At 40.1% G+C, this 72,089-nt stretch overlaps 1 long non-coding RNA gene across 1 annotated transcript; it reads left to right on the top strand.

The window, feature by feature from the left end:
• The first annotated feature begins 47,320 nt into the window (after nucleotides 1-47,320).
• Nucleotides 47,321-51,418, top strand: LOC133265031 (uncharacterized). Its single transcript, XR_009741846.1, has 3 exons — nucleotides 47,321-47,456; nucleotides 49,175-49,461; nucleotides 50,626-51,418. It is a non-coding gene; the product is annotated as an uncharacterized LOC133265031 (long non-coding RNA).
• Nucleotides 51,419-72,089: the final 20,671 nt, after the last annotated feature.

The following is a 72,089-nucleotide window of genomic DNA, read 5'->3' as shown; positions in this document are numbered from 1 at the left end:
CTGAACGTTTTAGTCTGTTGTATGGAATGAGGAGCAATCTGAAACGCTGCAGTTAAGATAAAGGACTCGAGGAGCATTTGTGGCCACTGGGGAACAGGAGTGGCTGCCACCACTTGAAAGCTCAAACCTGCCCTATACCCACCATACAGACCACTATACAAATTAAAATGCTGTGACTGTGTGACTCCCAGGCAGGTAGCAGACGGTGCATGTTAATATTTCATTTTCTCCCCGTTAAGTGCAGGAGTGCCTCCCCGCTCCTGACTGTGCTCCACATCCCATCTTCTGGTGGGCCAGCTTTCATACAAAGAAAGGGAGTTGCAGCAAGCTTAAATATCCCTGGGTCCCAACAAGTATGAAAGGTGTGTTACCAAATACACTTGCCCTGCCCAGCCAAAGAGACCACATTTTGGATAGTTTCACAAGCTGTAAGGTTTCAAATCCTGCCAATGTTAGCACATAATCTTAGCTTTGCATTTGGAAATGGTCCTCTTGCTTTGGAAGAGAGGCGGAGTTAAGAAGAGAGGCCGCTCTCTGTAGGGCTGGGTTTTAGTCTCATTTTTTTAAATCTCAAAGAGTGGTTTTGGTTAAAAAGAAGACACAGCAAATGTGGATCATTTAATATTGTAGTCAAGTTTTCCTCCTTTGGGCTTCTGTGAAGAGGCACAGAAAGGATTGCAGAGCTGTGGACACAAGGGTAAATGATAACCGGTCACTCTGAGAGTGTGGATGGGTATCTGGAAGGCAATGCTGCACCTGGGCTTTGTGCTTGCCCCTACCCAGAAGGCTCAATAAAAACCTTTATCTTTTTTTTTTTTTTCCCTTTGCCATTGTTCTATTGAGGGGAGGCTTCCTGAATTCAGCCATATAGATTTTTAATGGGTGACCTATTTGCATGACTCCTTTCCGCACTGGCAAATAGCATGGATGAGAGGATGTTCCTCATGCCCTCTGCACCATGGCCGCCCGCTCCTTCTCCCTGCTCTATGGGACCCAACTCAGGCAGCAAGAGCTTGACCTGAACTCACTAGCCAAGGAATACCATGGCTGCACACTGTATTTCTGCACCTTGTATCAACACCAAAAAAATAGGGACCTTGCAGTGAAGCTGGTTGTGTGTACTGCCTGCTCCAGCTGATAAGAGATTTCTCAAGCCTAAGTAAACAGCTCTTCCTAAACGCTGAGGCTCTCACTGTTGTGACATAGTGAAAAAATAACATTTGCAGCCTATAGCGTCCTTTCTGTCACTGCTTTTGAAAGACGTAGTGCATCTGAGCACCACAAAAGTGATGGGTTTCGATCTGGCATGTCATGCTTTACAAGGAGAGATTCCCGGTGTCAATCTGGATGGTCATAACTGTGCTTGTTCTTGCCTCTTCTTCCTCCTCCTCTGCCTGCCCCTCCGAGGGTTGGGGTTTTCCTCCAAACACCGGAAACTCTGTGATTAATTTCTCCATACAAAGAAAAGACACTTTCTTGAAATAATATTTATGGCATGTTGATATTCTTTAGCCTTGATGTGTTCCAGAAAAGTGGATTTAGAACTAGAACTGAAGGGAGAAAACCCCAAGCTTGGATCAAAATTATTAACAAAAGTGATTGAAAAATGTGAAGTTAAAATGTGACATTACATGTTCTAAAACCCAGGTGACTTCATACTATGCAAGAAAATATGGCAAAAGAAGTTCCTAATTAATAATCCAGTTCTTCATATGGTATTTCATTAAATACTGAAAACCAGAATTACTGCTCAAGGTTATGCAGTCAGGTGTTTTTTGTGAAAATATTCCTGATTTAACTTTTGTAGACAACTCTGGTCAGAATTTGTCTCATAGGCAGTTAACTAAGACTTTAGTAAACTTTAATTACTTAACTTTCGCTTTAATAGAAGGGGGCTCATAAGCTGCACTGGTGACAGTTTAGTCCTCCATCTCTGACAGACTTAAAAGATACTGGTACCACAGCAATTAAGATGAAATGTGTACATTACGCATGTTGTAAAGAGACAGGATACATAGAAGAATAAACGAGCATCAATTAGCATCTGGTTTCAGCTGAGTCACAAGTGGACTTCATGTCTCGGACTTTGTTCCATTTTAGTGTTCACATACAGGCTCTGCGAGAGACCAGATGCACATGACTGCAAGCAGTGTCCATCTTTCATGTTTACAGTGCCTAAAAGGCACCATAAAAAGAAAAAACATTCATATTTGTCTTGAAGTTGATTTGGAAGGTGAAAGAAAAATGCCCATTTCAAGTCTGCAGCATTGCTCCTTCTAGTGATTTCCAGTGAGCTGCCTTGTAGGCCCATTTGCAGCTCCATAAAGTATAGTTATTACAGTTTGCTTCCCAATATTACACCTGCTATTTCTCTACAGTAACTAATAAAAAGTAAAACAGCAATAACCATTTGAAAAAGCAGCTCTGAAATGCCAAATTTTGGTTGCAATGCCATTCAAGGTTTGTGTAAACATTTTCATCCGGAAACTTGAATTCAAACATCGGTTAATTCAGCATGTTGGAAGAGATAAGTTTATTTGTGTGCATCCCAAAACCACTGCATATTTTGGCATGGGAAGGGAACAGCAGCAAACTGGTGGGTCAGGAGTGAGGTCAGCTGGCACAGTGGTGAAGGAAGCTTGTGCAATACCTGCCTGCAGTTGGTTTTGCTCTAGCTGATGCTAATGTCCCTTGCCATCAGGAGCTTTGAAGTCACCCACAATTCAACAACATTAACAAAACACATGGTGTTTCATAGACATTTGTATAACACTGTAAACATTAATCAATTTTATTAATGGAATGTGCTTTATCAGTGGCAATGGAAATTTGGATCTGAGGGAAAGGAGATCCATGGGAGATGGGGGGTTATTTTTGGAGTGGAGGGAAGAGGATCTCTTTTGTGCAGTGAGATTCATTCCTCTGGAAGGTCCCCACCAGGTGTTTTGGTGAGTCCTAAGGAGGAATGTGCAGTAATAAAAAATGGAGATTCAGTGAACAAACCAGGAGGCAAGGATAGATTTATGTCCTTGGCAGCTCAGGCCAGTCTCCATATGTTGTTAACATTAGATAGTGAGAGAAATTAACTGTATCATATGCTATAGCACAGCCTATATTTTGAGCCTCTCCTGTTTAAAAACAGCTTAAAACAAATGGAAAAGATAAAATGAGAATTTTCCTCAAGTGAGAACAGATGGCAAAGTTTACAGGCCCTGGAAGGCAAAGGGAGACTTCTCCATGGCCAGGAGGAGTTGGGACAAGGAGCACTGTGTCACCTCTTTCTGCCAAGAATGTGCTTTTTGTTGCAATAACTTACATTTTGTAGCCAGCCACCCTCTTGCTTTATATGGTTCAAAGCTGAAGACATTATGGGCATAAAGTTTCTCGACAGATACTCCTGAGGACATTTGTATTACATTGCATTTTCCAGTTCCTTCTTCGGCAAGACTTAGTGTCTGTAATGTAGTACCATCAAGCACCTTGGTCTTCTTCCTTTCTTATATATCAAGAAATGTGGGTGTTTATTATTGATTTTTGTGGCATCTAAGTTGCTCTCTGTCTGCCCAGCCGGCACCTCCAGCTCTTCCTGAGCTGTCGTGCCAGCAAGTGAAGAAGCTGTACCAGACACTGGCGGAACCCAAAGGTACCCTGCCACTGGCATCCAGAGCCTCCAAATAAAGCTGGAAAGATGCTTTAAATACAATTAGCTCAGGAGCTCTGTGGTTTGGCCCTATGCTCAATTAATTTATTAAAGATGTAGGCAGATTCGGTTCTTTAAAAGCCTTTCTTGCAGTTATTTTCTTTTAAGATGTGCGCTTTATAAGGGTCTGAAATAAAAAACCAACCAAACAAACTCCACTTCCTGTTTTGTCCAAATATTTTGTCACTAGAGCACCTACCTGGGAAGTCTTCGATTCTCATTTCACCTGCAGGGGCTTTTTTAGTTTGCATCCATTTGAACCATGACAATTACCCCCAAAAAAGTGCCCCCAGTAACAGGTGTCTGAGGGCTCTTTTTGCAATCTCTGATAATGACTTCTTCTTCCCCAATAAAAATTTATTGGGTCAGTGAAATAACAACATCATTAACTAATTATTCACTGGCTTGCTTTATCTCCCAGTAGAGTGCCCGAACTGATAGGCCTTAAAGTCATTTCCCTCTCTCTTTGTTCAATGTATATTTAAGTAATTACTTTATACAAAGGGGTGGAACAGCTCCAGGAGGAGAGCTTGGCAGAGCAGGGCTGCTTTGTCAGGGTGGGCAGGATCCTCTCCTGAGAGATGGATTTCACATCCCAGTAGGGAAAGACAGAGGCTGAACCAGTATCTCCCAAATCCTGTGTATGTTGAGTAAAAGCGCTACTACCTTCACTTTGCAAACGATGATGAAGCGCAGCCTCTTGAACATTTTGTTCAACAGGTTTAATGTCAATGAGGACACCCCTCTTCAAGTCCCATTTACTTTGGGAAAAAAAGCCTTAATTTTTCCAGTGGTTTACTTAAGTAAAATGAAAAAAATCTCCCCCAAAACAACCCAAAGAATTTATTGATGCATCTATAGCTAGCTGGGCCTTGCAGAGAAAAGGCAGAGAGGGAAATGCAGCTGCAGGTTTATCCCTGCAGGGCAAGGAGATAGCTTTTCATTTTCCGTCTGCTGCAAGATGATGAATTTCATTTCATCTGGAAAACAGTCATGGCTATAGGATCGCAGTTCAGCTCTGACCTTCCAGGCAGTTTGTATCGCTGTAGAGCCTGAGGGTTTGGTTGAATCTGTAACCACTTTTGCACCGCCTTAAACTCAGTAAACACTTTGAAGGCTGACTTGCAGCTCCAACTGCTAAAGACTTCATTTTTCAATGTAATCTGAGATCTGAAGCATGTTTTGCAGAAGGGTTGAACTGTGGGCTCTCATGAAGTATACAGCAGAGGCTACCATCACTCATGCCTGTATTTCTAATTGCTGACAAACCTGATGGCTACCAAATCACTTTGTAGCCTCTGCAAATGCGAACAATGAAATACTAGACCAGCCAAACACCGTGGCATAACTACGTATAAACTACTGTGTCTAGGTGAATCTAGGGTGGATTATCTAATGTCTCATCAAAACTTGTAACGTGTATCCGACAATACAGAATCTAAATTTCTCAGCAACAAGTCATCAAATAATTCAACAATTGGCCAGGAAGTTAGTTGTTTACACTAAAACAGCTTTCTTTCAAGACTTTGGGTGTGGGTGAAGCATAATATTTATTTAAAGATGAAGATAAAAATTTACCATGCACACATAATCTTGAATGTACATCTCTGATATAAATACCTTCTTATCCCTAATGCCTCTGACTGCTGTAATTATGTATTGCACTATTTATACAACCAGGAAGATAAGAATTAAAAAGGAAATCCTGTACATCATCTATATCGAGGCACACAAAAGCACCCAGAGCATCGAAGCCTTTGTTTTCTCATAGACTGTGTGGGTTTTTAGCAAACAAAATGGCTTCTAAGCACTTGTATTTTCCTCTCACCATGTAGTTTTTAACAGTTATGGTATAGGTTATGTCTAGAGCAGATCAATCAGCTTGCTTCCTTGGTATTTGTAGTAACAGTATAGTAGAGGGTTGTGGGTTTGTCACTCTCTCATCTGCCTAACTTGACAGCAGGCATGGGCTCCCTGCTGCAGTAGCCGAGGAGCAGCTAATGGCAAAGCAATTGCTGCCGCAGGGAGACGCTTAGCAGGCCGGTCCCAACATGGTGTACGGCTCACTTACCAAGGGTTTCAAACTTGTTGACTGGGAAAATTCTACTTGCCAGGACAAGATCTTTTTACACACGGCAAGAACAATCTCCTATTGTCTCTGGGGGTAAAACGGTGCCAATAAAAGATAAAAAACCCATGCCAACATGGTGATACATAACTATGTTAACTGCTTCACCACTATATTTAACTATGAGGTAAAAGCCTCTGAGAGAGGTGGGTGGTTTTTGGTCTTGCACATCTGATTAAACAGAATGTAGCAATTTTTCAATTTTACATTGAAAAAATCCCCACATACTGCATTCATAACTCCATAACTGTGCATCTATGAGCATTACCTTTTTTTGCTGTTTGTTCTTATGCCCTGGCTGAATGTCTCTTTGGTGGGGCAGGAGCAAAGGTTGAAGTGTCTCCTGCTACCTTTGCAGCTTTGTGGGGCTGTGTCACAGGTGAAGCACCAGAGCAATTCCCAGAAGGGACCCTGGATCCCAGAAAGGAGTGTGCTCTAGGTAAGAAGCTCTGAAAACTCCCAGACTACTGGCCAGTATAGGCTTTCAGGATCCTTTGGCTACTTGGATATAGGGAATCATGAGGAGAATTTGGTGGTCTGAATCTTGCTCTGTGCTTTCACCTGATTTTCCCTACACAAATTGATGACTGTGCTGACAGTTTTTAAACAAACCTGCTTTTCCTTTGATCTCCCATTGCTCTTCCTGTACTGCTCAAGCCCATTTTGTAAGTACGTTAGCTGGAGGAGCAACAGTATTTTTCATGCTCACAGTACAGGCATTGCCTTTGAACAGTCCTCAGATGTTTGTTGAGGTCTGCTTTACCTTGAACCATTCCAGCCCTTCCTTCTCTTTTTATTCCATCCTCCACTGCTCCAACTTCCCTTCACTAAGCTCAAACAAATATATCTTAACGATCAGGTAGAGAAGCAGTTTACAGTATATATTGTGTGTACGTATATGTACAATACACATATGCATATGTGCATAGTGTATACTTACAAAGAGTATGTATTTTTATATATATGTATACACATATATAGAGTATTGCAGAATAGCTCCAAATAGATGCTCTTGCATTACAACCAACCAGCCACTCTTTCAAAATCTCTTTTTTTTTAAGTTTGGATGTGCTCATTGTGGAGGCCTGGCCCCATTATGGGGCTTGCCCTTTTCCATTGATTACATGGCACCAAAATGTAGAATTGAATGCAAGCCTAGGTTCATGCTGAGAAAACCCTGCTAACCTAAGGGAGAAGGAATTAGTTGGTTTTGGAATTTTAATTTGATCCCAACTGTATTTCAACTTTCTTTCAAAAATCTGAAAAGCATAACAATCAGGAAAACCATACTACATAGATCCATGTCATTGAGTTAAAATGTTTGTTTGGAATAAATAAATGGAAGTGCAAACCACTGCAAACAATCTGGTTGCAGATTGTTGTCAAAATTATATACACACATGTATACATTTTCATTTCCTTCCTCTCCAAGATAAATTATCCCTTAAGCTTCTCCTGTGGAACACATGTGTTTCTGGAATTTCAGGAGGCTAAAATGTGTGGAAATGCAACATGTGAAATCAGAATTACATCTGGTTATGTACTTTTTGACTCCAGCATGGCTCAGTCTCTTGCTTCCCAACAATGTTTAGATTAAGCCCTCCAAGATGAAAATTGATTCTCTTTGTGTCTCTGAATTTGCAGCCATGAGAATTTAAAAGAAAAAAAATAAAAAAGAAAAGGCAAGAAAGAGAGACTTTTTCTGGTTTAGTCTGTTCCTGTGTCACTCTGCATCTTCTCTAATTGGTAAAATCGGCTGTTATGACAGAGGCAGCATCATAAATAATAAGCAGCAAGCTGTCCAACTAAGAGCTTCTTTCTCACGCTATTTCCTGCAGAGTCAGATTGTATGGATGCCTGCAAATATCTAAACTTGAGGCAGTATTTGAACATCCCTATTACCTTTCTGCGCTTTAGTTCAGCTCTTTGATTTGTTCTCTCAAGCTCCTTAAAGCTCCTTCTCCGCCAGTTTGGATGATGTGTAGGAGTCTGTGATGAATACACTCATTATCTAATACAAAGTGGCATAAAACACTCATGCCATGAACTCCGCCACACAGCTATACCCTGCTGCAATTCTCTGATTCATGCTGTACGAGATTAATAGCATTTATGTTATTCATATATCTTGGTTGACCTTGATCTGTTAGAAACTCCCTCCTTTTTATCTCTGTCCCATACTGGGGAGGTTTTGTCCCACATTAACAATGGAACTTTTGTACTTCAAAGCACATTCCCCCCACGCCCAACATCCTGAGTTTTAATTTTCCTTACATATATAATATCTGTTCCCTTCTCTTTCCCTCTCATATTCTTACCTATGTTTAATGACTGATACTATCTCAGGAGCTGCAAACTTCTATTTTATTTTTTTTTAAATCACCTTAAGTTAACCCTTTGGAAGCTAATTGGAGAAAAAGATTTAAATTGCACTGAAAGAAATAAAAAACATGCTCTAAGAACAAACAGTATTTGTAGCTTTTCTCTGTAGCATTTGTAAGGCAAATATTGTCATTTCAGCTGGGACAATGCATAAAAAGACATGGGGAAAAAGATGATACAGGAGTTCAAATAGGGGAAAAAAGGGGCCACATAGTTTTAGATGTGATTTTTCAGAAAGTGCAGTTCTTGAGTTTCTCCTTGGGCCCATAACAACTGGGGCATGTTGCTGCCTCTTGTGTTACTTTTTATGGTCCCTCACTTCTGCTCCCTGCTACAACACACTGCTCCCCACTAATGGTGATGCGAGAGAGCCTTCATCTGTCAGAAAATTTGAGTTATGTAGGAAAAAGCATCCTGTTGGAAGTAGGTGTCCATGGTCTAATACGTTTTCAGAGTCTGCCTTTGCTGGTTGCAGCCTCCTAGTACTGGTGATGCACAGGGAGGTTGAGAGGTGAGCAGGAGCTGGGACTGGGACTCAGCAGAGTCATACCCTAGATAGGACAAGCCATCCTTCCTGGCCCAGCAGCAGTGCCCTGGGACAGTTTGCTGCCATGCTCATGGGGAAGGAGCTCTGGATGGGCTCAGAAGCTCCTGTTGGCAGTGTGGAGCATGAGCTAGAAAAGCTCTGGGCTCAACGTACCCAGGAGGAGACAGAGGCACAAGAGCAGAGATGAGCAGAAGCTGCTGGCGGTGCAGCAGGGCAAGGAAGTGCAGAGGAGCACAGAAATGCATGAAGAGGGAAGGTGAGAGAAGGAAAAAAACAAAAGTGTCAGGTGGTGACAAGCCTGAGTGTGACTCTATTGAAACTTTGCCCTACATACGGTGCAAAGGCAGACGCTGCCTGTAGTTCTAGGGACAGCCTCATACCTCGAAGAGTTACAGCTCTGCTGTGGACATCCTATGTTCTTACTCTCCTTCCTGGCCGTCTTCCACCATCGTTGGAAGTGGGATCCAGCTCGGTCTGTGTCCCAGTCTGTTCCAGTTACTGTGACACTGTCACAGGTAAGATGGGAGCTTGAGCTGCCACCTCCCTCCTTTTTCTATTCCTCAGCACATGCCAACACTGAGAGCTGTCAAAACAGGTATATGCCTTCATCCAAAAATTGCAACTGGCAAGGACCATGCGATTCTTAGGGTTACAACAGCTTTCCAGTCTATTTATTTATTTACATCTCCCTCTGGCTTGTGATCAGTGGCTTCTTAATTTTCCCATCAGCTTTCCAAAAGTCTGGATTAGAGATGCAATAGCTGAAAGTGCTGATCTGGAAATTTGTATGAACCAAGAGCTGTGTGGAGAGGCAATGCCTTTTGTTAGGCACACTGTGAGGCACACTCTGAAAAAAAAATAGACAACTTCTAGATAGAGTGGCTTATCTTTAGGTCATGAAATCTTGTCTTTATTATTCCCCCCCGTTGATATTGGTTAGGACTAATAAAAGATATGATGTCTTCTTCCAGATTCTTCCTTATGTGGCTAGACCGTCATCGCCCCAGCAGCACTTATCAGTAAGTGCTTGTAGGCAGAGCTGTGCTGCTGGGAGCGGTTCCCCCCTCCAGCTCCCTTCCGCCCCAGCTGTCGTCTCCTTGTCTCCCCGTGGTTGCCCGTGCAGCCCCTGTGCTGGGCGGCAGCAGCACAAGGAGCCGGGGAATGCCTTGTCCCCCGTGCTGCAGCTCTGTGGGTAGGGGATTTGCTGAAAGTGAAATAGGCCAATTGCACTTAACACGGAGTAAATAGTGCAGATCCTCCCAACCTTTCTTTGCAATGTATGGTGAGTTCTGCAGGTTTCTGTTCCCCTGCTGTTTTACAGAATTTTTGCATTACATAAATTACCATGGATCTGAGTTTTTAAGGCAGACAGTGCTTTAAAATGCTTACGTTTTTGCTTGTGCCCCTTGTCTGAAGCACCTTAAAATCCTTCCATGGTATAATCCATTGAACTAGCTAAGGAAGAAAAAAGTAGTGACCAGGATAATTTTTTCTAATCTCTGCTTTAATCCTGCAAAGAAAAACCTGACACTTTCCGAAAGAATTCCTAAGTGATAACAACAACCTGATCGGTATTAGACCCATGTTTTAACTGTGCTGTGCCTGTGTTAAAGGAAAGCACTGTTGACTCTGGATTTGCAACAGAGCATGCGCTACTTCCATGGGATTAGAAGCCCATATACTTTGGCCTTGTGAAATTGTTTTGCTTTCTCGGCATGTTCAAACTTCTTGAGGAAGTGAAGGACTTCCTCTATGAAGGGCCATGCTTACTTCATTTCTTTGTGCTCCAAGCACTGAGACAGCAAGTTCCTCGGGACATCTGTTCTTTGTTCACTTTGGGTTTATTTATGACATGCATCTGCCTGCCTTTTCCTCTCTGCATTCAATGCTAAGAAAGAAAGAAAAAAAAAGAAAGAAAGAAAAAAAAAAAAAAAGAAAGAAAGAAAGTAACTCTTGGTTCTTCTGCAAAACCTTATACCCTAATCTTTATTCAGGGATAAACTGACACAGTTTCACAGTAAATTAAATTGCAGGGTGCAATGCCAGGAAGTGTATCTGAGTGTCAGCAGGGGAAATATCCTACCGAACATCATCCTCCTGGACTTTGAAGAAGCTCTACTATTTTATATTTGATTTTGAATTTGCACCGGTGCTACAGCACTCAGGTACTGCTTGGGAAGGGCAAAACCACTCCTTACCAGGATGGGGTCCAAACACACTTTGGGTAGGATTGGGCTAGATTGCTGCTGTCCCACAGCACCACAGAAGACATTGACTGAAAAGTGGTAAAAGCCTTCACATCCTGTATCCTGAAAAGTCTGGATATGAAAACCACAACTGTTTTTTTTTGTGAAGTAGACACATAAAACCACAGTTTGTGATCCCAAAGTTCAGTGCGAGAGTTAAGGTCTCTTTAGCTCCAAGTTAAACTCTTCCTTCAAGGTTCCTCTGTGGTCAAGGGTGGTGGATTCATCCCACTCAAGAGGAGTAGTCTGAAATAGGAAGTCCCTCTCTCTCCAGGGATTCTTCTCTCCCTTCATTCAGGGGTAATCCAAGCAGTGTGTTTAGCCTAGCTGACTACATGTTAGATACTTAACATTTAGATAAATTAAATCCCACCATGAGCAAACAAAGGTAGTTCCCCACTGAAAGTCAAGGTACTCAGAGAAGGATCAGGTTAATACAGAGACGTGCATCAGTTCCTCAAACTGATGTCCCACAACACAAAGCCACACATGGGACTTCTGTGAAAGCTAGATGATGCTTCTACCTTTAGTGCATGTGACAGTTTGTACTTGTGGATTCCCACCGTAACATAAGAGGATGCAATGGAAGGGGGGAGAGTGATAGTAACATTTAAATTTTACCTCCAAAAGGAAGAGAGAATCTGTTTTTCAGGTCCATAGGGACAAGAAATAACTGTGGAGCAGAGGAGATATTAGCTAACAAAGAGTTTTTCTGACATAACGTGTGACTAAATGCTAAACTAGACTAGGAGGTCATGGAAATCTGCTACTAGAGGTTTATCAATAAGAGGCTAAACAACCTTTGGTTTAGCTTGTATAAAGAAACGAGGTCAGTTTAGGAAAAATTGATCTGCTTCAAAGTTGCAGAAGGGATTTCCCAATGCTGACCTCTGAGCACTGAAGTCTCCTTCCTACTGTTTCTGCAGTGAGCAGGATTCAAAGTAGGAGGCTGTTTTGCACAGCTTTGGGGAATGACTGAACTGATGACTGGATCTGGGGGGAAATTCTGCATCATGCTAAGAATGTGTGAATATGGGGGTTACAACAAAAGTCTGACCAGGCACTGCGCTACTTAACAAAGGCTGCTGAAAAGCCATTTGCGTTGATGAGTTACATGACACAAACCTGGAAACCAGGCAGCCAAGCCCTGTCTGATGTGAATTTACCAACTTGGCCTGCTATTCTAGTTTAGCATTTCAGAATGAATGTCAAATAGATAAATATTTGTAAGAAGTTCCAGGAAAAAGCACTGAACAGGGGTAGCAGGACACGTGAGAAAGCAGCAATGGTATAATGTTGTGTCTTGCTTGCATGTGTGTATGCATCCCTGCCACTGCATCCCCTATAACTATCCTCAGTTGTTGCCTGCCTTGTTTGGGATCTGAACAGGGGCTGTATTTTTAGCTTAACTTCAGACACTGTCAGTCTTTGGCTCTGACTTGCACAGGCTCTTGCCATTTCTAATATTCATTGTTTGGGACTGGAAAGCCTTATATAGCCCTGAATTGGAAGATAATGTACTCAGCTTCTACAGTCACAGGAACTGACTGATTGATTTACACCCACTCAGTGTTGAGGATTTAGGTAAAGCCTTCAAAAGCCTCTCAGTGTTGTTGAGTAGAAACTGAGAAACATTTCTAACACGCACCATCTTTAACAATTTCATATATTACCTTGCTTCTTTTAGAATTTCCTTTTAAAAGTGGATTCATCCCAGCATTTTAGATGGGGCTGTTGTGGTAAGGGATGTGGCATTGCCTGGAAACACTGATTCCTCTCCATTTACTGTAGAGGGAGCCTAGAGGGCTAGTTTAGATTACACATTCATCTTTCAGACTGCTGACATTAGATTAGAGGAATTTGTGTCTTTGCCAGTAGTTAAATCAAACCACAAGGAGAGAAAGTGCCAGAAAACAGATCCACAGAAGTTGGTACAGAATGGAAAAACTTGGCTGACTATTAGGAAATACTTACGAGATAGTGCAGCTTAGGCACTACTTCTGAAAGTGAAACACCTACTTTGAGGTTGCGAAGAAGTGCTTACAGCTAATTTGGGTTACAGCTATGAAACGACTTCTGGGCTGGCTACCTTAGTGCATCTGTTCTCATAAAGGCTAACAGAAATGGGAACCTGGGTTAAGTATTGTCTAGCAATGTCCAAAATACGAGGTCTTTCCTGCCTCTGTTGACTGCCACTTGTGAGAAATGGCTGGTTTAATAGACAGTGTCCAAGAGTGGGTTCTTGGTGATGAATTTCACATGGAGAAATGCAGTGTGGTCTAGGACTTACAGTTCCCAAATAGCAAGTCCCACCAGGTGAGCCTCTGCCAGCCTTGGGGAAATGAGTCACTTCATTGTGTTTTATTACCTGAGTAAGGAGCATTTTTACCTATTCTGTAGTGCCAGTTGTGTGGGGACCTTGTCCTGTATGACTACTACAAATGGAACTTTCACCATGGACTTGGTGGACATGGACCACCCTTGTCTTGAAAACATTTCTTTGCAGAGAGGCCAGGAGTAAAGCAGTGCTCACCTTTTGTAAAAACAATTAATTTGGAGACAGAGTGTGAATTGCACGTGTCCTAGGTATAGATGGTTTTTGGAACAAACGTCTAATCAAGCGTTTTTCCTGAGAGAGTTATTTCATAAATCCTGATATGTTGTATGATGCTAATGGTCCTATGTGTTTGCTTTCCATTTACATTGTTAGCTCTGTTTATTGCTTTTTATTAAAGTTCATCAAGCAGGTTGCTTTTAAGTCCTGTTATGAGAAAGATGAACACCAACATGTGGGATAACCTACATAAATGAACCGAAAGTAGTTGGAAGCTTCTATACTTAGAAGTACCTTATTTGAATTTCTTGTGTGGGAGTATTTACTTGCAAAAGACAGGATATTGATGAGCAAACATGCAATTAATTGAAAGAGTTCTGTGTTCTTTATATTGAACAAAAGCATATTACATAAAGGCTCTGGCAGTTTAATTTTTTAACTATTTTTTCACTCACTTCTTTAAATGAATGAATACATATGATGCAATATGCTTTTCCATAAGCTGACTGAATGTAGTCACACGTTTGTTAAAGGAAAAAGATCAGCTTTCAATGACTTAAAATCTCACAGAACTGATGATATAAATTGTTTCATCTGTGCAAGCCAATCTGTCCGTCTGTTATGTTTTATGCTGGTTCATTTCTATATTTTAGTCAGAGGATCATTACGAACATCCTATCAGATCTCCTATGTAAAGCAGTCCATAGCTAAACTAGCACTTTTAAGTCAAGTGTATAGTGTGTGTTGGAGCTAGAGAATCTCTCAGAAGACATCTCATTCACTTATAAAGCCTAATGGCAGGACATTTCTGCCTAACATTTACCACTCCGTCATGTTTCAGAAATGCTTTTATGTTATCATTGTCCCTCTGTGCCAGCCATTCTAGTGCACCTGTTTCATTTTTAGTTTTTTTTCTTTCCTTTTTCCCCCCAGTCCCCTCACAAGTGTCTGTATTCACAGCTTTTGTGTCTGCTTGTATTTTACTCCGCCATCTGACACCCCATTTCTTTGCTGGGATGTGCCTCTACAGTCCCAGTCTTTCACATTTCCTGTTCAGTTGTCATCTTTATCCTGCCCTCCACTCCCAGACACAGAGTTACCTTTGTGCTCTTGACATCCCTAGCAGATGTCTTTATCTGACCTGAGTGCTCCCCAGCACCTGTTAGCTTTTCACCAATTCCTATTTTAAATAGCCCCTTCCCCTTCCAATTCCACCAGTTTTCTTGTTAAGTAACTTGCCTCCACTACACTAAGTACTTCTTTCCTTGTATGATCCTTTCCCTCCTTATCCCCATCTTATACAGTACATAGGAAGAGTAACCCTTCTTTTACACATCTGCAAAAACACGGTTTCCCCTGCCAACTGCTGCAAGGTGTAGCCATGAAGAGCAGTTCAGGATAGGATTTGTGTGGCAATTTAAGCCCTAATGACAGTGCAGTCATACTTTTATGATATGCATTCTGTACAATGAAGTTCTTGCAGGGATAAACTGCATTAGTACCACAATGTTAAAGTCTGGACATGGCCTAAGATTGTAAGGTCCAACTGGTAGGTGGAACTGAAATGGTTCAAAAGGGAATTTAATAACCTGGAAGTCCAAAATTTAAAACATGTCCTTGATAATCAAAATGTCATTCCCATGATCTTTTAACTCCTCCCCCATATGTATGATACAAGATTGTGGCAATTAGCAGAGAAATATGGATCCATGGTGAGATATCCCCTCAGTCTTGCAATGCACAGAATTACCTCTGATGACCAATATATGACGTCAGAAAATGATGGATCACAATTGCTGCACCCAAGAGGAACAATTCAGGTAACATATGAAACTAGAATATGACTAGTTGTTGATTTTCCCCATTTTTTCTAAAGCCTAGATGAGAATTACTCAACTTAATGCACCTCCTAGGAACACCCAGCCCAAATTCTAACCCCCAAAATGGAATTGCCTTCTCTTGAAACTGCTCTCCCCCTTCCCAGTGTCCTTGCCTGCTGCTTTTTGCCCATTTTGACCCCCAAATGAACATCTCCAAACCACTCTGTCCCATGCTGCAGATTTTAGTAATGAGGCAATTCAAGCTGGCCCCATATGAAGCTTCCCCACATTCAGTTGTTTTGCTTTTCTTTTACTTGACTGAACTGCAACCCTCGCATGCTTGAGTTACATCAATGAGGTATGCTTCCCTGCTTGGGAGCTGGTGGTATAAGTAACAGCTTAGCCCATGGAGCAGATTATTTGCTTTGATTAAAAGAGAGAAAACTTCGCTCTTTGAATTGTGTCGTGTGAACAGCTCTTCTAGGAAATGTTTTTTCTTAAGGAGGAAGAGGGTATGTCATCAGAAAACCCATAAACATATTCTCCCTGTGTGGAAACTATGATTTCTGCCAAAGTCCAGCAGGTGTATTTGAATTTCAGAGAACATGTCAAGGTTCTTTTTAAAATATATTTCTTAGTAATCAGTACTGTCAAAGTACAAAAAGGTGTAAGATTTAGTGTGGTGGTATCCAGATGTTTTCTGGGCTTTTCCCCTCTTCCTTTCCTTTGTTCACAGGCTGCCTTGCCTTGTCCCTTGGCTGTCCCATTAGGCAGTGGTTATACTTGGCTGTTGATCCTTGGTAATACATTGCGTGAATGATTGGTTTTGTTTGTTTGTTTGCTTTATGTAGGGGCTATGAATGTTTAATAGAGTGCGAAAGCACATGGGTGAAGTGCAGGGAAACACCCGGGGCATCACTGAACTGTGGCCATTTTAACTGTCTGCATGGCCACATCTCCACAGGATGGACAGCCTACAGCACATCTGTTTGGGACCTGCAACTGCATTAACCTCAGGATTATGACATCAAGAATGGCATTTGTACAATTAAAAATGTTATCTCACAGGGCAGCCCTTGTTGCCCTCGGCCACCTTTGGGTAAATTGTGTTGTAGGAAAGGTTAAAAAAAGCTGCTGGAACTAATCCTTTTGATGAAACCTTTAACAAGTATGTCAAGCTCCTCTGATCTTGGCCCTGGCAGAGTATAGTTGTAGTTAATGTCCTCGGCTCTAACTCACCGTCTAAGACCCTCTTTCCTGCCGCGTGTTTTCTTCATCAGTTTGTATTTCTGCCAGTCAGTGTCACAAAGCACTTCCTGCTTCATCCCCGCCTGACGGGGTTAAGCCACGCTGATGATCTGCAGTTGTGTGCAGCTTCATTTTTCATAGATTCTTTCTGATAACCATAACATGAACTCTGGAGTATGTGTTAGGAACCGAAAACAGGCCAAGTGTTTTGTATTAGAGCCTGTATTCCCACATTCACCAATTCTCCAAGGGTTGAAAATGCATCAGTGACATATATGAGAAAAAAAAGGCTGGGACTAAAATCAATTTTCTCCCCTCTTGCCTACATGAAACAGAATTAAAAGCACAATGAGCCTTATTCTTTTTTCATTTACTGCTGAAATTCCTCCGCCGTCTGTGAAGCAACTCTTGTTACACCACCGTAACTGGAAGGAGAATCAACCCCAGTGTGTGCTGCAGATGTTTGTACCTTAAAAAACAGGAGCACACACAGCTCCTCTGTCTACTCATTTTTTAAAAAGCCAGTAAACATTTTATCTTTATGGGTGGATCTAGACCCCAGAGAACCGCATTATCCAAAACTTGTAACTGGCTCTAAATGAACAATTTGATACTCCCTTATACATCACAGGTTTTCAATATTGTAGTGCATATTGCGAACCTAAGCTGTCAGTTTAATGCCTGTGTTAACACAGATCAAAGGATAACTGAAACAAAACATAAAAATATAGCAACAAATACCCTAGCGTGCTTTCTTATCTCCGGTGAGAATTTTTTATTAGGCTGGTTTATTTGCTTGGTGTTACAGAGTCTTCTTTACTTCCATTGAAAAAAACCTAGGGTGAAAAGCCACAATAATCCTTCAGATAAAATGTAAGGGTTATTTATGCCTGTGCTATTAATAGATGTCTTTTCTTAGAAACCAGCCATTTGTGGATTTTTTGTAGCATCAACTTTTCTCCTTGAGATCTCACAACTTCTTTTTTTTTTTTAAGTTTTTTTTCTTTTCATTTTTTTTTTTTTTCATTTTTACTGTAATGCAGACCCATGTTAACAATTCTGCCTTCCTGGCTGTCAAAGAGATTTCCTGTAGTCTGCTTTTGGCTGCACGCTCAGGCAGTTGCTGTGTATATCAGGCATTTGTTTAAAAAGTAAACAGCTACAGTCATCATTGGCATAAAAAATTAACCCATGACACACAGGCTTTTTTGCTTTTTAGCATGTAGAGCCACCTGAAGACTCACTGAGAGATGGACAGCCAAGGAGTTGAATGCATCTGGGGGTGGTTGTTGCCATGAGAAAGGCAAGCCAAGTGTCATCACTTGAATGCTAAACAGGGGTAACCATAGATTTGCTCATGTGATTTGGTCCTTTTGTGCTGCTCAGAGACGGGGATGGAGGAAACACTGCTGGGTCTTTCTAGCCAGGTACAGAAGGGGACAGTCCTGCCCTCCCTGCCAGGACCAGGCTGTGCAGGTCCCACATGCACCCTTAAGATACATCAGGTTCATTTTTTTCTAAGAACAGATTAGCTATAGATGTTTTTCTTAGCATTATTTGAAGAATAGTTGTGGTTTCACAAGTTATTTTTCACAATGAGGAAAAGGTTAAATTATTCTGTCCTGTCCGGGATGCAGGGGTACGTAGAAATATTTATTAAAAGTAGGCGCCCTTAGGCTTAAGAACATAATTACCTTTTACTTTATTTTTCCCCTCTGCTGCAGTTTTTAAGTAAGATGCCTACTCCTGTTTTAAACTTCAGATCACTGTCTAGCTGTTTTGTAGTTCCTAAGTATTGAAAATGTTTCTTTGAGGCTTGCCAGGAATGCTACATGAGTGAATAATGCCATTTGACTTACTGAAGGGCTCTAAGGCAACATTAATTTAATGAAACAAACCTCTTGCAGAGCACTAATACAGCTTCCTTTAAAAGGTGATGAGATACCACATTATAATGTCACAACCATAATTATTTGATTTAAGAGTGAATCAGACTATGTATTAGCCTGTACTTTTAAAGTAAGTGTTGCTGGACATAAATGCCTCTGGTTGCAGTAGCAATGTATGTTAACACATCTTCCACAAACCCTGTACTTTCTGATACAGAAAACAAAGTACTGATGAATTATACTAAGGTCCACAGGTTTTCATCAGCCTTTGAAAACCAAACCTACACAAACTGATATAGCATGGCATGATACAGAGTAATTTGGGATAGGTCTTGTTTCATCTGACTTTATCTCCAAAAGGCTAGTCTGCATGTGCATGTACTTCTAGTGGATTATACAGTCCATCTTTAAGTTGGAGGTCTAAGACAGTGGAAAAAGTTCTCATCTGAAGCAGGTTTTTTCTCTCCATCTGAATATGTAACATTAAATCAGAGGAATTTTTTTTCTGTCTAGAAATATTACAAGAAACAGAAGAGTCAATGAGCTCAGGGGAAAAAAAAAAAAAGATTTTGCTGGGACTAAACTCCTCAAAGACACAGAAGAGTTTTAGAATAGCCCATAGACATCTTGAATGTGGTTTAGGTAGCAGTAGGTGCCCATGTTTGGAAGAGCAAGCCATTTACTGTACTGATAGGACAAGGGGTAATAAGTTCAAACTTAAACAAGGGACATTTAGGTTAGATATAAGGAAGAAATTTGTCACCATGAGGATGGCTAGGCACTGGAATGGGTTGCCCAAGGAAGTTGTGAATGTCTCATCCCTGGCAGTGTTCAAGGCCAGGTTGAACAGAGCCTTGGGCAACATGGTCTAGTGGAAGGTGTCCCTGCCAATGGCAGGAGAGACGATATTAAGGTTCTTTCCAACACAAATTGTTCTACGATTCTATGATTGATTTGCACCTGCTGGGGTTGATCCGTGTCATGAAAGGACAGACAGACAGGAAGTGAATTCATACACTGACTGGTCTTGACAGCTCCCTGCTGCTGTCTCTCTTCGCATTTGTTAGCCTTCCTCTTCTTATATCATCACAGTTGTAAGCTCTTAGATTTTACATTCACTGAAATGTAAAAGGGGGGCAACCTTTCCCAAATAATTCCAGCCTAAGCAGTAGAAAACCCAGGTGCTGGGGAAACTCAGTAATGTTTACATGTCTTCAGAAAATGTCCTTGTGTGGTACTCTGGAGAAAGGCCAGGGAGGTAGGAGATCCTAGAAGCTTCCCTTGAAGTTTGTCCATGTCCACGTGAAGACAGCAGGAGTCCTGAAACCCAGGGGAGACCAGGGGAGAAGGGAGGTGGTGATTGTGTGGTGACCAGGAGGCCAGGCAGGGGATTGAGAAGATGGGAGTTTAGGTCTGTGCTTGGATAGCAGTTCCCTTTTCCATCCCCTGCTCAATGCAGAAAGCACATGTTGCAATCCAACCTCTGTCACAACTGAGGGTTCATCCAGAAAAGAGGACTTCAGTGATTCTCAGTTCAAGGGAAGAGCAGAAAATGAAACTGGGATTTTGAGTTAAAGCTGTTCTCTGAGCAACAGGAGTGCCTGGTTCCAGGGGGGCTTGTGAAAGCACTTCACGTTTGGGGGCCCTTTATGGGATGTGACATAAAATCACTTTCTAAGTTGAAACTGTGTATTTCCAGTGCTGAAGAAGATGCCATTGCAAGTCACTCATTTCACATATTAAGTGGATCAACTCTTTTGGCTCTCTGACCTTCCAGTTCCAGGAATGCCCTGGGCTTTTTTGTTCCCAAGCTGTATTTCTTTTTGCACAGACCACGAACTGAATTTATTTCTCTAAGGAACATGAATAAAGTTTGTTTTTCCTAAATTCCTGGCAAGCAAGTTGATGAAATCCATATGGATCACAAAGACTGAATGCTTGAGTACAATGTTCCTCATATGAGCAAACACTTGTCTTCTAAAATAGACGACTTTTAGCTGTGGGGATTATATATATACATATCTGAGATCCGTTCTGTGAGCCATCAGCTAGATTTCAAAAGCATAAGACAGGAAGCTGATTGCTTCTGAAGGTGTTTTCCTTCTTCCTCATGTTAAACATACACACTTTTCAGATAAGGTTTGTTAATTTTGATTTGTCTCATATCTGATAATTTAAAAAAAAAAAATTCTTCAAAAGTGGTTTGAAACTTTCATTTTAAACCCTAATCCTTCTCAGCCTGAACAGCTGTGAGTTTTAACCTTATTCTTACCATTGTCAAAATCCTTTCAACGCACACATACACACACATACACACACACACATCTACACATACCCTCTGCACCTCCTACCTTGGCCAAGCTGCAGATGATCCAACCTACTGGGATTTTGAATCAATCTCTTTTTGATATGTCCTGCTCACATGTCCATGCCCCAGCATGTCTCCAGCCCACACCTTCCTGGCACTAGAGAGACCTGAGACCTGCTCGAGTGCAGGCTAGCATGGGAAAGTAACTTGGGGACTCAATGAAAGGTTGCAGAGAAGGTGCTTTCTCACCTCCCAGGCTGCTCAAAGGTAAGCTATGCCCTTCCCTCCTTTTGGAAAAGAAAGGGGATGACCAGCTTAGCTAATTAAAACTGCTTGTTATTTGCGAGATGAATAGCAGTGAAATGAATTATCAGTCAGCAGACCTCATCTGTATATACGTAAAATCTGTACAGTGCTTACTTTTCCCTGTCTGTGTATGAAATGTAGCAACTTCAAGTAACATCAGGTCCTAGACTCAATAGCTGTCACCCAGTGGGGGATCAGGGCCCTCTTTGGCATCCCCCAAACCCTGCGTGGGGGCTTCCACACCAGCAAGGTGCTTCTTTTAGGGCAGGAGCAAAACTACATTTTTAGTCCTATTCTCTACTGCCTTATCTCTCCACCTCCTCAAATGACAGAAGTAGTGACAGTCTTAAAGCTCCATGGGAAGTGCATGTGATTGGTAGATCTGAGAGCTGAAAGCATTGGTGGGAGAGTGATGCAGGATGGCTCAATTTGAGAGTCTAGGAGGGTGAGGATCATAGAATGGGCAGGGACACCTTCTGTTAGACCCGATTGCTCAAAGCCCCATCCAGCCTGGCTTTGAACACTGCCAGGGATGGAGTATTCACAACTCCGCAAAATAGAATCATAGAATCAGCTAGGTTGGAAAAGACCTTTAAGATCATCAAGTCCAACTGTTACCCCAGGACTGCAAAGTCCACCTCTGAACCATGTCACTAAAGGCCTCATCTGCATGGTTAAATAAAGAGTAACCTTTTTAGCATACAGCCCCAGAAACCTTTAAAATGGCTTGAAAGGAGAATAAAAGAAATTAGCAAAATACGTGGTTAGAACCAAAGCAATTTGTGCTGGTGTTTTCTTTCCTAAATGTTTATTTTGTAAGTGGAGTGAACAGTGTGTAGTAAAAAAAATTAAATAATTGAGAAAAGTTTTCCTTGGCAAAAAGAAAGCATTTTAAAAGCAGCAGAAGATGAAATGTCAAGACAGCTGTTGGACTGCAGTCGCTATGGTAATCATAACACAACACTTTGATTAGTTAGGCACATGGCAGAGACTCTGGGTAAGAGCCCTGGGGTGCCAGTGGTGAAAGGCAGGTTATTGCTTTGTGAGGAAGTCTGAAAAACTCAACACAGATAATGTTCTGTTGCTTTTAAAGGACAGTGTATGCTGAGCTTTCTGCTAAAACGTGTTTGTATACATATCTTGGCATCTTTTAAAAAACCCATCTTAAAATTAGTAACAGTTGAGAGCTTTTTGCTAAGATTGTAGGACAGGATGATTCCCTTAATACAGAGTCTGCACATTTGATATCTTTCTTGTACTTGTATTCACAACACCTTGTGGAACCACAAAGTTTTCTATTCCTATTTTCTCTTGTGGGGACAAGAAACCAGAAAGGCTGTGGTGTGGATTCATGAGAAAACGCGGGTGTTTGGATACCTAATGTAGGCACATCAGAACTACCTGCATAATGAGTTAGGCTCACCCATGTCTCCATTTGTGCAGCTTTGACAGCTGTGTTAAAGGCAGGACAGAGCTTCCTTTCTTTTTCCTCCTGCTCTCTTCTGCTTTCTGCAAACCAGAACTGAGCCTTAAATACCATGTTATTGGATAGAAGTGGACAGTCTTTCCAACCTATGTTTCAAAGGAAGAAAAGAAAGGGGGTTGTTCAGTTTTGAATAAAAGACCTAACTTCCCAACGTCAATAGTGCATTGAGACCTGGGGAAAGCTCCTGGTGGAGGTGAGCAAGGATATGTCTGGGTGGAGTTCGCATCAGCATGTCCTCTGCTACTGAGCTGCAAACAAGGTTTCTACTCTTTATTTGCGGTTTCGTTTCACACCTTTTGTCTGTTCTGTTTATTTTGACTAGAAACTCCTTCACGGGGGGGGGGGGGAGGATTGGGGAGGCACTGCCTTCTCCGGCATGCGTGCACAGCAGAGTATGCCTCTGAGGGGATTTGGATGCTGTAAGTACACATCGCCAATGCAAACAGTACAAATAACGTTACATGTTCTTTCAATGTGTTGAAATACATGAATTACATATGATGACACATCACCTGTTTATCCTTTGGTCTTTCTAAAAAAGACAAATCGATATCAGTCAGGGTTTTGTGTTTTTTTTTTTTTGCATGGGAACCTTGAGGAGGAGTGACAGTCTTGAATCTGTAACAGGCTTGCACATGACAGACTTACCTCTTTCAGAACTGCTGCTGGTTTTGTGTGGTGCTGTGCTGCACTCTCAGAAGCCATGGGTGTTAAAATAATCCCTTCTCCATTCTGTTTGTCAACTAGAAATCTCCTCTCACCTGTGTGAATTCAGGGGCTAATCCCTTCATTCAGCTGGCACTCACTTTCCTGGTTAGCAGCCGGATTCCTCCACCACTCTCTGCAGCCAGGGCGGCCTGAACACCCTCTTCCCAGTGAGGCCCAAGCCCAGTGCAGCCTCTCACCTGTGTGCAAATGTCTTTAGTTTGACTGCACAGATCAGCTTGCAGGACAGAGACCTCAGTGCAGAGCCTGAAAAGTTTCAGTCCCCAATGCGCTGGAGTAATACAGTAATGTAAGGTAATACCTAAACAAACCCATAAAACCTAGAAGGGAAGAGAGTTAAGTCCTGTAATTGCCCTAAGCTTTGCTAATCGTGAGACCACCAGCTGTGATAAAGGAAATTGATTTCATCAGTTGTCAGTCATCCTCCTGTTATTTATGATGAGAAGTTCAAGTCTCCTCCAGACAAGACAAAGTCCTGCTCTGCTCCACTCCTCTCTTTCACATTGAAAGCTCTGGCTATAGCAAATCCCTGTGTTATATGAGGAGTTTTCTCTCTCCCCAGTTGTTTCTCTTGCTGGGATCATGCTGAGACGAGTCCTTGTCCTGACAACACTATTTGGAAGTTCCTTGTCAGGCTTGTTCCTTCATCTTACTTCATCCTTTACTTATTAACTAATAACTTTGACTTCTAGGGCAGAATTTGTCTGTGCTGTGACTAAACTGGTTTCTGTTGGCTACATTACCCTGCAAGGGTGTTGCTCAGTGTAAGGGGTAGTACAGATGCAGGACAATGCTGACTGCTTCTGAGGGGATAAAAAGGCATGCTTCTTTCAATTTTGCATGAAATCAAATTAAAATTAGCCAGATTGTTGGTTAGAATTTGTTTTTTTGTTTGACGGTACAGTAGGGAATGTTCTTTGCCACCTCTCCTTAACTCCAGTGCAAAGTTAACTTTTAAAAAAGCTGTTGAAAGATGGAATTTTATCAGAAGGGAACTTGAAATTTTGCTGGCGGTATATCCATCAATTCTTGCTTGTTAGCGTTTCACTTCCAGATAGATGTGTATTGACAAGCCTTGGTGCTGCTCTTGGAAAAATGAGGGAGCTCTTAAAAATAATAAAAAAGAAAGAATGAAAAGGAAAACCAGAACAGACATGTCCTTCTCCCTCTTCATTCTAAGCAAACGGTTCTGGCAACACTATTCCAGCAGTGCTGTTTGGATCTGTACAGAGGAAAAAGCTGTTTAAACTGTCATCACTGAACTTGATTTTCAGGTGAAATGGATCATTTTAAAATGCATTGTACAAACATTGTGGAAAGAAATGTTTTGGGGTCAGATGAGAGGTTTTTCTTAAATGTTGTCTTCTGGCTTGCCTCTTTTTGTCTGCTGTTTTCAGACTTGTCCATCTAATGTTTGGACACCAGCAGCAGGGCACATGAACCCCACCCCTGCAGTCTGACAGAAGTACAGGTACTGTGATACACAAGTACTGCATTTAATCAGTGTTATTAAATGCATGAAGAATGGTGTCATGCATTTTTAGTGCTTCAAGTAAAAACACTGGAATCTGGCATGGAAGAATGACAGGAGTGGAATGAAGTGGGGCCTTGGGACCCACAAGGGCTGTGTAGTACTACTAGTTGATTTTGAATGTTAGACTTGTGAATGATGACCTGTGGAATTCATTGCTCTGTGAGGTACTTGTCTGTGAAAAACTTGTCTTCTAATCACAAAGGCCCAGTGTATTGGAGAATCTAAAGATCTTCTCAAATCCTATTTGCACTGTGGCTGTTTGAGTAAAAAATTAACATCTGTGAAAAATCATATAAAGGAAATGGATGCTATGTTCCCAAATGGAGCATATGGGTGGTCAGCAGAATGGGGAACGGGTGAGCTGGTGTAGAAGAGATGAGGGTTAGTAGGTGGAAAGGAAGTATTGCAGAAAGCTAGTAGGAGTGGAAGATGGCAGAGAGGCGAAAAGGAGTAGGAGGAATTGGAAGGCAGATGTCTGGGTACAAAACCTCGCTGGTGCCCAGCCTTGAACAAGAGCTGGTCCTGCAGAAAAACCTACACCTTCAACATGCAAAGGAGGTTGTGCACAGGCTTGAGCCTTGTGTTTTCTGCAGTAGCAAATGTGTGCTTCAAAGGTACCCACACAAAAAACCCCAAAGGAAACAGGAAATTGAGTGCTGCCCTTTATGATGTGCAGAAAGATTCTCCGGAAAGCCCATGTAATGAGTGCTGCCCAGTGCCAGGAAGAGTGTTCTGGCAAGAAGGAGAGCTCTGCTTTTTGTACTTTCTCATCATGCTGTGACCTTGATATGTTTTATTATTTTAAACACTTGTGTTATTTAAAACCTCTTATAATTACTCAGTTCTCTAGAGGCATACTTACAGCTTTTGCATAACAGTCTTGGATAGATCCTGAAGCAATTATTTAGGAAATCCTGTGAAATACTATACTGTAGAAGCACTCTATGGGTTACTTATAGCATAACAACTGTGGGAATGTACATAACTTGCTAGTTTACTGCCTCTTTATACCTGCAGCAGGAAATGGCCGTTCCAAAAGGACAATACAAGGGACAGTACTGCAGGCCCTGTCAGACGTGTCTTGCTCCACAGTCACCACCTGAGCATTGCTCTGGGGCTGAGGTAATGCATAATACTACTGGAGTCCAGCTGGGATACAATGATCAGGGAACAGAAATGTCAGTTATTAGCATTGCTAAATGACTTTTTGAATTGTATTAATATTCATTAGCTTTTTAGATACAATTGAAACAGCTATAGATTTAGATGTGCTAAAAAACAATAAACCAAAAATTAAAAGCCTTTTCCAGACTTTTTGTTTTCATCTCCACTTTGGGATGGATGGCACTTTCTTCTCTCCATAAAATTCTTGCAGGACATCTCTCTGTACTGTGCATTTTACAGGGGTGTTTTTGTTCTGTTGTAAAAACCTGAAGTGGTGCAAAGCAAGTACAGCATGTGAGTGTAGGCAGCTTGCTGTGCCCCTTCCTCTCTGGACATGCCACCTCCTACAGGCAAGCATTCTGGTGACCAACTGAAGAATGTCTTCAGGGGAAAGCAGATATTTTTAGAGGTACCCTCCAGCAGCGAACTGTTCATTGCCAGTTTATCTCGATGTTTAAACAACAAGCAAGCTCTTCCTCTCTCAGTTGGTGATTCACAGTAATTTTGTCCTATACAGGCTCTAGATTAGATGAAGGCAGCTGCGCACGTTTGATCAGACACTCACATAAGTTGAATCCTGACAGGCTGGCACTGTCCTGCTTCAGCACTATCCTTCATGCATACAAATATTCTGGCATGAGGGTTTCCTAAACTGCATGGCTGAGGCTGACCAGCATGGGAACCCTGCTACTGATGAGAATAAGTACCCTGCCTATGAGGTTCAGGCTATTTTGTTTCCCATTTAAGTTGCTGCAGTGGAAATGCAATACATCCAGTTAATCTTCAATGGGCGATCTCAGACATTATAGATCCACTTATACCTTGTGATGAATTACTTCAGTGTTTGGCAAATATTAAATAACATTCTTTTGTTGACATGGAAGTGTGACCTGCGGGCTGCAGCTGGTCCCAGTGTTCGGTGCTGTTTGTGTCCTGCTGTCTGGCTCTTCCTCCCTCTGTTCTCTCGCTATTGAGGCGCAGCTGGTTTACGTCCATCACAATCAATGGAAGGACATTTCCGAGGTGGTAATTGCTGAGAGGATCCGGTGCCGGTGGCTTCTAGAGCTGCCAATCTGGGGAGCAGATTTTGGCTCCTGCTGTGTACAGTATGTCTGCAGTTTGACCATTTATCTCACTTTACATACTTGAACTGAAAGAAAGGTTTGTGCAAGCACTTGCTGTGCATTCCCTGGCATCTCTTTCTCCGTCTTGTCTCCTCCCTCCCTCTTGCTTGTTATCAGCTATTGCAACAGCACTAAAATGTGTCAAATAAGGTGAAAGCTGTTGTCTAGCTCTGAAGTAATGCTTCACAGCGACTCCATTCAAAATGTGACTTTGAAATAATCAGAGGCTCACAATTCTGGGAAAAGACATGTAATTATACTGGCTACATTCTAACTGAGTGCTGAAGGCCCTAATTGTCAAACTTTGGTCTTTAAATGCAGCTGCAGAAAATTTATTTAGGCATTTTGATAGGTGTTTCTAAGCTCGAAAGCTGGTGAATACTGTTAAGAAAATACAGATGGTGGAAAAACAGTGAAATCAATATGCTGCTATAGGTGGTTGAATTGTGTCATTTAAGACATCAGATGATAAAAACTGAGTGGGATCCAGTTGGTGAAATCCTGCCTATGCTGGGACTTAGGTTCCTGAAAGCCATTCAATTTCCAGCCTTGCTTAATCCTGTAGGCATCTAAATTCACTAAGCCACTAAGCCTCACTACCTAGTTGAAAGCTCCTTTGGTTCCTGGTTTTATTCACCTGTTAAATTGCTTTTGCTAGGAAATGGGTGTCTGTCTGTCTGTCTGTCACCTAAAGCAGTTTGGGACTCAAGCTGAAGAGGATAGGCACTGAAATACTGCCCAAGCCCCTTGGAAAAGAAAATGAAAAATGAGATTTCATCAAACCAATGATTACTTTCATTTGACATAATGACGCTGCACATGTGTTGCTGGTTAGCTGAGTGTCTAGCATGCTGACAGAAGAAGGGCGATGCTGAGTGGGTGACAGAAAACTGACAGCAGAACAGAAATGCTATTTAGCATCTTTCTTTCATCCGAAGATTGTGTGGAGCCCTTAGAGCTCTTAGTGGAGCCTTGCTGGACAGCTTTCTGCAGTGCACACTCCCATTATGTTAGATTATCTGTGGATAAACAAGAAAACAGCTTTGGGTGCTGGGATCAGAATAGCAGGTATCTATCCTTTCCTCTTCAATTTCTCAATTTTTTACCAAGCTGCACAGATACTGTATCGAAAAAATCTCTTAAAATAGAAATGTTACCCTTTTGCCTTGCCTTGCCATGCCTTGCCTTTCCTTCCCCTCAATTCTCTTCTCTTCCTTTCCTTCTTCTCATTTTCAGTCCCATTCATTCCCTTTGTTTCATGTATTTTGACTTTAACCGGTTGCTAATCTCCATCACAAATTTCATGGCCCTGCTCTCTCCTCTGCTGTTCAGTCCATGTATATTTGCACAGTGAGGAATGCTGCCTTCCTGCTTTGGTATCTTCTTTATTTAGCTCACCTGTTGTTCAAGTCAAGACTGTTCACATCTGTTTGCTTCTCAGGCTCCATGGAGACTGCATATAAATCCAAAGTGAGGTGACAAAGACATCATAAAAAGGTGTGTTTGCTTCAAGGCAGATATTGAGAAATATCTGATATGTAGCCACCAGGTAAGGGGAAGTAAACATCCTCCTAGCTCTACGGGATAAAGAAAGTTCACAATAATCCCTCATTTCTTATCTCATGCCTTCAATGAAGTGTCACCAGATGGCAAGAACTGTAGCCAACACCCTTTCCCCTCTATCCTGTTTTATTCCTCACCATTTTCATCACTGGTATATCATATCTGATCTGTACTAGGTGTAGGATTGATAACGTTGTTCTTTACTTTGCAAAAGACTCAGTCTACACTGACCTGCAGAAGCCTTGGTCTATGTATGCCAGACTCTTCTGTCTGGCTGTGTTCTGGTACACATATAAATACTGTCACATGGTATTTGGAGGAAGGAGAAAGAGGGTGTCAGTCGGTTCCCCACTCTTACACTCCATGCCTGCATGTGCACAACTCAGCTTTGCAAGGATGAGCCCCAGAAGGAAGGAGATCAGCTTAGTGCTGTGTCTGGTCTGGCTGTGTAAATCCATTCCTGATTCAGTTTCTTGCACATGGACAAAAAGAATAATATTTTGGAATGACTTCCTGGCTCAAAACTGCTCAATCACTGAAATGTGGCAGAACAAGATGGAAGGTTACTGGTGGTTAATGTGACAACTGACAAATACTTCTGTGGAACAATCTATTTCTAATTATTATTCAATTATAGATGTTAGAAATCTCTCCTAAAGCATATTCTTAAGAAGACATCTATTCAAAACAAGAGGACAAAATGTGTGCAAAGGCCTCCCATGCTGAATTGTTAGCAGTGTCCAGCAGCTTTTTATGGCAGCAGATGGTTACAAATAGAGAATGACAGCAAGTTGAGCAGAGTACCAATGATAGCTAAACTGGTATGCAATAAGGCACATAAATAACTGATAAAAATACTTGCCTTTTAAAAATTTAATGGAAATGTGCTTTATTCCTGTTTTCAATAGGACAGAGAAGACTGCAGTTCAAAGACCTTCAATATTATCTGGGACAGCTTTGTTCCACAACTTTGTTGAATTATTATTTTTTTTTCCAAAGTATTATAGCAGCAGATGTTTGAAAAGAGAAAACATCACAGAGAGAACACTTACAGGATTTCCTACTGTCTAGGGCTTACCTAACAGAATAGAAATGTTTGCCTTTATTTGCAAGATATAAATATGAATATAAATTAAAAACAAAAACCAAACAAATCATTCTAGGATTCATTCACAAGAAAGGTGAATAGTTTTTTAAAAAAGAGACAGATATCTTTCAAGGTTTAAATACTTCTAAACTGCAACACAGTTCTCCAGAATTTACTGTGACCAATAGAGTCCTCAAAATAATCATTGTGCTTATCCTAAACAAAAAAAATAAGATAAAATTTACCAATAAAAGTGCAATATATTTGTCTATAGGTTAAAAGAATAAGCCCGTTAAATCACAACACATTCACGAAACTGTAGTAACAGCAAAGGAATGGTGGGAATTGTTCCATTTGCACCAAACAACAGTAGGTGGATCAACCTATCTGAGCTCCCTGTGGGGAAAAAAAAACAGCTTATTCGTAAATTTGTTCATTTCAGTTTAATTTCCAGGGGTAAACAATGGAATTCTGTATCAAAGAGCAGGTGTCCATTGCATTGCAGCCCTGAGGCCTAAACCCAAACACTTGAATGTTGCGTGAGCATTGGAATGTGAATATGAGTGATGTGAATGAACACACAGACAAACTAGAGAATAGCCTCTGCCAGTCATCATGCTGGGCTGAATCACACTAAGATACTCAAAATGACACCTTCAGAACTGACTTTAAAAACTAAATCTGTAGCAGGTAATGGGGACAAAAGGGGAATAGTCACAGATGAATGCAGGATTCAGGTTTGTCAAATTTAGTTGACAGTCACAACATTCCTTGGCAATAACTTTATGCGTTAAGGAAATAGTGTATGCACTGCACAATTTAGACATCAAGAAATACATATACACAAACATATAATATCAAAGGCATCTGGCAAAGAGCAGAAGGTAAAAAAGTATATCTGTACTGCATAGTACCAAAGGTCTTTTTGTCCCCGTTTTCTCTCTCGTGAACATATGAATGCCTTGCTACATTGACCTCTCTTACTATTTCTGATGCTGTTGTATCTGGGGTGAAGATGAGGAAGGCTAAGGTCTTTCAGGACTCCATTAGCTTCTCTTCCACTCCTTGCCACATGTTACCCAATCCTTGAGGGCTGTGCTATCCTACCAATTCCCACTACCCCAGAAATACTGTGGCATACATCAGCCACATGCCACTGATTTTCCCACAACATCTTCAGGCATGATTTGGGACAAACCCTGCCATCTGATACAGGGAGGGTGCCTGTGTTCCTGTCACTGGACACAGATAGTGGTCCATCCAATCCTCCAGTTCCCATCACCTCATCATCTTCTTCAGAAGTTAAATGTGCAGTAAATGAGTTTCTTGGAGAATTATCAAGATTTTCTTAACAGAGACTTCTCAGAGAAGAGAAGCATGGGTAACCACATGCAGGGAAAAAAAAAAAAAGAATTATGCTCTTTTCAACTTCTATTTTTCTCAAGTCAAGAAATACACCTTCACTTTTAGACAAACAGGCCTAGACTATAAGGTTCTTGGTCAAGTTCCAGAAGTCTCTGCAAAGAGTCTTTATGTTTTTTTTGACCTGTTCATGAATTTTCAGGTACGTCCCTTTGCAAGTACAGAGGTTGTTTCCCTTGTAGGCCTTTTGTATAAGAAACTGAGTTGTTGCTGAAGGTGGTTTCTGAGCCTGTACTATGAATGGTTTGTCTTACATACGTAAGTTTAAGCATTAATTCTTATTAATGTTTTTTCAAGCTTTTTTATTATCCAGTGTCAACAATGTTTCTTGTAGAAAATTTTATTTTAACATACTGTGTTTACTATATACTTCACTGTTCCTTATCATAGCACTTCACATTCCTCCTATATTGCATGGCTACTTTTCCTATTTAATATATGTCAGAAAAATCTGAAAAAGTACTTTCTAGCCCTACTAAAGCAGTATTTTGAACCTCTATCCCAACTTTAGGTGCTTTGACTTTACATCTCTGATGCGCGAGCAAAGAAATAGGAAATGCTACCTGGGAGGTACATTTGGTTTGCAAAATTCTTTAGAACTCAATCAGTGAGAAAAAGCTGGTTTTCCAATTACTGCGTTCACCAGGTACTCTTGCACTGCACCAGGTTTTGATGCACTGTCTGAAAATGAATTAAATTGAGAAAGACAAACCCACATTTGAAATGTTTTTACTGTTTAATACAAAGAACCGGAACTGAGCCTCCAGAATTCCCCGTTCAAAATATTTACTGTTCACACAAGGCTGTATTTTGATCTTATTATTCATACCAAGCAGTGAAATCTCCGACTGTTCCCTTTGCATTTTTTTCACTTTGGTTAGTAGGTTCCTGCTCACAGGTTTGAGAAACAAGGTTTTTACATTAAAAACATATTACAGATGTTTATGGGTTTTTTTTACTTTCCTTTATCATTTTCTTTCACTTTCTTTCATTTTCTTTATTTTTTATCCACAAAATTATCCTCAAACATAAAAATATCCACAAAATTATGCGCAAACATAATCCTCAAAACCAGAAGGTATTATTTCTTATAGTCAGACAACTTTGTTGGAAAGAGAACATCATGTTTCATAAAATAAATATTTTATTTGTTATGCCCTGAAATACAGCATCTCACCTGCTTGGCTAAAATAAATAATTAACACCATGAGTTCATAAATAACTTGAATAACATCCTTTCTGAAAGTATTTTTTTATGTAGTCTGGTCAGGCTGAATTCAAAACATTCCTATAGCTCTAAAAATATACATACTCATGGTTTCTCCTGTTACAGATTGGTTATTACACTTGATACTGATGTCTACATACTAGCAGCTCCAGCATGGAATTTTGTAACACATTTGTTTATCTTTGGCTCAGATTTAGACACAATAACACTGGTTAATAACTGCCTAGTTGTGCTTGCTCTCTAAAATACATAGAGCATTTGCTGTCTTATGCTATGATAACCAAAAAAATAAATAGTAGTAACAGTGATTAACTCTGGTGGTGACTAGATGGGGCTAGAGTGTGCAATTCAATGAGCTCTTCATGAACATACTTCTCTACATTTTGGAGACTTAAATCAATTTTCTTCTTTGCTATTAAGGACTGTTTCATTCAACCCTTTTGCATACCTATTTTTCAGAATTACAAAAGATATAATAAGATATATATAAGATTATCATACAATCCTTCAGAATTATAAAAGCTGTAATTTCTATTATTTCAATTTTAAAAGAAAAATCAAATAAAAACAGGTTTGAGATTTTATCTTGACTTTTTGTCCCCAGCCTCTTTGAAACAGCAGTCATTTTCTGCTTGCAAACAGCATGGATGAATACAGTTAGAGCCTACCTTTCTTCTTAAAATTGACTTCAACATGCTTAGTGTAATAACTTCATAGTGAGAGTCCTTGACTAGCAAAATAGCAGCTATTGCCTAGTATTTTCATTAAGATATTTCTGTTTTTCTGTGGTCTGAAAACAAAATCAAGATAAACGTGCTTGTGCATCTTTGGTCACAGGAGGAAGCCTGGGAAATTTCAATTCAGCTCCCATTAAGGAAATTCAGTGAGTATGAAAGCTTTAACTGGGTATTTAGCCAAAGGACAGCCCATGTTTAAATGGCACAGTGTACAGCCATATCAAGAAAATTCAGGGTCACTCCTGAGTGAAAACGGTTTGCAAACTATTCCACTTAGAAAGGATTAATCTACTGTGTTACGCGTTTCCTACATCCCTACTCCCTTACAGTTGTTATACCCAGTGAAACACAGGGGTAACAATAATTAGCAATTATCACTGAGAGTTCAACAAACTCATGAACAATGCTGGTTCCCTTTCCACATCCCCTCCAGAACAAGAGGCAGCCTGTGGTGTGTCTGATTTTGGACTTTGCCGACATTCATTGGTTGGATAGGAAGAAAAAACAAATAGCCAGGTTAACAGAGGATCTTAACCATCCTTTATTGCAAAATCCAGCTGGAATATAAGTGGATAAATGAAGTAAAAAAGAAGACTTATGGACTGACTTGCTCATGGACTCTTGAGTTCTGAATGAGGAGGAGCTAAAGAACATTTCTGCAGCGCACATCTCATTGTCTAACATGGCTTTATCCTTATATCACTCTCATAGTAGAAAGAAAAGTAGCAACAATGAAAATGAAGAATGTTACCGAATCCATAAGTGAACACTACAAGGGAAACCTACCCAGGAAATGGTGAACCTACTGTGAGCTCCAGCAGGTCCCATGTCATGACCAAGAAAAATGGTTAGCAACCATCTGCCGTTTAGATGAGGCTTGAGTGCTGTGTGGTATAGCATGGTTTTCCCATCAGTCCTAGTCTTTTCTAGGCTAATTACATAGCCTAGAATTAGAATGCTAATTACAATTGCATTAGTTCAAGTTATGCCATGTCTGAGGGCACAGTTCTCTGAACTTGGAGCTGCTACCTTTAGGTACTTTACTGCACAGTTAGCTCAGTAACACTGATATCCCTCCTTCCTGGGATATGGAGAAAGGCTGTTTGTAAATTGGATTCACTTACGCTGCTAGTAAAAAAAAGGCTGGTTCAAGCACTGTTCAAACGCTGATTGTTCACACAGCTTAACTGCTTGCACACTGCCTGTCTGATTTTGGGTCATTTCAAAGTGTCACAGAATCACAAAGTGGTTTAGATTGGAAAGGACATCTTTGAGATCATCTAATCAACCCCTCCTGCTCAAGTAGGATCACCTAGAGCAGATTGTCTAGGACAATGACCAGTCAGGTTTTGAATACCTCTAAGGAAACCCCACAACATCACCTGTTCCAATGTTTGACCAGTAAAAAAGTTTTAACTTGCTTTCAGATGGAATTTCAGGTGTTTTAGTCTGAGCCCATTGCCACTTGTCCTGCCACTGAGCACTAATGGAAGGCACCTGGCTGCCTCTTCTTCGTCAGTATATCAATGTATATTTTTATCAAGCTTTCTCCACTCCAGGCTGAGCAGTAGCAGTTCTCTCAGATATGAAAGATAGTTCTAGCCTTTATTTGTCTTCATGGCCCTTTGCTGGACTACTTCAAGCATGACCATGTCTTGTACTGGGGAGCCCAGAACTGGACACAGTGCTGCAGGCACAACGTTACCAGTGCTGAGTAGAAAGGAATGATCACCTCCCTCAACCTTCTGGCAATGTCCTTCTAATGCAGCCCAGGAAGATGTCTGGCTCCTTTGTTGCAATAACACATTGCTGGCTCACAGTCAGTTTGGACCCTGAAGTAACGTGGTGAGTTGACCCTGGCTGAATGCCACATGCTCACCAAAGCTGCTCTATCAGCTAGACAGGGGAGAGGAAATATAACAAAGTGCTTGTGGGTCAAGATAAGGAGAGCGAGAGATCACTCACCAATTACCATCACAGGCAAAAACTTGGGTTTGGCTTGGGAAAATGAATTTAATTTATTATTAATCAAACCAAAGTAAGATTATGATAAAATAAAACCCAAATTTTTATACACGTTCTCCCACACTTTCCATTCTTCTTGGACTTAACTTTACTCCCAAATTCTCTACCCCTTCCCTGACAGTGGCACAGGGGTATGGGGAGTAGGTCCATGTACCATCAGATAAAGCCATGTATGTCTTTTGTAACATAAGACCATAAACAAAATTATTTGCCTTTTTAAGCATTTAGGTTTTGGTAAGATGTGTACAAACAACTGATTTGCTCTTTTTCCTGTCCTGCTGCCTGATAATTATACTAACTGAGACCTATACTATGCCTATACAGGCACCTGTGGATAAATAAGGATTGAGGCACTAAATATTGTTAGTTTTCAATGATCTTTTCATTGTATTTCATTCACAGCTTTGCACTGTAATGGCCACAGTCTTGTGTCTGTTCCTCTTCTGTTCAGTCAAGCAGGCCATGGTGGTCCTGACCTTACTGCAGTCCATTTTATTTCCCCAAAGTGTTACTCTTGTTTGATGGAATTTCTATCTTGTTTATTATGAAATTTTAATTTTATTTAACAGAATTTCTCTGTCTCCCTCTAAAACTGCTCAGATTCACTGGTTATAGTCCTCAATTATCTTTCTTTAGGGTAAACATGCCATTTACATAGACCTCAGCAGTCTCCCTGTTATCAAAACATTTACTCTATTTTCATTGAAAAACACTTGTTACAAAATACAAACCAGATGGTGGCTTATTTTTCCAAAAGATAACATTTAATATAGACAAACATGCTGTTATATCTCCAACTGTAGAAAAATATTTGATCTCGATGTCTCTCAAAAAATTTACTTTGCAGAGTGCACATTATCTTTTCCTACATTTATTGATAATTCTGTATCTATGCAAGTGAATATGTTTATCTTTTCTCCCTACAGTTGTTCTTTTTTGTCTCCTTTGCTTACTGTCTGATTTGTAGAGAAATTAATCTTCCTCTGATTTTGCATAAAGCGAACTTCACAATGGCTAGTCATATGCTGTTGGGATTTTACTCCATTTTTAACACTGAACAGGTGGGAGTTTACTCATAGCTTAATGAATGATGTTGCTTTCTAAAGATATTATTCAAATCCACTGTATAAATTACTCTTATGGGTATAAATCCAACTTTGAAAGATGCCTGGGTTTTATCTAGTTTATTTCTTCGGCTGGGAGCCTTCTTACTGTGTTAGTGTTGTTGTCTCTGACTTTATACAAGCCTGTGCATCTGTCCAGCTTAAAATTAATGATATTCCACTTGCTTTCATGATCTACTGATGTTCTGCTGTGACATAAGGAAATACCCCACTTAAGAAAGGTCATTTAAGGTAGTGCTTGTGTTGTCATTTAGTTGTCTAAGCAATGAATGTCCTGCTGGCATTTGGACAGTTTTGCAAAATAATGTGTTCCATTGCAATCCTACATTTTCTCTTAAGTGCCAGGGATTTTCTGGGCTCATTGATCAGCACGTGTTAAGCATGCTGTATTTTAGGGACATAGGCCAACTCAAGGGCTCGGAAGTAACTCAGCAACATATGACAAATGGACATGGTGTTCCCCAAAGAGGTTAAAGCTGCACAGCATGCATACATACTACTTGCAGCATTTTGTGCCATGTGGCACTAGGCATAGGCATCACTCTCTGAGAATAATGCAATTAACAGTGTTGTTTGTTTATCTACCATATGAGTCAATGAAGGCCTGGCAGCCTTCAGGCTCAGCTCCCCAGCAATTCGCTTCATAGCCTATCGGCAAGGCAAGCAAAAGGACAGGAACAAACAGTCAGCTTTTAGGTGGAAACTGTCAGAATCAGCACATTTTGAAACACGTGTGCTGCTTCACTGTTTTGTCAGCCTCATATAACTTCTGACAAATATTTCACTTTTGATTAATCTCCTGTCTCCATCCAAAAAAGTTCCATTGAAACAATTCTAAGAAGCCATATAGAATAGTTAGGGTTGGAAAGGACCTTAAGATCATTTAGTTCCAAGCCCCCTACCATGGGCAGGGACACCTCACACGAAACCATGCCACCCAAGGCTCTGTCCAACCTGACCTTGAACACCACCAGGGATGGAGCATTCACAACTTCTCTGGGCAACCCATTCTAGTGCCTCACCATCCTAAGAGTAAAGAACTTCTTCCTTATAGAGGTCTACACATACAAAAGGATATTTTAAAGGCAAGGCTTTTTAGAAACATAGAGTCAAAGTCCATTTCTATCTCATTGGGATGGCAAAAGACTGTTGACATGAGAGATTAAAACAGAGAAACTGAAAAGAAGATAAACAATCATACATTATGACTTACCGTGTTAAACTGTGCCATGAATTTGTCAGCCTACCAGATGTCGCCTATGGATTTTTTTATATATTTCTAATTAAACTTTCATTTTGAAGTGATTTTTCTTTCTTCATTTAAAGTGGTGACCTAAACTAAACAAACACCAAGAAAAAGATTAAAAAAAAGGTAAAAAATTCTATGGGAAGTTGTCTAAACTACAAATTAAAGATTATTTTTTCACTGGGAATTAAAATATTTTATTTGGCCCAAAAATCTTTTTTCAAAAGCTTAGTTAGTTATTTTGCAAATATGTCTGAATGTGATTATTTGGTTCTTTCAGAACTATTCTTACTTTCCCATTCTCTGTTAATTTTTGTTATTCTATTGTACAAAAATATGAATATTCATGCAGTTCTTTTCTAAGATGACTGATATTTCTCTGCGTGTGTTCCAGTCCTAACCAGAAAAAGGTGATATTGCCACTTTCACTAGGAAAATACTAGTACTATGAAAGAACAGTAAGAAGCCCTTTAAAAAAAAAAAAAAGTGAAGCTTTTCAGACAAAATTGAAAGTTATTGAGACAAAATTAAAAAAAATAAATAAAAAATCCAGCAAGTATGACCATTTCTGTTACTTGGTACAAGATTTTCTTAAGGATGCCTTCCTTTTCAGTACAATTCATATTGATAACTCCCTCCTTTGCATGCCAAAATTTTTAACAAAGGATCTACTATTAAAGTCCAATTCCAAATGTAAAAGCTTTTGTTGCTTCTCGTTCCAACCTGAAGAAAGTTTTCTATACCTAAAAGCTAATCTAATTCTTCCACTCACATCTGTTGATCAAATAAGTATTACCTCTGCCTTCAAATATTGTCTTACTTGTATTTTTTGCTGTTATCATTTCAGCAAAATACTACTTTAACAAGAGATACTCTAGACGGTATTTTGGGGATCTTCTTTCTCCACTGTCTGTAGTGGAATACAGGGAACACTAGTCTCCTCCTAAATTTAGGCACTTCGTTAAGTAATTTGAGTCTAAACTGTGCAAGATAGATAGCTACTTAAATCTTGATCCTCGCTACCTTACCGGGTAATCAGCTGTTAAAGCAACTTTAAAGATGTCTGTGTCACGTGTCAGAATGTCAGTACAGAAAAATCCACACTATCAAAGTCAGAACACAACATTGATTTAACTTTTGGTTTTAGGCATGTAGCTTTTAGATTGCATAATATCCTTCCACAGAAAGGATTATGAATACCGAACTTTGTCTAGGGGCTCCTTGTCACCAGAGACTCTAGTGGGAGGATGCCTCAGCCTCTGGGGACCTGTTGTCTCGCACCATTGTGTTGCAGTTTCCAGGCACACATTCCATTCAAAAGAGGGTGAAATCAGGGAATGCTGTCCTGTGTGATTTGTCATAGTCACTAAAAACATCTCTTTCTTGTGATATTTTGCGCAGACTCTCTCGAAGCATGTAAAAATCCCCCTGCTCCTCCATGCCCTGAAATTTCTTCTGTGGCAGTGCTGGAAAACAATCTGCAATCTTTCAGGGACTCTGTGAGGTTCTGCTTTCTGTCGTACTGGTGCCTGTCTGGATGCTTAGTGAAGTCAAAGGAAACTGTAAAAGGAAAGGCTGCAGTACTTAACAGGAAAGGTGAGACAATGGCACAGATAAGAGCTTCAGGTTCCCAGCTTCAAAAGAGTTCAGATAACAATGGCTAGGCCATCAAGTGATGGGAAGCATTTGCCTGTCTGGCTCTATCTTTTCTGGGATCAAACGACATGGAAAAACCTCAAAGACCCTTGAAAAGGGAGGGGACTCAGGAGAGTGCCCAGATTGTGTCAGTGAAAAAATCTGGTGGGCTCCCTCCTACCACATTAGAGGGAGTAGGCCGTTTCTTTAGACACAGAAATCGGGAGTAAAACAGGCATTCGTTTTGATAGGGTGGAGAAAACTTGGTAAATAATGCATGTGGGTAACATAATTTGAAAAATTATTTTCCCAGTATTGCATTCTTTCTGGAAAAAAACCCAAATGCTTTGCTTTCCATTACAAATCTTTTCCTTATTACTGTAGAAGATATTCAGGCTTTAGGAACAGAGCTCTTTAAATGGCCAAGACTGGTTATATCTGTCTTTTATTCATAGCTAAGAGGATAATAAGTCAGAGGTTGTATTTTAGATACTTCTCTAAGAATGGGCTCAATGAAACCTATTATTTTTGAGGGTGCATTCATAAATATTTGTCTTCCACCATGTGTGCCACCCTGTGCATAGTAGTAAGATCAGGTAGACCACATTCTGACAGAGTATTTGTTTTTCACTTGGGAGACTCCTCCCCTGAACACAAATATTGTGGTCATCAGAGCCACTTGCCCAGCAGGCAGAGCATTTACTGCTTTTCCGTAAGTGTCTGCAGCCCATGTGCTAGCTGACTGCACTGGAACTATTGATCATGAAAGCATATGAGCAAGAATAAATTTTTTCATATTGTCAGGAAGCTCTGTTTGGGCTTGTGGTAGCTACTACAGGAACATGTCACAGGTGTTGTGGTTTCAAGCATTCAGGATTTGCTGAGTGACTTTTTAGCAGTTGTTCATGATCATAATATATCACCTCTCCCTCTCCAGCTCTTGTTCTAGCACTTCTCTGTAAGTATTTCAGTAGGAGTTTGTTTTTTGTGTTTTTTTTGGGGCTAATTCTGTAGTCAGTGGAAACACACAGATATTTTCAAAACATACTCATCATACATCTGTTAGCTGGATGAGATGGTATAACCTCAGGAGCTGTGTATGTCTACATTGACAATAGAGGGGGAGTAGGTTCACTGACTGAGTTTTCTTATGCTCTATTACTTAACAATATATTAACTGAAATGCCTCAAATATATATGTGATATTAGAGATCTGTAAACCATGATCCACAGGAACTTTTTGAATAATTGTGAATTTTTAATCTTAAGGAGAAAATACTGAAACCATATGTTTTCATCCTGAATAATTAAATAGTAGCTGCGAAGAGGAAAATGACATATTCTGTCAATAGTCCATTGGGTTAGGAAAATAATAGCTGCCTAACATTGCTGTAGGGTGCCTTTAGGTTATATCTGAAGAAAAACAAGTATGGTTATCAATTAAATAAACAACCAATGGAGATTATGGCATCTCTGTCCATGTAGGTGTTTGAAAACTGGGTAGACAAATATCTGTCAGGAGTAGTGAGCATTTCTTGTTCATGATCTACCCCCCTGCAAAAAACAGGTGATCTTATCAGCCTCCCTGTATCCCTGTTTTCTAAGGCTGTATCTCTACTGATACATTAAATTTGCCTAGGATTATTTCCTGATGCGGTTCCAGCTAGTATAGAGTAAGGTGTATCTCTAGTATTAAACTGCCTTGGCCATTTGAAACAAAGTGGCCAACTCCACCTACTTAGGATAGACACTGGCCTGTGCCAGCTGGCAAATCATGCCCAGAAATTGTTTGGGAAGCTGCTAATTGATGTCAGCCAATGTTGTGTGGAGACCCTTCTAATATTTTAACAGTGACGATGATTAAGACAAATTGTTTGGGAACATTTCCAGGCCCAGTTCATTCTATTAATATAGCTATAACTTACAATTCTGTGGTCATGTCTGTCCATGCCTTCATCAGAACTTTCTCAAACTAAAAAATTAAATAAAGCTCAATGTTCCCTACTCCTGAAAGCAATCAGTCTTTTCCTACTTGTACTAGCTAGTGAAGATTCTCTGTAGCTCTCGTATTTAGACTTCTATCCTTTTTTTCTCAGTAGAGGGCATCCTTAGTACAGTCGCTTCAGTAGTCTTTACCCATACAGCTAAGAGTGGGAGCAAACTTCATATTGCCTCCAACGTAGACTAAACTGAGTAAACACTTGGAACATGTGCATATTTATGAGAAACACTAGGCCTTGTAGAACAATTTGGGCCAGTATTCACTTGAGCAGGCTTTCTCCTCTTCACTGTTATAGGCAAAAAAGGGGAAATAGGCACTAGAAGACTAGAAAACACTTGTGAAAATTTCATGCTTAACCTTTTTTTGAGTAGAAAGAAAAAAAAAGCCAGTGTGAGCATAGAGTTCAAATAGCATATTTAAGTTCTTGTCAGAAGAAGGAGGGGAGATTTCTACATTTACTTTAATTAAAGTTCTCCACAAGCTCTTTTCTTCCCCTTAGGTTTGGGAGCTTGGCAAGCTTTATGTTTTTTAAAAAAAATCCAGCCTGCTCACTAGGCAAATTTTCCCATACTTTCAAAGCTGTACTGTTTAGGCAATCAAATGTTAATCCGATCACAGTCTAGCTTTTGCTTTCTTCCCAACAGCTTGATATCTGTTGCCATTAATGTTACACCCTTAGATGTAGGGTAGACAGTGATGTCGCTGTCCAGCACATAAGTGGTAATGAACTGCAGCATAAATAATGAATTGATAACATTCATGTGTTCCTCACCCCCAGAGCATGTGCATGGGTAAGCCAGCTGCAAATGATTTATTCTACGTACCAAAGCTATACTAAATCAAGCCAAACAATATTGCCTTTTTTTTTTTTTTACATAAGAGCAAAGTATTTCCCACGAAGCTGCTAACTTCTATCTATTAGCTTATAATCTTATAAAATGTTTTGCTTTATAACACTCTGCCAGTGGTATGCATCAAAAAAATCGAAGTCAGTCTCTAGGGGACTGTGTTAACTTAGTAACTGGGAGAGTAAGCATGCAACTGAAATGAAGAAGGCGCATCTAAAAAAAAGAAAGTCTAAAAGTGAAAGTCTAAATAGTTAAGAGATCTCAGCCTTTGAAAAGAGGTTTTTCACTGAGTCTGATCTGGAAGGAGTTGCCACCATGAATATTTTGAAAACAGACTGATGTAAAACTTGAATTACAGCCCTTCAATCACCTGATATGTACTGCTTTCATTGGTAGCTTTTATTGATACATTTAATGTTTGTCTAGGATTCCAGTTATGTCTGGCAATAGGAAAAAAAAATAATAGAGGAAGTTTTAAAGAATTGTTTCATCTTTTTCTAACATAATTATAAAGTAGGTTTATAATCAAAATTGTAAGAAGTGTAACATTTATTAGAAGCTAAATTTGAATGACAATAATTTTGCTATGATTGTTTTTGATGATAAACTGGAAACAGCATACAGTGATCACTACCATATGTATTTAGACTTGGGTTGGCTAGACTTGTATTCTCCCAGGGAAACTGGGTACTTCAACTGGATTTCATTTTTTAAAATTTATATCTCACTGAGAAATTTCCAACTTAGTTTCCAATCTATTTATTCACAAGAATTCTTAGGGTTTCCACTAACTGTTGCAGATGTTTTTTGCTAGCCTTGGTTCCGCAATCTTGGAAGAAGCTCTCAGGAGAGAAAAGGCCTATTTTACGGGATCAGGCTGTTTATTCACGCTGAAGTTAAAAGGCCTAGCTGTATCATGTTGCAAACAACAGCAAATTATCTGAACAGATAGATTCCTTTTCATTACGAGGATAAATGAGCACGTACACACACACACAGAGATAGACACACAGGCATACGCATATGTATGCATGAACTGTTTGGGAGTAAATCTGAGAAAGAAAATGAGGGAGGGATGAGGTAAGAAAATGTTAATGAGAGAAAAATAACCCCCTTGGGCTTAACTCTACTCCTGTCAAAGGGTAATAAAGGGGTTTTGTTTGTTTTGCTTTGTCTTGTTTTTCCCCCCAGTGAAAACAAATGGCTGAGGCCTGATCCTGTTCCCGGCAAAATTATTGTAAAACCTAGAGTTGCAAGTTGAGCAAAAAAGGGACGCCTGTTGCTCCTTGCCTGGACAGAGGAGCTTGAAGGTTTAGAGCCTAAACCAGTGCTGTGACATTAATGTCAGAAAGTTTGGGCTTCTTCATTTATGAAAAAGTGTCCATGTCTCTTTAGGGGCAGAAGTTAGTTGGATTCAGTGGTAACAAAGGACCTTGCTTCTCAGAGATTCTTAAGAGCTGCCAGATAAAATTAGGGTTTCATGAAAGGCTGAGAGAGTGCAGACGCTCATAAATAACGATACTGTCCTCCTTCCTTCAACAGTGCTGCAGTGGGGCTCTTCTGGCAGCAGGCACTGTGTTAATGATTTTAATATGCTCTAAAAATGAGTTTTATTTTTTAATGAAAGTCTTGCATGCTTTAAAGAGATTTTTGTCCTTAATGGGAAACCAGAAGTTACTTTTGTTAAAACAGTATAGCCATCTCTTCTTCCTCATCCAGAATGCAGAATTTCTACCTTAAAAATTCATTATAAATTGCATAAACCACATATCCATGAACCTCCTTGGAGTCACTCTGTCTCCCAGTTCTGTGTCTCTGGATGTCAATTGTACCCTAGGTTGCACCTTACTTGGTGAGGGTGAGAGCAGAGCGGGATCATGGTTTGTCATTTGTTTTATTTACAACAGAAGCTTTCCTCTATCCTGCTGGCTCTGTCCCAGTGGTCAACAGAAAGCTGAAAGTGAAGAAAGTTGATAGAAAGGTTTCCTCTCTAATCCTTCCCCCCAGCCTAGAAGTAATCGAAATATTTCTTCTTATAAATGTGAAGGTTTAATCTCATTTAAAATGTCAAATTGAGTATTTGTGTCGGGCCGCAAAACTAACTGTTATATCGTAATATTTTGTGCCCCAGAAAACAGGTGTTTGCATTGTCCTAGTCAATGACTCAGATGACTCAAAACAGCTAAGTGTAAATGACAGTCAGGGGGAACCCCTTTTCAGGTTTTTTTCCTTGCTCCTTGTCTGTAAGAATTAAAACTATTCTACTCATCTTTTTAAAAAAAGATAAAAAAATTACAAGCACAAGGACACATCACCAAAATTAAAAAAAAAAAAATAAAATCACAAGCCCTAAGCAAGCACATAACATTCAGCTGAAATCACCTTCTATTTAAAGCAAAAGACCCACCAAACAATTAAAGCAACAACAATAGCAAGCCTTCCCTCACTCGATAGTGCTGGTATCCTCCATGCCTTTTGGTTTTGTTTCAGAAGGAAATCCACCTTCCAGCCATTCAGCCCCAGAAGCTCCTTGGAACAGGTGGCGTCTAAGCTCCAGGGGTAAGCAGCAGGCTGAAAGGAAAGGCTCCCAAGTGCCTCCTACCATAGCCCGAGAAAATACTTCATTACTTGTGTTTCTTTATTGAAATACAGTCTCTTTTATAGCTGAGGCGATACAGACAGCTGTTCCATTTATTTCAAATGCTCCCTGTTTCTGGGGTAATCTTTTAGAGCTGGTAGCTGAACCTCTGAGCAAAGTCTGCTTGACTACTTAAATCGGGGTGAAAACCGAGTAGTCCAGAGACTGAGAGGAACTTTTCTGGTAGTTCTGGTTAATGAATTTAAATTTTCTTATTATTCTTTTCTTTATCTTGCAGCCAGACAGTCTTCCCACAGGAACTGATTTCAAGTAACAAAACAATTTGTAAAAGCCTTCATCAAAACTAAATCTTACTGTGCAATGTAATCTCTCCTTGGGCCAGGATTTTGTTTTTCCCTTGACCAAGCTATATTGCTGGCTGTTTGGTGACTCCAGAATCTGTGTCACATCTTGATCTGTAAAGAAGCTGGGGCACGTGCACCAGAGTATATTGCACTTGCCTTTCCCATTGCTACTGTCAGCGAGTGTTGTCAATTTCATTAGCGTGGCTAACGGTTCTAATTTACTTCTGGTTTATATTGGCTTCAGGGAAAGCAAATACAGTAACCCTTCACTTTAGGTGGCACGAGTAGAACTAGATTTGTTATGCCACAGCACAGCCGAAAGAAATAGAGTTAGTTCTTGGAAACAGACTTATTTACATGATATGTTCTTGTTAGTGCTATATTGTCATGGCTGTCTACATGCTTAACAGACTTGGACACAAAGATCTGGAGAAGCATTGTAAAAGAAGCAGGGAAAAGTGGAACAAAATAAATTAATTACTGGAAATAACAGAGAAAACAGAAAATTGATACCTACCAAAATGCAAAATTGAGACAAGTTTAAAACGTTGATAACATAAAAGAAGGAATTGAATGTGGTCACACTCAGGTCTCTACATTTAAAGAAATCCCAAAAACAAACAAACAGAGAGTGGTAACCACTATAAATAGATGCATTCTAGCCACTCCAGGTGTGTGTGGACCCTGCTGTCTGCAAACTGCCAAAGCTAGCTCTTGGCATCTATAAAAACCACAGTTTGTTCCCCTCTTTTCCTTGTCATTCAGATGTCTGGGACTTTTGTTCCTATTAAATCTAGGTAGTAATTATCTTTAAACAAAAGATACTTATAATGTATACATATTAATGTATTAACACAGATTATTTTGTCAGGACCAGGAACGGGACATATCAGATGAATCTTTTACAACATTGAGCACACCTCTGTGATGTTAGTCCATGAAAGGGAGAAAGCAAAGAACTGAGCATAAGACAATTTGGATAAATGTTGAAAACTGCTGGGCCTTGACAATCTTGCAAGACACCACAAATACTGAAATCTTGGTTTGTGAGATGGGGGCTATGGGGAAGCTAAAGCATTTAAAGATTGATAAATAAGCATATAGTTTTTTTTAAATTGTCTGAAATAAACCCAAATTACAACCTACTCTGAATTTGTAAATCTGCAGTGCATGCTGAAGAAGTGTTAAAAGGAAATTATGTTCCTCATTCATTGGCAAACTGGCAGAAGAAGAGATTAATCACTATCATTTTCTTCAGTAATTTCAAGGGGTATGGAGAAGGCTTTCAGAACAATTCAAATATCTGAATTGCAGAGCACCAAGTGAAAGGAGACAATAGCAGCTGATTTCTGTGAACTATGTTGCCCAATGGCAAAACATTTTTTCTTTCTGAGGAATGCATATTCCAGATATCTGCTGCTGGCATTTTGTCATGTACTTCATCGGATGCTGTGCTTCCTGTTTTGGATCGTATCCTGAGCACATGTGGTAACTAACTTTTATCAAACTTGACAGCAGACCACTGTTAGATAGACTAGTTTCTGCAAAAAATTGTGTAACTTTTTGGACTTAAATGTAAGGAAGTTCAAACCCAGCTGGCCATCCTCCAGTGGGCTTTGTGTAAAACTGCTCTGGTTGATGATTATTAAGAACATTCTCTTAGAAATAATCTCTAAATCAATTTTGAGACATTACAAGTCCATAGCTTGTCTCACTTTAGGAAAATTGTCTGGAAAGTTTAATTTCTTGAAGTTAAGTAAAGATGACTTTTCCAGATATCAAACAGAGAAAGCCTGATTGTGACATCTCCATAAATGCTCAGGTCACAGCTGCCAATTTTAAAGCCAAGAAATACTCTATGAAAGGGGGGTGACAAAACCTATCTTTGGAAACTCTGGGTTCAGTGTCTGACAGAGTATGAATCCTAACAAGACAAGCCTATTTCTACACAGTTTCCAGTCATCAAAGGAAAACCCTGTGGAATTTCAAGAGAATATTCACCTTTCAATCAACTCATCAATTTCTAAAGCAGAGATGTAATTCTGTGTTGAATTTTATTGTATGACTTACAGACTTTCAGAAAGGATCTAATTTATACAGAACATTTCTCCACATCTTTATTGTCTTCATCTGTATTATATTACTTTCGATATAAGGAAGAAGTTCTTTACTATGAGGCTGGTGAGGCACTGGAACAGGTTGCCCGAGGATGTTGTGAATGCTCCATCTCTGGCAGTGTTCAAGGCGAGGTTGGATGGTCTTAGGTGGCATGGTTTAGTGTGTGGTAGGGTGGGGTTGGAACTAGATGATCTTAAGGTCCTTCCCAACCTATTCTATGATTCTATATTCTATAGGATTTTCCACATGGACGAGGAAAAGCCCTTTATTAACTGAAACAAGGGAAACCTGTCCATGTAAAAGCCATGGTGTGAAGGTATGTGCCAATGGCTCAGTTCAGTCTCATGCAGAGATACTGGAAGCCACCCCAGATATTTTTGCTGGCTTATGGGAAGCATTATAACTGTATTAACATAGAATTCCACCCAGGCTCATATTGTTTGCTTCTCAGCTGAGTTTATAGCCTATAGATGGTGTTGTACTAATGCAAAGAGTATTTTGATGGTTCACAGTAACCTATTTAGATTCCAATTGGCCTTTTTGGGGCATCACATCCTGTTAAGCAGACTCTCCAAAAGTGGCTGGAAGGAAGAAAACACTTGTGTGAGAGATGACTCACTCAATGTAAGTTGAATTCACTGCATTTCCTATGGAAGCTGTCAACCAATGGGAATGCCAAGTGCAATTATTTACTGTTGATCCTGATCTTAGAAATTATCTTCCAAGGAATAAGCAGACTAATGTGCAGTGAGGAGGAGGAAAGTGTTTCTAGTGTGGTTGAACAGGTTAGCCACAGGCCTAGTGATCTGACCTAAGGCACTGGAGCTGAAGTTTTCAAATGCCTCTGCCTTCCCACTTGTGCACTTTAACACAGTAAGAAATGAGTTCTTCCAAAGCACGTATGAATCTGAGCCCAGACTATGTCTGAGATTTTAAAATAAAAGTTTAGAGCTTCCTAGAATGTACGTAGAATCAATGCTATGTACCATAATTTGCACAATTTTGTGGTGATTTTTATTATTCTGTATCATGCAACTTATGATTTCCATTAATAACAAAAGATTTTTCATTTGATTTTTGCAAGTGGATGGCTGTTTTATCTGCACAATGAAAACTGCAGTTTTAATTTAACAATTCACCCCCTTTGCAACAGCCAGAAATTTCAGTCACCACATGTGTCTGGATTCCTTTACATTATCCTAACACACATGCAATTGTTAAACTAGACTTTGACAATGAAATTAGTGTCACGGATAAAAAAAATAAGAGCTTTAGCCTCTAGGTGCACCTGTTTACTGCAACTAGGCAGGCTCAGTCAGCGTGTGAGTGTGTGTCAGTCTGCTGTTGCAGCTGTTCCATTACATAAAAACCATGGTATTTATTAAGTTTTAAGCCTTTCTGAACTCCGTAACTCTGGCTTACAAAGGGAGGCTGTAATGCTATGTCTGGACTGTGATAATAGTTCAGATAAAGATCCAGCATGTGACTCCTAATGACAGCATTAAGTCTATTGGAAGGAACTATATCAAACTATATGCAGTAAAGCAGACAGCAAATATGAACCATGAAGAATTAATGATTAACTACTCACTGCATGCTTCACTGGGAACAGCACTGCCATTGAAGGAGTCTGCAAACTCTGTGGAAGAAGTTAACTCACAAACTGGAATTGCACAACAAAATAAAAATCACAAATGCACTGCTTAAACTTTGGGTGCATATCTTTCACTGTAAGAAAGCAATTTCCTTTGCAAATAAAAGTCATGTTCCCAGTCTTGCAGGTGATTGCACATGGATGAGACACCCCTGTACCTTCAAAATACTACACACACACACTGAATTTAATATCAGTCCCAGGCATGTCCACATGGATTCGGCTAAGGTGTAGGAGTCCCAGTTATGACGAACAACAGAACTCTTAGACGCTGTATTACATCTTCATTATTCTTTAAAGACTGTTTGTGGTTCTTCTTTTTCTAGGAGAAAATTGTGTGGGATTACACTCATTAATCTTTGTGCATTCTGTAATTTCAGCAACCCATAACATTTGAAAGCTGACTTTGGAGGTGCTGCCTTGTAAATTACTTCAACTTTAACATCCACATCATTGAGAGAATTGGCTGGAAACTTTAGAGAACCCAATGCCGTGGCTACTGACAAGCTGTGAAGTTAACATCCATTTCCCTCCATTCCTGGCAGCAAGGAATTGCTGCCTTGCAACTGCTCTTTTACTTTTGTGTAAGATACAACTCTTGGCTCCTGCTGCCCTGGGAATTCAGTGGGAGATGAAAATAGTGGGCAGGAGCACCTGCCTCTCCCAGGTATGAAATCCTGTTGCCAGCTGGGGTGTTGTGGGTCAGCGCTGCTCATGTCAACAGCTTGAGAGCCAGCCTGCTCTGCTGCAGTGCAGGGTAGTGGTGCCCTGGGGCTATCTGACCTGGGTGGTTCCAGACCTACACATGCCCAAGGATTTCATCCTGACCTGCCTCTCTACCCTGAGCACCAGGGATGCTCAAGTGAGAGACAATGCTGTATGAAGCTCTTTCTGTAAGCAATGGAGGAAAGCAGACAACCCCAAAGGTCATTTCAGCCTGCCTCAGATTTAAATCATCTAGCTGTAGAAGACTGCATTGAAAGTGTGAAATGATGACGCTCAAACCTTGAGGCTTGCTGGAAGTGCATGGTTGTTTACCTAAGTCAAGTGCCAAGTACAGAAATTATGTTTATGCCAATACAGTTCTATTTATGGCACTTCTATTTATCTTGCAGTCGTGAATGAGCCTAATGAAAATGAGGACAAGCTCCAGCATATTGAGGAAAATAGGTTATGATGTTCTCTTCCTTAAGCTGCAGAAAATTTTCAGTGTTAAACAAGAAGTACTTAATGGTTTGGGTCAGTATTTTGGCCCAGTGTAGTGCAACTCTTGATAGCTCCACCTCCTGGCACCGTATCCCATTCCTATATAACCAGCACAGTTATAGTCAATGCACACTGATTCCATTTACACTCTTGTAGCAGTTTTTGCATTTGTTTCCTGCTGCTAGATCAGCAGAAATTTGAAGGAATCTGTATTAGTTCTGTCTTACAACAGGTAAGAACAGCTTAACCTCCTGTGGTGGCCTGGCCTTGGTTTGCTGCCACTCTCTCACTCCTCCTCCTCAATAGGACAGGAGGGAGAAAGTAAGATAGAGTGATCACTGTTACAGACAAAATGTAAATTTAGTCATATGTGGGAACCCTCTTGCTATTTTATTCAATCAAAAGTCAGGTCTCTAGTCTGCAGTTACTGATCAGGGTCCCTTTATGGCCAGTAGAAAAAGACAGGCACAATCAGATGCACATTCAGTATGTCCTAAACTATAGATGGATGGGTGGGCTACACATCCCTTCAGAACCCCCTCCACTGGCTACAGAGGTAAACAAGACAAGATATTATTTCCTTCTTTCTCTTTCCCGGGCTGCTGGATGTCTACTCTAAAACAAGATGATTCTCTGCCAGAGAAGAAGCAGCCCTTCCTACTTGAGAAGCTGATTTTAGTGGTCTGTGGATCAAACAGCTTCTAGAATTTCACTATCACGGAGGTCCAACATCTTGTTATGAAGATGTCACAGCCTAGTACCAAAGCAGGACTTCTTGAAGTTTCATGAAGGTTTTTGAGTCTTTGAGTCTTGGGTATGCGCATGCATGTGTGTGTGTGTGCATGCACACATAAGGGTTCATGTGTGTGTGTTTGTGTGTTTATGCCTATACACTCCTAAAGGGAAAAGGCTAGGGAATGGGTTTGAGTGCAAGACTTGTGATCATCCAGCCTGGTCATCAAACAGAGCTTTCTGACTCTGTTTGGAACCACTCCACTCCAAGACAAATCTTCTCAGGAAAGCCCAAGCCAGTTGGTGCCAAATGACTTTTGGTTTACCTGCAGAGACACAGCTATTACCTGTGCTATAACAACATTAGATTACTGTGTGCTGAATTGGCCCGAGGTACAAATAAAATATTGGGTTTCAAGGAAGAAGTCAGGAAGTGTTTTAAAAATAAGGATGTGGAAAGATGACTTTATGGAAGAGGTCCAGTTTCTTAAACAAAGTCATATGGAGCCATTTGAGATGCCCTGGGGTACCAAACATGTCCACTCAGTGCTGCAAAAGACAGCACAAAGCCTATGGGGGATTTGCTTCTGGCATGGAAGCCAGGCACCCACTGGGCTATCCTGTGGTGCCTACAGTCACAACAGGGCCATAGGTTCAGGCAACTGTATCATACACTTACTCATTAATCCCAGGTTTACATATTTTCTTTAAAGAATTAATTTCAAAATCTGTTTTTTTTTTTCTTTTCTTCTTTTTCTATACAGCTCTTCAGGGAATGATGATATCCTTACTGAAAGTGAGTGGGGCTTTGCGTTGTGAGTAGACGTTAGATTCAATATTATTTACCCCAGTGACAACTCTCCTCTGATGAATGTGAGAATGGCAAAACCAGGCAAAAAAATGAGAAAGGGGAGCTGTTCCTAATATTCATCATTAATTAGATAATTTTCTTTTTCTTTTTTTTTTTTTTAATTTGGGAAGGATTTCCTTTTTTCTTTCTTCTTTTTTTTTCGGTTTGTTTTGTTTTGTTTTTTTTTTTTTTGTTTTGTCTTTAAGGATTTGGAATTAGCTAAACCTTTCTTCAACCTGCTTTTTAAATTAATAATTGCTTTGTATTCTCCAGTTTTATAAATTAAAAAAAAAAAAAAATCACCAGTACATTACATTCTTTTAATTTAGTGGCTGCTTTCCAAAGCAGGGAGTTAAGAAAATAAAGCAACTTTATAGCCAGAGTAAGATAAAGAATACTGTCCTAAGAGACAACACTATTTATACTCCCTTTGTATTTGTGTTTCCTATTCTTTCCTCATCTCCATTCTACCCTCTGTAATTAAAATTGTAGCCTCTGAAATAATTTTACATTTCCTTTCCAGGGATAATGCTGTTTTACCCCCTACAGAAATTCCAATGGTGTTATTGATAGTACAGGCAAGATATAAAGGACAGCTAGCACTTTAGTCTGTGCAATTTAAACCTGCTCTTTGTAGCTGGGTCATTATGATGAAATAGGTGATGGCTTCACAAATGTCTTGACATGAGTGGGGTCTTGATGTTACATATGTTCTAACAATTACAGTGATGTGTAAAAATACCCATCGTTCTGAATGTGGGTCCTCTCCTCAGAAAAAAAGGGAGGTGGTCTAGGTTTCAGCTTGATGGAGTCACATAGCATGGAGTCACATGGCTTTTTTGTTTAATCTATATAGAGAAATATATGCTTAGTGTGCTTGGTTTGTCTTCTGGAACTCTTCACAAGCAAGTGTGCCTTTTCACTGAGAGTAGAGGGAAATGTTGTATCATTCATTGGGACTGTATTTCTCCCTTATGGTAAGACACGCCACGTGTAGACACATATCCCCTAAATCTGGGTTCTTAAACTAGCCACCTGGACATAGGCTATTATATAAAAGTGGTGTTATCATTGTCATCTTCCTCAATTTAACAAAGAAAATCTTGGAAAAAATTCTGGCTCAAGGACTCCAAGTAGCTGGGATCAGATAAGTGGCAAAGAGAAGAAATGTCTCAGTGACACCCTTGTCCATGGTCACTGTCTCTGAGCAGCAAAATGCATTTGTTCCAGCTGATGCAAAATAGCCGTGTCGCTGTAGCCAGGGCAGGGGTAGCAGTGGTGTTGGGGAAGAATCTGTGGACAGCCATGTGGGCTGGTGAGAGTGATCCCTGAGTTGTGTCTCACTGGGATGGCTCACAAGTCTGGTGTCACAGAGACCAGTTGCTTCACTTCAAAAGAAAGCCAGGGAGCTAATTAGTGTTTATGAATCAGATCAGGGACATCAGATAATCAAACATGTACTGGGGGGTGCCAAGATAGCTGTCAGTGTAAGAATAACTATTATTTCCTAAATTATTTCCCTGTATGAATAATGTGTTGGCTGTGGTGGAGTCCTGAGACACCTGTCTTGCACTGACTAACTAGGTTAAGCCTAACAGAGAGTCTGGATTTAACTGTAGGTGCATTTTAGACACTATAGTCTTTAATGAATCTAATTATGAGGTCATTCATAATGTGATGCATGGCAGGAACTTCATGGGGTGAAACCCATTAATACAAAATGCACTCATAAAAACCAGCAACAGGATTATCCTGCTATCATAAACTCATATCTTTGGGAGTTTAAGAATCATTGTAAGGAAATACAAAGAACAATCTGAAACAATGCAGTGTTAATTGGCAAGTTTTTTTCAGAGTGAATAAATGTTCTTTCACACAAATCCAAACAGTGCCAGGCACAGTGGAGGCTGATCCTTATTTTGGAACTACAGGCAATATAGGAAAACTGCACAGTCTGCAGCTGCCTTGTCATGCTCCTTCAAAGGTGAAATAGTGGTGGCAAAGTTAAATCGTTCAGAATACCAGAGCTCCAGTAAAAGCAAGCACTGCTCAGTATCGAACAACATAAAGAAATGCTGGTATAAAACAGTGAAATATACCTTTATCCGTCCCCCCTCTAAAGCCAGTGACTGGTTTGAGTAACGCTTGGTCATACCTAGAGCTTTTCCAAACCAGTGATGTACGTAAGAGCTGTCTGGCAGATGTGGAATAATCCAAGACAAATGCAGGACATGCTGGATGGGCTGCACATGCTGCACAAGGGGCAGTGCTAGGCCTGCCTGTCTGCTGCAGCTCCCAGGAGGTGATAGGTGAGGTTGGGTGGCCAGACAGAACCTAGCTGTCATATGGCTGATGACCCAAGATACAAAGTTTTTGACTTGTGCCAGGGCTACCAGAGATCCAGAAGTCACAAAACAAAACCAGGAATGTGTCAAAATATGCTTAGAGGGAGCTTCTCAGTTGAAAGGGGAGGGGGGAGACATTGGGAAAAATTTGGAAAAGCTCGCTGTATGCTAGAGTACTTGCAGACAGTGACATGAAACAGACCTCAACTCTTCTCGGTGTTTTTTGAGGCAAGAACAGTTCTTTTTTAAACATCATTAGTTTTTGTGAGCTTAGAAATGTTAAAATGTGATCAAAGTAACAGTTTGTTCATTAATAATATGCTCTAGAACTGAGCAGTGATTCCTAGTTGAGAAATGGGTAGTACTCAGCCCGGGTTTCTGATTGGCTTTAGGGAGCTTGAATGCGTGGCCTTATTTCACTGCAAAGCCCTGGCAGACTTTGCACATTAAAATTCTAAACTGTCTAAGTAGGTGTGAAACTAATTTTGTGTTTATTTTTTAAATACCACCTCTGATCATTTAGGGCCATCCACTTCACTTTGGGAGGCCCTTACCTAGCTGCAGGTGGGCCCTAGGAGACAATAAAGCCCACCTCAGAGAGGATAATTTCTTGAATATCATAACCTGAATATTTATAGCTTCTAGAATCGTTGTACCTACTTATCCATGTTTCCAGCCACAACTTTTCTTAATAAGAAGGGCTTTGAAACTCTTGCTAAATCTGGACATAAAAGGAAACAGAAGTTTCCCTAGTGCAGTGGAATTTTTTAAAAGTCACATAGTAACTTTATTGATGAAACAAGGAAGAAAGCGCTTTTCCACCAGACTTTGCAGAACTTATTTACAAAACAGAAGATTTTTTCATTAATGTGTAGGCAGGGCAAAGTTGTGGTGAGGTTTCCTGCGGGGTGAGGGTACTTATGTGGCTTGTCATTTCATCAGTGGGTTATCTTATTCTTTTGATTGTGGTGTTTTAATATTTATGAGAGACAAACCTTGGGGGAAAAAAAGTACTTTCAAAGAAAGATGAAAGCTTTCAGAGACATTTTGCCATCTTAAAATTTTATTTAACATGAAAATGCATGCTGCATCCTCTTTACAAAACTCAAAAATGTTTGCAAATCACCTGTGCATCTGTAATTTATTATCTTGACAGAATCTGCTTTGCAGTTCACTTAGTCACTGCCAGAGACAAGCTCCAAGTTACCAAAACTGGTCAGTGAAATCCAGAGAGCACTGAAATCATGCGGGCTGACTGGCGTTCCCCCTCATATTCAGACATCTGATTTATGGTATCTAAATAAAAGTGTCTGCAGTAAACTAGAGAGCTAGGTTTCTTTTCCTGTCAGTGGAGAAGTGAAGAGCTAGGGCAGGATTTAGTTGTCTAAGTGTGGGCATCTAGTGTCATTAGAGATGCCCAAGTGTCTCCCACCATGTTTCTTCTGGGTCCTCAGAGAGGTTCAGGTCACCTGTAGGTATGTCCCATGTCTATCATGCCTATCTATCAGCCCCATGTGGGTGACTTGGGTATCCCAGATTATCTATCTCAAGTGACACAAATATGTTATGCAGTAGAAATGCACTTTTAACTGTTTGAATCCAAACCTGCACACTCGCATCAGTGCACTGCAGTGTGCAGACAGTATGTGATCTTTGCTTCTGCTGCAGTGTGCAGTGTATTATTTTTTGAGTGCTGCTCTTCAATGATTTCTGAGAGGTCAGACCCCTGGCTTTGCTGTCTTCCCCACCACCTATGTAATGGCTGCATGTAGCTCTGGGAAATCAGAAACTATGGCTTTAATAACAGTGTCTGGAGTAAACGTATCGAGGGAGCATATTAATGGTTAACATGTAGTTAGATTAATGCAGAAGCACAAATATGCACATACATCTACTGTATTGAAGGATGATAACTCATTTTATTCTTAGTAGTTACTTATTTCTCAGACTCCAAAAACCTGAAGATGAAGGGGCAGCCATGATATAGATGCTAAGCAGCAGTATGTCCACTCTAGGCATACGTGACAAAAGAACTATAGGTAAGAGGGCAGGTGATAATCACTGCCACTAAATAAATTTTCAGAAACTGAGCCAGATTTTCAAAGATCCTTCAGCCAACAGCTCCATTACCTCTGCAGGGTTGGTAGGATGAAAAGTGCTTTTTGCAAATGTGTCCTTTCTTTCTCAGAGGTATGAAAAAATCCCACCACCACCAAATAGGATGACTTTAGCTGCTGAATGAGGTTTCAAATTTAGTGCTAGCAGGCTATAAATCATCCGGGGAAACTGTAATGTCTTACTGTGAACGACGTGACCTAGGAAGGGTAGCAGTTCTGTGGAAGTGTTATTACTATGTATGCTTAATACGCTGCTACCTATGTTTATATTTGTATTTATACTACTATGTATGCTTGTGTTATTACTACATTTGTAAGTGTAAGAACTAAAAGCTAAGGCATCATTATTCCACTACATACTGTCCCCTTAAATCAGGAGCAATGACTGTAAATGTGTAAAAAGAGTGAGTCAGCAATGCCACTCTCTGTCCTGGGGGTAAACAACTGCTCTGAAGACCATCTACTGTCAGTTCAACAGCTTTTACCATAAAGTATTAAAAACTAAGAAACTGCTATTTCCAACCATGAGGACTTCTGTCCTTTAAGGCAAATAACAGACCATGAGCCAGATCCTGCTGTCTTTGTATCCAGGAGGAGGCTTTCATTCTTTAATTAAGCGGTCCGAGTCCCTTTTTTTCCGCAGTGTTGGAAAAATAAAATAAAAAGACTGATTGATTATAACAACAAGCTAAACACCAGATGTTTTACGAATATATGGCTTCCCCAGCCCACACCCATGTGCATGTAAGAGAAAAAGAAAAACAAAGGACTGTTTATAATTGTCAGAATATTAAAACCTTTGCTTATTCAATGTTCTTTCTTTGCTGGCCTGTTCATGCAGCCAAAAATTCATTTATGACATAGACCATTCATTGCTTGAGTTTTGCTTTCCAAACTTGGTAGAAGTATTTCATGGCCATAGTCAGATGTCTTTCTTTATGTAAATTTTGATAATTTGGAGGCTATCTTTAAACCAGTTCCTGAAACCGCAGACCATAATAACTCACTTGGTTTCATGTGCTCCGCTCAGTCCCATCAAGACAAATTGCTGGGTTCGGTGTCCTTTGCCAAAAGAGAGGAACATTCCCTTCTCCTGTTACATAACACTGAGACACTTGCGCGGGAGAGACGAGAACCAAGGCTTGCTGACTAGCAGGTATTCTGCAGCTTTGGGGCTTTCTGCCTCACTTTAGGGTATCTTTTATGGAAATCCAAATACTGTTCTGCAGATTTTTGAATGCAGCTATTACTAGTGCATCGGCCTTTCCCTGAAAGAAAGGCCGCGGACCAAAACTTTCCTGCTGTGCCCATGCAAACACTTCTGTTAGCTTTTAAAGGATTTTTTGTTTCAGCAATGCATGAGTTGATCCAAGAACATATTAAAAAAAAAAAAGTAAAAGTAAGTCCATCATGCCATTTTATAGTTTCTATAAAAATCTAAAGTTGTTTTTCCACAGTTGTGAAAGACCAAAAACCTTCATAGGGTTCATTACTATCTTTAACTCCTTGGATGGCAAGACACCTGAAAGTGATTTTTTAATGGCATCACTGGTTTTGTGACTTTAGAATTTCACATCATTTGACAGTGATCCAAAACACACTTCAGCCTTCACAGGTTGGTTTGAGTATGATGCAGACACACTTTAAAGAAAGACAGAGAGTAAAGCTGGAAAGTACACATTAGTGGGAAACAATAATCTCCCTGCTCAAGGCTGCTGTTAGCTTGAATTAGTATCCTGAGCTGCTTGAATCCATGTTTTGTGTGTGCTACACTTTGCTAGACATCGATGTAACTGAAATAAGAAATGACATGACTGTCTTGTTTAAACAGTGAGATGGCTAAAAAAGTGTCACATTAAATCCCCTGCTTTTCTGTTTCAACTCTTCCTCAGCTGCTTTTATAATCTCTATATTTAAATTGAGATAACTCCCTTAGTATTTTCCCTAACTTAAATATATGCACATACGTGTGTGAGTTCAGCTTGGTTTCTGAAAGGAATGAGGCTTAGGCCATCACATTGTGAAGAGTATATCCATATGTCTTGCTCATTCCTCCTCCATAATAACTTTTGAACTAGTTGCTATGTGACAACCAAAGCTAACAATCAGGAGCTCCCAGAAACCCAGACTCCTACACATTTTGTGGAAACTGATGGCTGTAGAGGCAAGAGAAACCCAAATAAGGGATGCTGCTGAGGAAAAAGCCAGTATAATCCAGCTCTGTTACATCTGAAGGGATTGCAGGTGTGGGACCAGTGTGCACACAGTGCTGCCCGCAGAACAGCACTTCTTGCTGCTTTCCTGACCAAAGAGGTGAGGGACATGAGAGATATCACAGGAGACTGGGGAGCAATACATGGAGTGAGAGCACATGCGGCCACAAACCTAGTTCCTCCCACTGAGCAATTTATGCGTGTATCTGTACATATATAGAGTGATTAAAAATCTGAATATGTTTTATGTGTACTACTGAGGGCAGTGAGAACTGATCTCTCCTGGTATCAAGTTGGTATTGGCCAGCTGAGGGTCTTGGGGTTTTCTTAGATAGTATTTAGCCAAAGAAGGAGAAAAAAGGAAAAGAGAGGACTCAGATCATTGACAAGTTATTTCTGGGACTTACATACTTTGTTAGTCTACTTGACTTCCTAGACCAGACTCCAAGTCTTCCTTTTAATGGACAGATCAGCAATATTTTTCTGTTGCTGATATGGAGGCAATATTTTCTCAGTGCACTTATTCTCAGTAAGACCACCAAATAGACTCTAAATTTCCTCTTCAATCTATAAGCGGAAATGTCTGATAATACATAAATATTTATCACTTTTCCACTTAAAATAGAAGCACCAGAATTGCTTTTTATAAACAAGATTTTAGAATCCCTGATACTGAAATGCTAAAAAAGTACATCAGGTTATGTTGTATTGTAGAGAAATACAGTGTATTTTTAGTACTTTTAATAACTTTTTTGATTTCTTGTTGAAATTTCATTTCCATTCAAGAGCAGGTCACTGGAAGACTACCAGAACCAAACTTAGCACACTAAATTTAGTGTAAGGCTTGTAAGAATCCTGATTATCCCTAGTAATAAGTGGAAATTAATCTCATCCTGTTTTTCTTCAGTGTTTCCCACCCTAACAAGCAGTCATGGATTGAAAAAAAAATCCTCGTGAACTAAGGTATGGATTAATTTTGAGCACCTGATGGCAGTGCACATGGTCTTTCTATAAAGCTCAGTATTATACAAATTAAAAATATGCATAGTACTCTGTAATATTGTCACTGAAAATGAGATTCAAAGGTTTCAGCAGGTGACATATTCTGGGAGGTTAACACAGGACCAATTCTTCAGTAACATTTCTGCCAGTCCTTGAGAGCAAAGCAGTTGCAACCAGCTTCAGGAGGCCTGTGTGATAATGCTTCCCCAGGCAGCTTCAGAAGGAGGCTCAGCACGTCACAGTACATCCCACCCACAGGTGACACTGATGAGATCGGCCTCCCTAGTGAATTACCACTGAGGAGGAAAAAATGTGAATAGTTAGATCTTGGGAGATTTTGGAATAGAGCTGACGTGCATTCGGATACTTCTGATTTCAATGGCAGCTGCTCATGAAGCTGCTTCTAAAATGTCTAAAACCCTTACTCTTTGCTCAAAATCCTCAAACCTCCTCAACTATCAAGCACTTAGTAATTAAGAGAGTTTATGCCTCATTTTCCCTTGTGTAAAGAAAAGTCTTACTGTTCCGCCTTGTGTTGTGGGAGTTAAGGTATTATTGCAATGAAGCCCCCATGGCTGTAGGGAACAAGTGGGCTGAATGTGCATTACGGCCTGTGTTTTCTGCTTGCATGCTGCAATCTTAGACCAGAAGATCTCCCTTATAAAAGGTTACGTTTGCAGATTTTATACCTGATTTCATCTGAACTTACACTGAAATATACCAATTTTCCTAAAGATTTCAATTTGTCTATGTGAAATGCTGGTCTCGGTAACTAAATGTGGATTTAGAGAGCCTGCAACATCTCAAAAACTGGAACTACTCAATTGACCGTGGTCTAAAAATACTCTATGTGGCATTTCAGCTAGTTGTATCAAGACTGAGGAGTGGACAATGTAACTCTGAATAGCTGAGATTTATTTTTTTTAAGTGAAGAATGGAAAATACATGAAATATCAGACAGTTTGGCAGTTAAAGCAGACAGAAGACAGAAAGAGGAATCGTGATATAATAAATATATGAGGGGAAGAAATAATTCTTTCCCTACTTTTTCCACACACAGGAACTCTTAGATACAACTTCCTTTATTTAAATGCACCTATGTCAAATGCATGGGGAACCTGATAATAACATTAATATTAACGAAAGTGGGAATTTGATAGCCTAAAATATGCACACTGTGGTCTCAGATTTATTTTACATAAACCAGATAGCATCAACCAAAGATAATCCCTGTCGCAGAATAGAGACAGTGTTTCTCATTCAAATATAGAACTCTGCTATATATAGCCTACTTTATTATAAACTTTATTCTTCAGAGATTAAATTATTTAGTTCCTTATGAGGTTTAACTGTGTAGTCCAAGCCACAAGCACCTTTCAAAGTTGATAATTTTCATTAGGATGAATTTCACTATTCTCAGTTTCTAACTTGGTAAGGTAATGAGACAATAATTTTGAGTCCATTTGTTAGAGGGAAAGAAGAGAGAAAACCAGCAAAGCAGTTAAAGCACAACCTTTTTGGGAGCTGGTCCTATGACACTTTGTTTTTGAGAGCCGCAGTGTAGAGTGGCCACATCCTCTTCCTTGCAAAAGCCCTTGGAGGTGCTTAACCTTTTATGCAATGAACCAGAGCTCAGTGCAACCAAGAGACATGAGTGAAATTGCATGAGCAGTGCCTGAATGGAGGAAATCTCTGCCACTCCTGTGAAAGCTGGGCTGCCAATCAGTCAAAGTGAAAAAAATCCTAGGGATCAGAGAGAGAACAGTTTACTCCCCTTTAGATCCAAAGTATATTGATAAGTGTATTAGATGGTGGTGAAGGAGGGGAACACACATTCAAATCACTTTGCATCTAGCTCATCAGGTCTGGGCTCTGGGTTAGGACTTTCCACTAGGGATTTGAATTCTAGTAGCTAAATAATAGAGTCCTTGAGAGAGGCCTTATTTTTCTGTCCTACTGAAATCAATGCACTTGAAATAAATATAGTTTGGGTGAAGAAAAAGACAAGAGGTTTATAGCAGGAATAGGTGGGGAAGGTAATTTTTTGACTCCAGTCCTGGTGTCTCCCGTTTGTCATGCAAAGCACAACAGCTTTCTACATAAAAACTCATGCATTTGCTAGGCTGGTTATGTGCTCTGTAGCAAAGATTTGAGAGTTGGCTCCCTGTGTTGGATAATATTATTCTAACAGGTAAGACATATGCCTCTTCTGATTTGTGAATTGTTCCAGATCTCCTTCATAAATGCAGCCCTTCTTTATTTTTTTTTTTTTATTTTTGGTTGGTGGTTTTTGTTTTTTTTTTTTTGGGGGGGGGAAGGTGTTGGTGTGTTGGTTTGTTTTTTTTACAGAAAGACTTAGATGAGCCAATTTGTCATTTTTGAATATTTTCCTCTTTGCCTGTGCCAACCCAAATTTGCCAAATCTGATTCACATTGAAGAACCTCTTCCAGTTCAAATTGCTTCCCCCCTGAAAATAATGTATTTATTGAAAATAATTGAGTTGGCCATCCTATGGTACAGCATTCTTGGCTATGCTATAGGAGAGCAACACATTCTCCTCAGTGCCTGGGCTTTTTGTTCAGTGCATTTTCTGAGCAAGCTTGGCAGGTTAATTCCATTTTAGCCAACGAGTGTGATCAGAGGGCCAAACACAGTGGAATATTAATTTTCCATCTACATAAGCCGCTGAGGTCAGAGGTTAGAGCAAGCTGGAATTTTTCAACCCTACAGGGCAGAAGTGTGAAGGGAAAGATTCAGCCAGGCAGCAGCAATAAGCTGCCAAGTGTTCAGATGGGAGTAAGAGAGGAATCTCTGGCTACTAGTGCTAATCGTCCTAGAGCTGCAGTTTGCTGATGGCACTGCCAATCGTTCCTATTTTTTTAATGTAGTGCTCTCCTATATGGCTTTATTTATTTACCTACCTATTTGTTTATCTATTTATTTATTTTTCTGTAGGATTTAAATCATTAGAAATTACTTCTGAGTAACTGGAATATGGATTTTCCTGTTTAAACATTTCAATGTCAAGCCCAATAACAGGTGCTATGGCCTGATGTTACTGCATTAATTTAATTGATATTTACTTAATGCTAAATAGCAACATCATTGGTTTTGAGGGAATTTGTTCAAGGATGGGAAATGTGGAAAATTTCATGTGCCAACAGAATGAATAAGTGATAAAAATGGTGTAACAAGTGTTTTTGTAGAGGCTTTTTCCTACTGCATTTTAAAGCAATGCAGAATGTCCAGAACCACGGAGGTTCCCAGAATTTTGCTTAAAACAAAACAAAGGCCCCTGTTTCTTTTCAGCTTGAAACCACCTGATCCTCATCTAAACCTGGAAGGCTGATATTCTCTTTGTTCTCTGCTTCAATCAATTAAGTGTACGTGCACAGCTTTTCTGAATCTGCTTACTGCTTACGTACGACACCAGAAGGATGTTCCAAACTGGTGGTCACTGAATTATTTTACTTAAATCAAAACATTCTGTGGAAAGCTAAATTTAACCATCTTTTCTTTCCCCAAGACTGATAATAAGCAGACTCATAAACTAAAGAGGTACAGTATCTCTTTCCAATGCAGTGTAAAGACAAAACCACATCATATATTTAGGCTAGCTAGTAGAGGCCAAATTCAGTCCTCTGCTGCATTCTTTGGGATCATATTGAACTCAATGAGAACCACCTGCAGACAGAATTTGACCCCAAAATGAAAGCCTGGCCACAGATTTGATTTGAATTACTTGACTTAGAAGTGAGGTAGGGTTTGGTGGGTTGTTTTTTTTTGGCAGTATTTTTGGAATAGTTGCAATAGTAATAATAAAGCTAGGACATTTCTCTACGGAAGAAAATATTTAGAAATACTTTCGGAAAATAGTGATGACATGCTGTGCTGGACCATCTTTTAAAATGCGCCATTTTTCAGAGGTATATCAGAACCATTATGTTTGAGGTAGCAGAGCTTTTGGTGCCAGATGACTCACAAATTCACCTGAGCAGTGGTTTGCAAATGGGTTGAGTCTCATCTTAATGAGGAGACTGTCTGGTCTGCTTTGGTTTAAGCAAACCTATGTTCCCACCACATACTGTGGGTAAATTCCTGAGCTGGAAGATAGGGATAGGGAGCAGAATGAAGCCTCTATACTGCAAGGGGAAATAGCAACCTGCTACACCACTTAAGACTATGGGGTAGAATAGGGTCCAGCCAAGGATACTGAGGGAGCTGAAGAAAGTGCTCGCTGAGCCACTTTCAATAATTTATGAGCAGTCCTGGCTGACTGGGGAGGTCCCAGTTGGCTGGAGGTTGCCAAATGTGATGTCCATCTACAAGAAGGGCCAGAAGAAGGATCTGGGGAAATCCAGCCCTGTCAGTCTGACCTCAGAGCTGGGGAATGTTATGGAGAAAACTGTCTTGAGTGCTATCACATGGCACATGCAGGATAAGCAGGGGATCAGGACTAGTCAACACGGGTTTATGAAACGAAGGTTCTTGACTAACCTGATCTCCTATGACAAAGGACTAGTCAGCATGGGTTTATGAAAGGAAGGTTCTTGACTAACCTGATCTCCTATGACAAGTCGACCTTCTGAGTGGATGAGGGAAAGGCTGTTCCTATTGTCTGCCTGGACTTTGGGAAGTCTTTTACACTGTTTCCCACAGCATTCTCCTGGAGAAACTGTCTCCTCATAGCTTGGATGGGTTTACTATATGCTGGGTAAAAACTGTCTAGATGGACAAGCCCAAAGAGTGGTGGGGGATGGAGATTAATCTGGCTGGTGATTGGTCACAGGTGGCATTACACAGGGCTCAGTACTGGGCTCAGATTTAGATTGGATATTAGGAAATTTTTTTCACTGAAAAGGTTGTCAAGCATTGGAACAGACTGCCCAGGGAAGTGGTTGAGTCCCCATCCCTGTAGGTATTGAAAAGTTGTATAGATGTGGCACTTAGGGTCATGGTTTAGTGATGGATTTGACAGTACTAAGTTGGACTCAATGATCATTTTCCAACCTAAATGATTCGATAGTTCTATGATTCTTATTTGATTTTGATGTTCTGTTATATGACAAAACATGCAGGTTAGGATTTTTTTTCTACTTTGTTTAGATGCAGATGACGATCCTTTAGTAATAATAGTCTCCAAAAAAAGGAAAAGAATATTTCTCACTGGCTTAAGCCTAATGTCCTTCTATTTGCCTTACTGCAGCTAAGAGGATGACTGGAAAATTTGGTCTAATGTTTCTTGAGTTTTCCTTAATTTTCTTAGCTAATCGTGATAATAATGAAAAATAAACATTCCGTTACTTAATGTACACCTGACTATGTGCCTGTGAGCAAATCAGCACGACTTCTGAGTTCAGAATATCTCCAGTTCATGTTCCTCCTAAATAATAGTCCAGTGGTGGTAGGAACATCTAGTTGTTAGAAGCTAAAAGAAACACCCTTGAAATATTTCAAATACTCTCTTGTACTTGAAAGTGAAACAGTCATTTAATAAAAGTGTAATCTTGAACAGTGGAAAGTGTGAGTGACTAAAACATGTACACTAATCTTTTGAAATACAGTTTCTCTCTCCTTCTCTTTTTTTGTCCCCTTTGTAACCGGAAAAAAAACATGAGTGAATTGTACAGGCAGCTCAGAGATGTGTACTTAAAATTGAGTGATTGGATGCCAATGGTATTTTCAAGGACAGGGGAGACATTGATTAAACCAAGGACTGAAACCACTAGAACATGTTCTTAGGCATATTCTCACTCTCCTTCATCTCTTCTGCTCCTTCAATTCCTCTTCTTCACTAAAAAAGTGTTTGATTAAATAGAAGAGCTCTCTTGCTTTTTGAACAGTTACCCATTTAGGGCCAGATCACATATCTTTTCTTAGAATGAGTAATACCCTCCTCTACAAGAGTCCTTAAGACTGCAATAGTACTAATAGCAGCTTACAGCTTTCCTTCAAAGTAACAGTATTCTGGCCATTAAAACACATACCTGTTATAAGGTCATCTATACAAGGTGTTGCCACTACTTACTGCAAGTGTACAACTATCAGAGGTAGTTTGGACATCAAAAGCAGTGTCACTACAATAAAAAAGCAATAGCATGAGCTGAACAAGCTTTGCCAGGACCCTGAATGCAGGCAGACTAGACAGAAGCATGCATGCCAGAATGGTACTGGTACTAAAAGGAGCTCACTTTGGTACATTCCGTAAGCAGGGAAACTTGTCCAAGCTTCAGTTTTAGTTTGGTTTAGCCACATACACCCATTTTCCTCATGCAGACACAGGACTAGAATTTGCAGTGTGAATTGACTTCAAAGCATGTATTTTGGCTACATCTCAGGCAACTTGCTTGCTCCAAATACCTTGTGAGTGAAGGTTACAGGCTCCCAAAGCATTACCTGTGTTTGATTATCAATAAAAGGCTAGGTTTGCATTTCCAGGTTTGCAGCAAAGCTATGATCTGATACAGAAGCTACTGGAACAAGCTTTAATCAACAGAGTGACAGCATCCAGAGGACATCCACTTTCTGGGGAATCTGATTTGCTGGGCTCGGGGCCAGCATAGAGATGATTTAGGTGTCCAACCACAACACTCCTCAGTGGGGCTAATTCTCCTTTGCTTGATAGCTGCTTTTAAGCTCTAGCTCTCACTCTTGCTCTCTGTCTGAGCTATACTGGAGCTGTGCCTGTGCCTGGTCTTGTATCTCTCCTGTTTGGACCTTGATCCTGATCCACTGCTTGGCCTTACATCCGGTTCACCACTATGGATTTGCAAAGTGATTAACTGGCTCTCAGTTGATACTGATACTGTCTCTGGATCTGCTCTGCCCTGCACGGGTTCTGTGAGGCTGTGTCTTTTATCAAACAGGCATTGCTGTGACTTGAAGATCCGAGGCTGCATTCCCTCCCCGTGCGGCTTGTTCTTACTGCTCCCTGGCTCACAGCGTGGGGTTCATCACACCCAGCTGTGGGCTTCCGCAGTACTAACATCATGTCTGATCTTTGTATCTGAAGTTTGTATTGCCTTTCAGACAAAAAGAGAAAAACAAATGCTTGTGGTCCACCTGACCTCTATGTGGTCACTGATTGAAAAATGAGTCTAGAAAAAATCCATCAAACATAAACCTGCACTTTGTAGCTTTTGAAATTTGGACAGATGAGTCCCAGCTATGGTGTCTGTACCTGTCTCTGACCAGCTGTTGGTCAGATTATTTGTTTCCTATGTTCTACTCTAAATGTTTAGGTTATTATACATTCTTCACTGATGCAAAAGTTGTCTCTTACTGTCTGGCTCTGTGGACCACAATACAGCATAATACCCTACAACCTGGGTATTTGAATGCTACTACAGTACAAATAATATTAATTTCAGCATTATATAAAGTAAAAATATACTAGCTCTCTGTGGCTAAAATTATACAGAAGTCAAAACCTAATCTCAGGAGAGCAATACCTCTCCCCCATTTGAGATATTGAAGCACTTTGTGTGTTCCTATAAAATTTGTCCTCTCTATTTCCAGGGGGGTTGGGTTGATAGGGAAGAGCTTGGTTAGTGAAACAAAGAATCTGTGATTCAACCATTGCTAGCAATAGTTATTAGTATCCTTTCCTATCTCTGTAAACTCTATATTCAAGTTCCATAGCCTCCTCTGGGTCCAGCTAAACCAATTACTCTCCTAAGAGAAGACAATATTAACATAATCAGTACCGTGTCATCTCTGAGTTAACAATGTTGTTTACTGTGGAGAGTCTGCTTTCTAAATCTGAAAGTGACATTGTCCATCATCTCATTTGCATTTTTGCATGTGGCGACCTGATGGTTGCCTGCTTGAGACATTTATTTAAAGAGTAGTTCAGAATTTTTAAAAATAGATTTGAAAGGTTAATTCATAGCAAAAACCATCCTAATTTTGGAAAGTTCTGAGACCATCACAGCTCCCACATATTTGAGCTATGGGCAACTTCTTTTCCTTGACCATCCTTACCTATTGAGGTGTGTTTGATTTTTAGCTCTTGTCCTGGGAGCTCATAATTTTTTATTTCAAACAGTCTTTTCTTTGTTTTCATTCTTCTGGAATGTGAGCATGGATCCTAAAATCCCCTTTTGGCTACAAATTTGTCCAAAACTCAGCAAAACTGGGGGCCTGTTATGTGTTTCTTTGCTTGCTACTCATAATCAGCATGCAGGTATAATTTTGCTCTTTGAAAGTTCTGTGCATGAATTAATGAGTTAATCTAAATTAGCAGAGAATATAATTCGCAGAATTGCCTGCCTCTTGTTAGCCTGAGGGCTGGGAGCACATGAATGCTCTCAAATCTGCATCTCCCACATGGCATCCCATTGCTGTGCCCACTTGAGTCAAAGGGCAAGAAGAGAGTACTCCTTTGAAGTACTACCTTAAACATGAGATAAGGAATTGTAAACTTAACTGAAGCCTAACTGATGGCAAACAATTCTGTCTTTTCATGCACAATAAGCAATTGCCGAAACTGTCTTTCAACCTGTATAATGTAATCATGACAGCAATCGACCAAGCCCAGTCTCTTTTTTGCTCTTCCTATGTTATTCTACTTCAGCAGATCTTCTGTATAAAGCTGAGTGATAAGACTTTTCAATCGCATCCATGTTTCAGAAGAAACAGTGCACAAGGTAATAACAGGTTTCCTCACCGTAGTTGCGGCTGTAAACAGTTCCCAAGCTTCCTGTTCCTGAATGATATTGCAGTGGCTTCCTGCAATTACACAATATATTGTCATGCAGATTAGCTGTGGGTCACTGCGTGGGGATAGGAAACTTCAGAGGTTTCTGTTGAACCTGTCAGGTTGGCAGATCTAACAAAATATTGGGATCCCCTCCAGCATTCCTCTCCGTAATCCATGCATCTTACTGCAGGCTCTATTTGAGAAAGGGGTGTAAAACAAGTTGTACCATTCCTCTGAGGAAATGCCCCAGATGGCTGTTTTAGGAACAGGCATTCAGAGTCTGAGATTCCTTGACAGAAAATGACTGCAGACCTGCAGGAAAGCAAGCTGAAGGGAACTCTAGGGATACAGAAATGTCTCTTTGGGGGTGACAAGAGAGTTTGAGATCCTTATGGGCTTTGTCTGTCTTCCTCTGAAAAAAGGAAATGACAAACATGCATGTACAGTTCCTGTTCAGGGGATGAAAAGAGAAAGACAGGGAATGTGTGGCTTTTTCATTTAGGTGCCAATGACAAGTCTGGGGAAGAGATGTGTTTCTTCATGCTCAGCAACTGGCATTTTGCAGTGTTCTTGTTATGTATCGAAAGTGAGAGAAAAAGAGCTGAGGAGGAGACATCAGAAACAATCTGCAAAGTTAAGTTTAGTAAGTGTAAGCTGAGAAAAGGGACAGGGTTATCATAAGCGAGGAAGGAAGCAGTCACAGTCTGCCAGTCTGCCTTTCTGCGATTTAGAAAATCTCACACATCCAAAATAAAGAACAATGTATTGGGATGACAAACCACATGCTGATACTATAAGCCACGTAGACTCAGAAGTCCAAATGCAGATTGCATTTATTATGGAAAAAGCCATGATTTAGAGATTTTATGAAAAAGCTAAGCTTAAGAACTAAGTTTAGGCTTAGCAACAGATATGTCATGAGCTGTATCAGAAAGCACAGTGGTGTATTATGGTAAGTTCGGACAGTGTTTTAGGGATCTAGAAAAGCTACTTGCCCTCACCCTCTACTCCTCGCTGTTGTGTTTTCATATATATATGATTAGTTATATTGCGTAGCAAATGTGGGTGATTTCAAAGGACATTAGCCATCTTTTGAGATGTTCTTTTCTGAGGACCTTAAAAATATTTTCTCCTTTTTAATGAGATCATCTCTGAGAAGAGTTTACACTTTCCCTACCTTTGCAGTAGGCAAACTAATTGTCTATGACAATATCAGCAACTATCTCTGTTAATCTTTTCCCTGCTTTTCAGTGATACTGTGAGTTACAGGTTTGACAGTATTGTGAACATCTTCTTGAAGTCATATGAGGAGTCTAAAAAACTACTAGAAAGGCAGCAAGAAAAAACAAATGGACAGGTCTCAGAATATTTTGGTTTCTCTTCTAACTCCTTTCACTTAAATCTTCTGCTGAAGGCTGGAGTTCTGGTCTGTGGTGTTACTACAGTGCAAGAAAGAAGTATATATTTAGATTCCTGCCTTGTTTTAAGCATTCAGTAAAGTCACTGTTATGAAAAACCATTTTTCTCCAGTAAATGAGTAAACCTACAGAAATTGTTTTTAAAAAATGATCTCCACTCTCACTGAACAGATGTCTGTCTCTCTTTTCTGTGTCCCCAGTGCTGCAATTATCTTCTTGAAGCCATATGGGGAGGAGCACAGGCCAGACATTCACTGAATTGACTCATTTATTAATCATTCATTATCTTTTGTAAGAATGAACAAATTTACTGGTTTGCGTCTGAACAAGAGTTTTCTGAGCAGATTCTACCAGTCAGCATTTTCCGAGGCTGAAAAGAGCTCAAAGATGAGAAAAGCACTGTCTTTCTCCATTAACAGTGCTTTCCCCATAATCTGCTGCTTACTCTGAGTAGCTGGAGTAGCCAAGATGCAGTTTGTGCCCTGGCACAAGATTCATGCATGCAGAACATCTTAACTTCTGTCATGGTAGAGGACTGTGTTCTAACAAGCTGGTTGAAGCTTATGCTTCAGCTTGTCGTGGTATGTTTATTTAAAGGCTTAACAGCTTGCCATGGTTACACTTGATGTTATTATTAATAGGAAATGTTTTGTTTTGACTCTCCTTCCTCACATAGGGTCCTTTTTGCATCATGGCCATCCCCAGATGTCTAAATGCACCTTCTTTTGGTTTCTTTCCACATGTTTTGCAGTCATGTCTATCCGACCAGGTAGACAGCACAGGGATCATACAGCTAAAATCAAAGCCAAAATTATCACAGTCTGACTCAGAGTAGGGCTGGCCAGATTTGAAATCTTCTATTTGGAAGAATTTTCACATATTAAAATATCCTTTAAACCTCTCTCTCGTTCCCCCACCAGAGTCAGTCTTCAGTGGAAAATCTTTTTGGGAAGTATTACAGAGAATTCAGGTTTTATCTGTCATTTCAGTTAATGTAATATATGACTTTCTTAAAATAAACATTTTAGAGAAAATATAAATCAACTGCCTAGATTTCTGGGAAGAGAACAAAACCTACCCCTAACCTTTACATGTCACTGGAATTAAATTTTAAAGTGGAAGAATATGCCTGAAACAAAATCTGTTAAAGTGAATGGCATGACTCCTCCTGATCTTAGTGGCTTCTGGGTCAAGGCCTGTGTGACTTAGTTTACCCCAAAAAGGGCCATTTAATAGGTAGTTGATTGGTGTAACTCAAGTCTGAAAACAAGTACAGTAGCTGCAGTGGGCTGATGAATATAGCTAAACCGCTGTTCTCTAAACAGTCAAATAGCTAAATATCACTTAAGTGGCTTGGCTTAAATTACCTTGGAACAAGTTACTGTGAAAGGGAAATGAAAGCATATAAATGAGTCTGAGACACTTGTATTCATTTGCGGAGAAGTAAGGGAAACAATTAAGATAAACCAGAAAATGGCAGGCATGTTGAGCCATATGGCCCTTTCCTGTTTCTAACACTTCTTTTGTTTAACTTTTCCAAAGCAATTTTGTCACTATTATTACTGCGGTTGTTTCAGTTTTAAACATGTTTTCCGAACATTCAATCTTTTCCTCAGCTGCACCTCTCCTAAAAAAAAAAAAAGAAAACGGGAAAAGAAAACAGTTTAAAAAAAAAAAAAAAAGAATAAAGAGAGAGAAGGAAAGAATAAAAGAATAGAAGTCCCAACTCAATTAAGAATAAATGCTGGAAAAGTCTTTAAGATGCTCTTTGGCTCACATTGCCTTTAAAACTTTGCACTGTATGCTAGTATCTTTTGGGTTTGCTTTCTGCCTGTTTTGCCCAGCTGTTGGGCACTCCGATGTTCTGGTATAGCAAAGCAGATGCAGACTACAGATCACATGGACTGCTTCAGTTGAATGAAAGCAGCTTTGGTCATTAATCCTGTCTGTAGGCTCTTTGGCTTTTTTTTTTTTTAACAAGTTTTTTTTTTTTTTCTTTCTCCTTTTTTTTCTTTTCCCATTCTAGCTTTTTATCATGGTTTACAAAAAATTAAGAAATGAGTCTAAAAGAAGTGTGAGAGACAGAGATCCAGAAGGCTACTGTGAGCTTTGAAGCATAAAAAAAAAAGGAAAAAAGAAGATTTTATTGTCAGGAAATGGCAAATACCTAGCTCAGTTTAACAATTCTGTCTGGCTGCTAGATAGGGAAGTAATGCCTTTGGCAGTACATAAACTCTTGTTTTCTTGCCCTTTGTCTTCCGGTGTAAAACACTGTTGAAAAAATCACCTGTCCATTGCAAAGTTAAACTACTGGCTTTAACACAGTTGCATGGGAACCTCGGTTTATTAATGAATACAACATACCCTCTTTGATTTGAATGCTTTCAGAGCGCTGAAAAGATTCAAAAGGCATCGCTTCCTGCACCAGCGGCGTGCCTTTATACATCTCAGTGGTTCACCCCTACCCAGCTGCTATATCTCATTAACAAGCGTTTGGCCATCGCAGCAAACTTCGCAGTGTTGACACTTGAAAGGCCCAGGCAGGCGCTGGCAGGCTATCAGCTATGGCAACAGGAAACTGCCCCAAGACAACACTGAGAAAACAGCAGCTGCAAAAGCCAAAAGCAAAAGAGGATGGAGAGAGCTTGGTGTTTCCAGGCTGTGCTGTTTTCCATATGGGCTGTTTGTGCAGCAGAGCCATGCCAAGGGA

The sequence above is a fragment of the Pezoporus flaviventris genome, unplaced genomic scaffold (genome assembly GCF_033815535.1).
Source record: "Pezoporus flaviventris isolate CSIRO_AGI_PZ_B2104156 unplaced genomic scaffold, CSIRO_AGI_Pfla_v1 ptg000003l, whole genome shotgun sequence".
NCBI classification, from domain to species: domain Eukaryota; kingdom Metazoa; phylum Chordata; class Aves; order Psittaciformes; family Psittacidae; genus Pezoporus; species Pezoporus flaviventris.
This window is presented reverse-complemented; position numbering and strand designations above follow the sequence as displayed.